Source organism: Camelus dromedarius, chromosome 27 (genome assembly GCF_036321535.1).
Source record: "Camelus dromedarius isolate mCamDro1 chromosome 27, mCamDro1.pat, whole genome shotgun sequence".
Lineage (NCBI taxonomy): Eukaryota > Metazoa > Chordata > Mammalia > Artiodactyla > Camelidae > Camelus > Camelus dromedarius.
Genome location: NC_087462.1, coordinates 8,486,626 through 8,558,714, shown reverse-complemented (window position 1 = coordinate 8,558,714; position 72,089 = coordinate 8,486,626). Strand labels below are relative to the sequence as shown.

The 72,089-nt window shown below is 39.0% G+C and overlaps 5 protein-coding genes and 1 non-coding gene across 6 annotated transcripts; 4 read left to right on the top strand and 2 right to left on the bottom strand.

Moving 5' to 3' along the window:
* Positions 1–5,312: 5,312 nt before the first annotated feature.
* On the bottom strand, positions 5,313–6,245 carry LOC105105162 (olfactory receptor-like protein OLF4). Its single transcript, XM_064479938.1, has one exon. The coding sequence runs from the start codon at positions 6,243–6,245 to the stop codon at positions 5,313–5,315; it is 933 nt and encodes a 310-aa protein (XP_064336008.1).
* Positions 6,246–13,076: 6,831 nt separating this feature from the next.
* On the bottom strand, positions 13,077–14,294 carry LOC105105163 (olfactory receptor 7A10). The gene has a single exon (XM_010998931.3). It carries the CDS (start codon positions 14,277–14,279, stop codon positions 13,347–13,349), a length of 933 nt encoding a protein of 310 aa, XP_010997233.2. The 5' UTR covers positions 14,280–14,294; the 3' UTR covers positions 13,077–13,346.
* An 11,957-nt stretch (positions 14,295–26,251) lies between these two features.
* LOC105105165 (olfactory receptor 7A17-like) lies at positions 26,252–27,193 on the top strand. Its single transcript, XM_010998932.3, has one exon. It carries the CDS (start codon positions 26,270–26,272, stop codon positions 27,191–27,193), a length of 924 nt encoding a protein of 307 aa, XP_010997234.1. The 5' UTR covers positions 26,252–26,269.
* Positions 27,194–36,591: 9,398 nt separating this feature from the next.
* LOC105105166 (olfactory receptor 7A17) lies at positions 36,592–37,539 on the top strand. Its single transcript, XM_064479936.1, has one exon. It carries the CDS (start codon positions 36,607–36,609, stop codon positions 37,537–37,539), a length of 933 nt encoding a protein of 310 aa, XP_064336006.1. The 5' UTR covers positions 36,592–36,606.
* Positions 37,540–41,700: 4,161 nt separating this feature from the next.
* On the top strand, positions 41,701–53,664 carry LOC105105167 (olfactory receptor 7A17). The gene is made up of 4 exons (XM_031438235.2): positions 41,701–41,881; positions 43,367–43,876; positions 52,680–53,142; positions 53,428–53,664. The coding sequence occupies exons 1-4, from the start codon at positions 41,760–41,762 to the stop codon at positions 53,662–53,664; spliced, it is 1,332 nt and encodes a 443-aa protein (XP_031294095.2). The 5' UTR covers positions 41,701–41,759.
* Positions 53,665–63,095: 9,431 nt separating this feature from the next.
* LOC116148551 (U6 spliceosomal RNA) lies at positions 63,096–63,197 on the top strand. The gene has a single exon (XR_004132080.1). It is a non-coding gene; the product is annotated as a U6 spliceosomal RNA (small nuclear RNA).
* Positions 63,198–72,089: the final 8,892 nt, after the last annotated feature.

The window sequence follows — 72,089 nt, the reverse complement described above, 5'->3', positions numbered from 1 at the left end:
AAGTCCAATTCTTAATTTGAAAGAATATAATCAAAAACAGGAACAAAAACATGCTGAATTCACTATACAGAAGTGAAGGACCTGTAGAGGCAATTTTAAATAGAGGAAGTAATGGGCTAGCTAACCTACAAATTCAGTCAGCCTCACAGGGAATGAAATCTTTGCGAAGTAAGATGACTAACATGCCCATTTTCACGTAATCAATTTTTTTCATTTGATTGTTAAGAGAGAGGAGTAACTGTGAAATGTATGTCTCATGGACTGCTGTTACAAGAAAAAGTTTGCCACCCTTCGTTTACCTGGATCTCACTCATCAGAGTCAAAATGTTCCGTCTTAAAAAAAAAATCTCCCATCACCGTACACCCTTTCACAGCTAATACGCTGTATCTTTACTCCAGTTAATTGCAAGAGTCCTTGGACTGAAGTTCTACTTTTAGTGGAAGCACCTTACACCTCCCATTCTCTCTTCTAATTGGGCTTCCATGCCCATCATTTAATGGTCAACATGGACCCTTGCTTTGTTGAGTTCAATATTCTATTTTTGGCATCATTAATCACTACATTAATTAGCCAAGCAAACAAAGATCCACAGAGGTGTCAGCTCTGGGCTAGTCTGAATTGGTTCTCAAGTGAACTCAGGTAAATGTTCTTGGCTGCCATTCCCTTTGACCTCCTCCTGCAGTATTTACTGGGCTTTTGGATTCACCTGGGTGGAGTCTCTGAGAGAAAGGTCTCAGCAAAGATGTCCAGTTTCTTCTGGATGGGCATAGAAACTCTCTTTCCAGACAAGACAACAGGGTGGAGTTGAGCATTGGTCTCCTAGCCAGAGTTATGACTCCTAAAGCAACAACCGTATCTGACCCAGCCCAAGGTTGCACAGGCTGGGGGACTGCAGCAGAGGAGATATTTACAGCTCCCTGTGTCTGCTCATTAGCGCATCTCCCTCTTGTTAATAACACCTGTAATAATTGATTTCCCTGAGGGACATTCTTCTGGACAGATTGGAAAATTTTCCTGCTCATTCTCTGCTCTAGGAGACAGTATTACAAGCCAGACGAATTCAGTATTGATTACTCCTTCCATGATCTCTCTTATATTCCAGACGAATGAGCCTTGAGGCCTCAGCACCTCATCCCAACCCTGAGTTCAACTTTTCTCCCTAGTTTATGTTTGAGAATTCTGTTGATTAGGCTCCTAATCAAAGCATTTACTTCTGGTGGGTCACATCTCCTGATAGCTCTAGAAAATTACTATTCTCATCTTCAAGAAGTGGTATAGTTTTTTCCTTTAATACAAAACCTTGGGCAGTACACTGCTTGGATTCATGACAGTTTTGCCAAAATGATTAGGAACTTCATACTTGTGGCACCAGTTAAGAGCTGTCAGTCTCTCATTAGAAAATGTTTTTTTTTTAATTGAGTTATAGTCAGTTTACAATGTTGTGTCAAATTCCAGTGTAGAGTACAATTTTTCAATTATACACGAACATACATATATTCATTGTCGCATTCTTTCTTGCTGTGAGCCACCACCAGCTCTTGTATATATTTCCCTGTGCTATACAGTATAATCTTGTTTATCTATTCTACATGTGCCTGTCAGTAGAAAATGTTTTTAATTGTAAGAGAACACGTAGATTTTAGTACCTTATAGGGATTGTAAGCTTTAATTTTTAGAAAACTCCATCCTATAAGGTAGTACTATTATGAACTCCATTTTCCAATGCAGACATGAGACTTGAAAGAAAGAGAGAAAGGACAGAAACTCCAACTCCTCTGCCTCTTCATCCATATTTAGAGGACCGTGTGAATAAATTAGCCCCACCTAGATAATCATGGCTAATCTTCTTGAGGCCAGCTTATTAGAAACTTTTTTCCTGTATCTTTGTAGTATAAAGTCTGGAAGAGATTTTTTTTCCCCTCTCAAGATTGTTTTGGCCATTTGGGGCCTTTTGTGGTTCCATATAAATTTTAGGATTATTTGTTCTAATTCTGTGAAAATATCATGGTTATTTTGATAGGGATTGCATTAAATCTATAGACTGCTTTGGGTAGTATGGCCATTTTTTTTTTAGATGTCTTTATTAACTTTATTGATTTAGAAAAAACAAAACAGTGACAACTTTTCATACTTAATAAAACTGAGAATAAAGCATCTTCATTAAATCAAGAGTAGAAAATATAGGGTATTAATTATTAGATTTTCAGCAAAATTGCAGGTAATATTTAATTTTAAATTTTAATATTTAAACAATATTAATTTTTCCAATCTAAGAGCATGGGAGTATCTTTCCATTTCTTTTATCATCTTCAATTTCCTTTGTCAATGATTTATAGTTTCCAGAGTGTAGGTTTTTCATCTCCCTGCTTAAGTTTATTCCTAGGTATTAAATTCTTTTTGATGCAATTTTAAATGGAATTGCTTTTTTCTTTCTCCTTCTGACATTTCATTATTAGTGTATAGAAATTTATATTATATAGATTTTTAATATATTAATCTGTACCCTGTAATTTTGCTGAATTTATTTATTGATTCTATAGTTTTTGAGTGGAGGCTTTAGGGTTTTCTATATAAAGTATCTTTTGTTGTCTACAAATAGTGACACCTTTACCTCTTCCATTTCAATTTGTATGCTTTTTATTTCTTTTTCTTGCCTGATTCCTGTGGCTAGGACTTCCGATATTATGTTAAATAAAAGTGGCAAGAGTGGTCATCCTTGTCTCGCTCCAGAGTTTAGAGAAAAACTTTTCAGGTTTTCATTGTTGAGTATGATGTTGACCGTGTTTGTCAAAAGCCTTTACGATGTTGAGATATGTTCCCTCAACACCAACTTTGATGAGAGTGTTATCATAGATGAATGCTGAATTTTGTCAAATGCTTTTTCTGCGTCTGTTGAAATGATCATGTGATTTTTATCCTTCCTTTTGTTAAAGGGGTATATCACTTTGTAATTTGTAAATGTTGAACCATCTTTGTGATATCGGAATAAATCCAATTGATCATGGTATATGATTCTTTTCATATAGTGTTGGATTCAGTTTGCTAATATTTTGTTGAGGATTTTTTTGTCAAGGATTTTTTGATCTACGTTCATCAAAGATTTTAGCCTAGAACTTTCTTTCTTTATGCTGTCTTTGTCTGGTTTTGGTATCAGGGTAATGTTGGCCTTGTAGAATGAATTTTTTGCAATAGTTTGAGAAGGATAGATATTAGTCCTTCTTTAGATGTTAAGTAGAATTCCCCCGTGAAGCTGTGCAGTCCTGGACTTTTGTTGCTGGAAATTCTTGTTTTTTAATTACAAATTCAGTTTTACTCCTAGTGATTTATCTGTTCAAATTGTCTGTTTCTTCTTGATTCAGTCTTTGCATGTTGTTTGTTTATAGACCTTTGCTCATTGTTTTCTTGGCTGTTCTATTTGTTGGCATACAACCGTTCATAGTATTCTATTTTTTGTTTGTTTGTTTGTTTGTTTGTATCTCTGTGGTATTAGGTGTTATTTTTCCTCTTTAAATTCTTACTTTTATGATTTCTGTCCTCTCTCTATTCTCGTTGGTGAGCCTGGCTAAAGATTTATCAGTTTTGTTTATCTTTCCAAAATCTTTCTTTTATTGACCCTTTTATTGTTTTCTTTAATTTCTATTTTTATTTCCTCTCTATTCTGGAGGGCCATGTGCACAAATGTGCACTGGATATCTGTGGGGGAGGCGGGTACTTCTGGGTGCCCATGAGGTGTCCTAGCCCACTCTTAGCAGTTGGTGCTGGATATTGCCCCACTATCAAAAATATATGTATATTTTTTTGATCTGTCTTCTCAGGCAAGGCAAACAAAAGCAATAACAAACAAGTAGGACAACATGAAACTGAAAATCTTTGCACAGTGAAGAAAACTATCAACTAAATGAAAAGACAACCTACTGAATGAGAGAAGATAATTGCAAATGGTATGTTCAACAAAGCATTAATATCCAAAATATACAAAGAGCTTATAAACTTAGCATCAAGAAAAACCCCAACCCAATTAAAAAATGGGCAGAAGATCTGAACAGGCCTTTTCCAAAGAAGACATAATGTTGGCCAACATACAAATGAAAAGATTTTCAACAGCACTAATCATTAGGTAAATGAAAATCAAAACCACAAAGAGATACTCCTTCATATCTGTCAGAATGACTATCACCAAAAAGATAAGAAATAACAAGTGTTGGTGTGAATATGGAGAAAAGGGAACATTTGCGCACGGTTGGTGGGATTGTAACTTGATGCAGCCATTATGGAAAACAGTATGGAGGTTCCACAAAATATTAAAAATAGAATTTCCATATGATTCAGCAATTTCACTTCAGGGTATCTGCCAAAAGAAAACAACAACAACAACAAAAAAACTAAATCAGAAAGATATCTGCACACCAGTGTTCATTGCAGCATGATTTACAATAACCAAGATATGGAAGCAACCTAAGTGTCCATCAATAGATGAATGGATAATAAAAGCATGATATATACATGATATATACAATGGAGTAACAGCCTTTAAAAAAATTAAATCTTGATCTTTGAGGCAACATGGATGGATGCAGAACGTATTATGCTAAGTGAAATATGTCAGACAGAGAAAGACTCTCTTACATGTGGAATCTCATTTTCATTTGGAATATGAAAAACAAAACAAAAATCAATGACTTGCTATAAATCACAGTAGTGAGTTACAGTCCAAAATATCAGAAAAAGCAGTTATGACAGTAATGTGCAAAGGAAAATTAGGTACAAAAGTGAATATTGTATCTCAGATTTTCCTCTATTATAAAATTTATGTAAAATGTTTTGGTCATCAAGTGTACTTTTTTTGATAGGAATAGTTTTAGTAAAATCATTTTGTTGATTTGGGAATTATTTTAGTAAAAGGAAAGAAAACTATTTGGTATGATATATGCAATTTGAGAAAAAGTATTTTTAAAAAATCCATGTTGTTTCATTAAGGTAAAGTGGAATTTCCAAATATTTCTGATTCAGTGCTGGCTTTGGCAACACATATATCAAGTATTTCTGAATCATTGTTGAAATAAATTTCGGAAAGTAAGAATTAAAAAAAAGGAACATCTGATGGATATCAGAGACAGCAGAGAGCTTAATAAAATGAGTTAACATAAATTGAATAGAGAAGTTGAGTTTGAGTTCAAAGAAATAGAAATTCCAGAAAATAATTAAAAACAGCAAATTATCCTTCCATATTCTGATCAAAAAATGACAATTTCTAATTCTGAAGCTCTGACCTCGCAATAATGGGTGCTTTCTTGGTTTTAGGACATGGCCCTTATACAGTTCCCTTCACAAACATTGCTTTCAGAGCCCTCTTCATGTCTTTGTTCCTCAGACTGTAGATGAAGGGGTTCAGCAAGGGTGTGACCACGCTGTACATCACTGAGGCTGTTGCACTTGAGTGTGCACTGTGGGTAGCAGCAGAGCTAAGGTACACTCCTAGCATCGTGCAATAAAATAAGGAGACAACGGAGAGGTGAGAAGCACAGGTAGAAAATGCTTTATACTTCCCCTGAGCTGATGAGATCCTACGTATGCAAGAAACTATTTTAGAGTAAGAGTACATGATACCAGCAAAAGGACCACCACCCAGCAGGACAGCTGCAAAGTACATCACCATGTTGTTAAGAAAGGTGTCAGAACAGGCAAGTTGGATCATTTGATTGAGTTCACAGAAAAAGTGTGGGATTTCCAAGTTTGTGCAGAAGGACAATCGTAACACCATTAAGCTTTGTAACAAAGAATTCAGGAGACACATGATCCAGGACACCAGAACCAGCAGTCCACAGAGCCGGGGATTCATGATGATCATGTAGTGCAGGGGGTGACAGATGGCCACAAACCGGTCATAGGCCATCACGGTCAGGAGAAAGATGTCCAGCACTGCAAAGAGTATGAGAAAATAAATCTGAGTGATGCAGCCTTCATAGGTGATGACTTTGCTCTGGGTCTGGATGTTCCACAGCATCTTTGGGATGGTGGTGGAGGTGAAACAGATGTCTACAAAGGACAGGTTGGAGAGGAAGAAGTACATGGGTGTGTGGAGGTGGAAGTTTGACGTGATGGCCAAGATGATGAGCAGGTTTCCAAACACAGTGATCAGGTACATGGAGAGGAAAAGCCCCAATATGAGGGGCTGCAATGCTGGCTCCTCTGAAAATCCGAGAAGAAGAAATTCTGAAATTCGTGTAGCATTGTCTGTTTGCATGCAATGAAAGTGACCTCTGGAAAAGAAGGATATAACATGGCTAATTTCTGCACAAACGTGCATTACTCACATATTAGAAATGCTACAATTTATATTTTGCTGCCAAAATTAATTTTAATGTTTTGTGTATGGATATGATCCCATATAAGGGATCTTTTGTACCCCTTCTGATCTGGAATTTTTGTCCCAGTTAGCTTTTTCCCTAAGGGTCATGTGTTTGACAGTTTTAATGAGAATTTCTTCATGTAATTCAGGAATGTAATATGAGGCCTGATCATGTTTTAAGCATATCGAGGCAATGGGTGCTGAAGAACAAAGTCCCTACCATTCAATCGTATGTGTAATAAGACTATATAAACAAATAGTAAAATTATATAACATCCCATGCTGACCGGTGGTATGAAGAAATAGAGAGGAGATATAAAGGAGAGACTGAGTTTATGTGGGGACATATGTGCCCAGCAGAGGGAATGGTTGGCACAAAGTCCCCGAGGAAGGTGCTTGTTTCAAACATTCAAGTCAAAAAAAGTGAAGCCAGTGTCGCGAGGTGAATAAACATGAGAAAGATTGATGAGAGATGATGTCACGCACGTTGAAGCGGGAAGTGGCCTCCCTCCTACTCCTGAAACCCAGGACACAGGGACTTCCATGTCTGTACTAAATCTTACACTTTATTAATCTTGTTGCAGAGGTGTCCCATGAATTGAAACAGACCCCCTGCTTAGTATCTCCCTTGACTGAGTCCTGGCCCCAGGATTGTAAGAGTCACCTTGGAATGCACAAGACCTCGTACCCCTGTTCTGACAACTGCTCAACCCCGCAAGTCTCTCTCTCTCTCTCTCTCTCTCTCTCTCACACACATACACACACACACACACACCCCATGGCCTCCTGTGTTGTATTATTTCCATGTGATTCTAGGTTCCAGCCTTATGGATTACACTAAGAATGGAAATGTAATAATATCAACAGAGATTAATAATTAAAATTTCAAAGACTTCAATAAAATAAAATTATAATATTGCTAGAATGCTTTCCGTCATTACTGTTGAATGAATCAATACTTTGGTCAATATGTACTGACATTTACAACATGGCAAGATTATATTTCAATTTAGGTGGAAAAGTGTGGATTTTTAAATGGCTATCTCTCTGGGAGAATATGAAATTGGTCCTCTCCCTCCAACATCATACAAAAAACAGGGATTACATACACCCTTAATGTAAGAGCAACCAATGCATTTTAGATGGACATCTAGAGAACCACACATACAATTTAGAGGTGGAAAAACCACCTCCAATAAAGCAAGAAACTGAGGAGCAAGAAGATAGATATATTTAAATAAAATAAAAAAAACACTTGGTCAAAAAATATCCTCCAAAGTCAATTGAGAAACAATGATCTGTAGAAATCTTTTGAAATGCTGACAAGTGTACAAAAATGGGCAAATAATATATGGGCATATAATAATAATAGGCAAATGAAAATGGTGACCAACTATGTAAAGTTTGCTGAAACTGAGCAATAGTTTAAGAAACAAAGGAATGCCTTTCATGCCCATCAGCCTGGGAAAAAGACCTAAAGAGCAGTCATACTGGTTGGAACTTTTAAACTGGTAGCAAAAGCTGTGCTCTAATTTTGCTGGCAGAAACAGAAAGTGTTAACAAGATTGGAAAACCACCCAAAGACAGCTATAAATAAATACAAAAAACTTTATTCTTTAACCTAGGTTTTCTCAGTCTTAATACTATTGATTTCCTGGACCAGATCATTTTCTGTTGCATGCTCTGTGCTGTATATTGAAGGATATTTACAGCATCCGTGGTCGCCACTCACCCAACTCCAGTGTGGAGCCAAAAATGTCCCTGGGCACTGCTCAGTGTATCCCCTGGGAGAAAACTACCCCCTGATTAGAACCGCAGATTGAATTTAACAATCAACATATGTTTCTAGCATTGACATAACAGCAATTTAACAATAAATAATAGGAAAGACAATCAAAAGTGAGAATAGCACAGTTACACTGTAAAATATGTAACCACTGAAATAAAAACAGTTAATTAATCAAGCAGATGAACAAACAACAAACTCTTGCCTCTGGGCTGAGATGAACTGGCCCTCAGGTAATGATTGGTAAATGTTCTTGGCTTCCTTCTTCTCTGACCTTCTCACGCAGTCAAGTGGGTTACTGGACCTCCCTGGATGGGAACTCGGAGAGGAAGGTCTGTGAGGGGGGAGTCTGGATTCTTCCCTGGATGGCTGATGATGGAGACTAAGGCTCTGTCCTCAGACAAGGCAGCAGGAAGGAATGAAACATCAGTCCCCCAGCCAGAATTAGGAGAACCAACCAACCAACGAAAAATCAGATCTGTGCCCCTTCCAGTCCAAGTTTACACCGGCTGAGAGACTGTAGACACAGAGATATTTATAGCTCCTTATATCTGCTCATTAGGCACATTTCTTTCTTGTTTTTTCAACCTCTAAGACGTAACTCCCTTGTGGGAAAGTCTTCTGGAATGAAGAAAATTTTTCCTAATGATTCTCTGCTCACAAGAGACCAGGGTAAGGTAGAATGAATCCAGGTCTTTACTCTTTTTACTCCTTCCCCACGAAATTGCCTCCCTTTCAGGTCTCTACATCTCCTATCACCCAGTCTGAACTCTGAGGTAGATTTCCCCAAGTCGAAGACTGAGGAACCTGTCTGGATTAGGTCTCTTGTATCTTCAAAGTATTGACTTATGGTGGGGACACAGCCCCTGCACGTCTGGACAATTTTAATTCTTCTTTTTAAACAAGAGAATTGAGTTCTTTTGATAATAAACCTTGGGCACTGCATGCATTGTCAGCGTGAAACTTTTGCCATAACAAATAAGAAATTAGGAATTTTATAATTACGTCTCTGGTTTAGAGCTGTCATTTAGTCCTTCATTATTAAATGTTCGTTTACATTTAACAAGAGATATATTTAGGTGTTTTCTGTACTAAAACATGGGCTTCCCACCTCATAGGGATTGTTTGTTTTACTTTTTATAAATGTCTTATCCATGAGGAAGTACCTTCAGGAACTCCATTATCGATTATAGAAATGGGGCTTCAAGAGGTTTAGTGATCTACCCAAAGTTAGTATCTGAGAACACGATGGGCTTTGATTGCATTCTGTCAGGATGCTTCTAGTTCTCAAAATGGAAGCCACTGGTTTTCAAACAGAAATGTTTTTTACCCCCCAAGAATGCTTGGCTTAACTAACGCGATGCTGCCTATAATCCGCAGGAAAGCACCCACAACAATTATCTGCCCAAATGTCGACAGTAAAGGGCGAGGAAACCTATTCTACACCAACATTTCTTCCACTTCAGTGTCTCTGTGGCTCAACAAAAATCCTACCACAAATGCAGAATCTGAATCAGCAGGTCTGGGTGAGCCCAGAAGTTCTATATTGCTAACAAGCCCCTGGGTGTTATGGATGCTGCAGGTCCCTGTCTGTGGACCACTCAGAGCAGCAAGGCTGGATCCTGTGATAGAGTTAGGGGCAGGTGATTAAGGTCTTCTGCACCAAACACCTCCTTTGCATAGAAGTTTCAAGGAAGAGCATATTCTTTAATTCCAGAGGCTCCGGTAAATTCTGTGTTTACTTCTTACTAGAACAGTCCTCGAATGACACAAAACGAAACATACCTGAGAAAGATTTTATAACAGGCAGAATAGGTCCTCCAACATACGAATCTCAACCACCAGAATATGTTACCTTTATTTTAAACCAGGAAGGACTGAGGTCGCAGCTTGAACAGGGTTGCTAATCAGCTGACTTTTAGATAAGAATATTAGCCATGATTATCTAAGTGGCACTAAAGTAACCACAGCGGCCCTCTACCTGCTGATGAGGGACACAAAAGATTTGGTGTTAGAGAGATTTTGAAGATGGAAAAAGGGCCAGAAGCCAAGGTATGCAGATGGCCAGAAATACAATTGGAAATTGGAAAGGAAATAGATTCTCTCATGAGTTTTTTGGGAAAACTCAGCTCTGCACACATCACTTTACAAGTTGAGGTGAATTTCATACATGACATAATTTTAGTTTCAGGTGTAACGCAAACGACTTCAATCATTGTGCACACTCCAAGGTACAGAGGCATCCTGGAGCACAGTAAAGGAGGGTGTGAGGAAAATGGCCACCTTCCAAGGTATCTGGAAATATTAACAGTCAGCGCACTGATGTGTGCTCAGCTAGAAGCCTGCCCCTGAGGCTGCAGGGATGATGATAAGGGTATAAGCCTATTTCACTGGAAAACTGAACTTCTGGGTCAGTTATGTCTTGCTGTGCCCTGAAGGTGGTCGCTGTTTAAGAACTCTTCCTCCTTTGGTTATAGTCCTGTGGGGCCTCTGAATAGAAGCCCCACTGTCGTACTGAGCCAGGTGATGTAAGGATGGACCAGGACCTGGAAGCAGCTGCGAAAATCAAGAGGGCCGACGAAGGGCGTAAGCGCCTTTGTGGGAGGTACCAGCAAGCTGGAGCGAGGCAGAGGAGGGTGCAAAGACTGCACCTAGCAACCTCTGTTCCCTGAGATCACCTCCTTAGGCCTTTAGGAGGAACACGCCAGGCCAGAAGCCTGCCCCTCAGGCCAACGTTCCTGGACAAGCAAACAGGCCTCTTTTACTCAAGAAGACTGGAGTGTGATTCAGTCTGCTGCCTGTGCAGTGCCCTGGGGATGGGAGTCTGGAAACAACTGTTTTTCTGATTTTTGTGATCCAGTTAGGAATGCCAGTCCCCTTGGCCTCCAGAGTCAGGGACTCACAGGGTGTCCCCTGGACCGCTGCCAGATAAGCTGGTGCACCTGATGTGTGCCAAAGCTCCCCTATTGTTTTCAAATATTCATGTTCTTCGCTTGTATCCTCTCCAATGTTCTCTCAAGTTTTCTTCCTACATAAAAGATAGAACCATAAGTGCATCTGTGTGTGTACATATGTAGTTATGAGTATGCTGATTTGAAAGAAATGTGTGTACAGATAAGCACACACATGTGAATGCACACAACTTTACATCTGAACGTTTTCTTTGGATTCCACAAAATACATCCACTCATTTCTATTATTTCTTGCAGCATTCCTCGGGAGTTGTGTTTATTATTCCACATTACCTACAAAATGAGGATTGAGGTTCAGGGAGATTAAAGTTTCCACAATTGCATTAAGAAGCCTTTAGAGTTACTGTGCACTTTCTTGAATTATACACACAAGGGAACATGCAGTATGGAGTGTAATTTTTGTACAGTTCATTTGATTCATCATTTGAAAATGTGTGTGTATAGTATGTAATTATTTTCCAGTGAATCACTTTGAAGTCTAAGGGTGCATTGGTCAGAGTAGGATCTAGAACACAGCTGATTCACACTGAGCAGTGACAGGAGATATCTCTTCTAAGTGAGGAGAAAGAAAAATGTCGTAGAAATAGTAGAAGCAAATTAAAGGAATTCTAACTTGGCACTCTTTTTCTGTAAAATAGAAGATGAAACTAGACAGAGAAATAGAGTAAACGGATCACAGTGGATCAAGTGGGAAGGGCACCTGCCACGCACATCACGGATGAGCCTTAGAGAAACAATGTAGGGTTTCATAGCTGAGTGTCCCCTCGTTAGGAGCTCAGCGGAGCTCAGAACTACTCCCCACCTTGCAATCTCATTTGGTAATAAAGGCATCATATTAAATCATTTGCTTTTAGGATGACTTGCTAAGCAGAGACAGCTAACTGATACAAAAACCAAAGTGAACAGAATGAGGACAGTCATAATTACCACTGATTATTTTTGGCATCTCTTCCTGCATATGGAAAGAGCTTTCATGGTCACTCTGTTGGTTGAGTTTATTTCAGAAAGCTGTATTTGAATGCTCTCATTGGCGTTCACTTCCAGGTAAACGGAAGAGGTCGAGGGACGTGTATGTTTGTGCAGAAAAATTGGTGATGCTGATTTACATGACTGGACAGGAATTCAAGGTCTCTGAGTCATTTTTTGATCGTGAGCATTAACAGAGCTGTTTAATGGAAGATAATGGTAATGATCATTCACCATTCCGCTCCTGGTTACGACAAAAGTGTAGACAGGGGGCTATACTTCCATTAGAGCAATGAAAGGAGTCATTTTATAGGTAGAAGTGGAAGTTTTCAAGCAGAAACAGGAAGATAACTCAATAAAAATTAGAAAAAAGGCAAACAATCTTTCACTAATATGTATGAAGCTCTCCTTACACATGGACATCTATCCTCCATCCTCCAGTAAATATACAGCATGGAAAATCAATATTTGGCATAGTAATACAATGTATCAGTTACAATTTAGCTTCATGTTGAAGGTCATCTGTGATTCTAAGGTCATCTTAGGTGAATCTACTTATTAAAGTTTGTCTCTTAATGGGGACTCCTCTTGCAGACGTGTATCTGATAATCATTTTGAGAGTGGGTAAGGCAGGCCTTGCGGACACTAAGCAAAGAAAGAACACGATCCCAATGAGGAGAATAAGAAGCAATGGCCCCTGTAAATCACAGTAGTATGTTACAGTCCAAACGGTGAGAAGGAGCAGTTAAGGTAGTGATGTACAAAGGAATGCTGGATATAGTAGTGAAAATAGTGCCTCAGATTTTCCCCTGGTATAAAATTACACAGATTGCCTCAGTCTTCAAATATATGGGGTTTTTAAAAAATAGGATTACTACAACTCAACAGTTCTTTTCAAAAACTAATGAAAAAAATATTTGGTATGACCTATGTGATTTGAGAAGTTATTCTTAAAAACAGAAATCCATGTCGTCACATTAGGTAAACAGGAGTTTCCAAATATTTCTGATACATGGTTGAAGTAAATTTGGGAAAGTAGGAATAAGACAAGGAGAAGCCGTTGTGTGTCAGAGGCAGCAGAAGGCTTACTAAAGAGAGTCCCGTAAACTGAAGAGAGAAGTTACAGTCACAGAAATGGAAATTCCAGGAATTTAATTTTTTAAAAAGAGCAAGTTCTACTTCCACTGTCTGATCAGATAGTCACAACTGCCCTCTCTGCGGCTTTGACCACTTCAGTCACGGGTTTTCCATCCCTTGGGTGACGTTTGGCCCTTATACAGTTCCCTTCACGAACAGCGTTTTCAGAGCCCTCTTCATGTCTTTGTTCCTCAGACTGTAGATGAAGGGGTTCAGCAAGGGTGTGACCACGCTGTACATCACTGAGGCTGTTGCACTTGAGTGTGCGCTGTGGGTAGCAGCAGAGCTAAGGTACACTCCTAGCATCGTGCAATAAAATAAGGAGACAACGGAGAGGTGAGACGCACAGGTGTAAAATGCTTTATACTTCCCCTGAGCTGATGAGATCCTACGTATGCAAGAAACTATTTTAGAGTAAGAGTACATGATACCAGCAAAAGGACCACCAGCCACCAGGACAGCTGCAAAGTACATCACCATGTTGTTGAGAAAGGTGTCAGAGCAGGCAAGTTGGATCATTTGATTGAGTTCACAGAAAAAGTGTGGGATGTCCAAGTGTGTGCAGAAGGACAGTCGCAACATCATCAAGCTGTGTAAAGAGGAATTCAGGACACTCAAGATCCAGGACATCAGAACCAGCAGCCTATAGAACCAGGGGTTCATGATGACCATGTAGTGCAGGGGGTGACAGATGGCCACAAACCGGTCATAGGCCATCACGGTCAGGAGGAAGATGTCCAGCACTGCAAAGAGTATGAGAAAATAAATCTGAGTGATGCAGCCTTCATAGGTGATGACTTTGCTCTGGGTCTGGATGTTCCACAGCATCTTTGGGATGGTGGTGGAGGTGAAACAGATGTCTACAAAGGACAGGTTGGAGAGGAAGAAGTACATGGGTGTGTGGAGGTGGAAGTTTGACGTGATGGCCAAGATGATGAGCAGGTTTCCAAACACAGTGATCAGGTACATGGAGAGGAAAAGCCCAAATATGATGGGCTGCAGTTCTGTTTTCTCTGAAATTCCGAGAAGAAGAAATTCTGAAAGTCGTGTATCATTGCCTGGTTTCATGTGGTAGAGGTGACTTCTAGGAAAGAGGAAAATAACATGACTAATTTTCACAGCCATGTGCTTTACTCACATGTTTGAAATGCTATGACTTATATTTTGCAGTTGTGAAATTAAATGAAATATTTTGTGTATGAATATCATCTACTTTAGGAGATTCCCCTTTGTCATCGCTGATACAAAATTTTTGTCCCAATCAACTCCTTCCCTAAGGGGTAATGTATTCTATAGTTTTCATTAGAAAAGTTTCATGCATTTCAGGAATATAAACTGAGGCAGTCTAGGCAATTAAGTTATTGCTGAAAAACAAAATAGGGCCCTACCATTCAATGGTGGAGAAAGAAAATATAAGCAAATAAGAAAATCATAACATTTTAGTTAGTGACAGATGGTATGTAGAAAGGGTAAGGCAAGTATATAGGAGAAGGTCAACAGGGCATTCTATTTTTAATGGATATCCAGGCATGACCTGCAAACAAGGTGATGTTTGAACAGTGACCACAAGCAAGAGAGGGAGGGAGACGCAGGTTATGTGAGGAAGTGTATGCCTGGCAGAGGCAGTGCCAGTGCAAAGGCCTTGAGGAAGGTGCTTATTTCAAATGCTCAAGTCAAAAAAAAAAAAAAAAAAAAAAGTGAAGCCAGTCACAAGGTGAATGAACATGAGAAAGAGTGATGAGAGATGATATCACACAAGCTGAGGCGGGAAGTGGCCTCTGCACTACTGCTGAAACCCAAGGCACAGCGACTTCCATGTCCTTAGTAAATCTTACAGTTTATTAATATTGTTGCAAAGGTGTCCCATGAATTGAAACAGACCCCCTGCTTAGCACCTCCCTTGACTGAGTTCTGGCCCGGGGATTGTTAGAGTCACCTTGGAAAATACGAGACCTGGTACCCCTGTTCAGAGAACTGCTCACACCCCACAAGTAACAAATACACACAGAGCACAGTATGGCCTCCTGCACTATGTCACTTCCATGTCCTTCTCAGCCCCAGCCTTACTGATCACACCAGGAATGCATAAACCCAAGTGGACTCAATCAATGATCTTCCCCCTGTGTAATGTAGAAAAGGTTCCCGGTAATCCCAATTCTTAAGCATCCCTTGGACAAGTAAAACCGGAGCTCCAAATGAGATGGCCTTTTTCTGGTGTGTATTAAAACGAACATTTAAAAAATCTGCTCAGTATATTGGGGTTGGGAGGAGAGGGAGAGAGAGAGAATAAGAGAGAGAGAGAGGAGGAATGATGTGGGGAATAAAGATCTAATAAGCTCAATTGGTCCCTGAGAGGCTGTAAGGAAGAGGAATCTCCCCTGATTCCGGCAGCTTTCCAACCCTGATTACATTTGCTTTATGTCCAACAAAAATAATAAGAGAACAAAAAGAAGTTTGTCCAACAGACAAAAGTAGTGGTATTTTTATGGTGTCAAACACTTTACATAATGTAACACCCAAGAGAGAATGAACAGAGGGATAAATCAACACTTTCCAAAAGAAAATATATAACGTGTAACAAAAGTTGGGCATTTCTGGTATCAAGCAATAGAAGACTTTTCCCCTGTGCCTATCCCATAGTTATTTAACCAATCAGTTTTTATATGGTCCAGTAGGGGATGAAGTTGGCCCCTTTGTCACTTTTCTCACGTGAAGTCTTTCCTTCGTTGCTCTTGGGCTCTGGGTTTTAATCGCTTTTTGGACAAACCCACACTCTAATCTTGGTTCTGGACTTCGTGCAACATGCATAGCTCTCCCCAGACCATGCCCTATAAATCCTGTCTACACCATGAGAATTCTGTGCTTTTATGCTGAATCCCTTTCTTCATATGGTTATGCCTGAAAACGTCATGTCATAACACATTTATTTCATTGTACTCTGTCCTCATTATCAGGCTGCATGTTCCAGAAGGGCAGGGGCTTCACCTGCTTTGATCACTGTCGTAGTTTTCACAAAAGTGTGTGAATATATGTGCACTTATACAAAAACTCATCTAAGAGTAGGAAAAGTTATAAAATTAAAGACAAGAATAATGACAACAGGTTAAAATGAGTAGCTTCAAAAAACTGTAGTGAGCAAAACTGAATGAAGAATCAAACACTAACTCAAATATAATATAAAAATAACAATTTAATGATATCAACATGAATTCATATTTAGCTTAGTCAAGACCTTGACATAAGATAAGATAGCATGTAATGTACCTAGAACTTTCTGGTACATATCAGGTGTTCTATTTTTGTTGTTGTTGTTGTTGTTGTTGTTGTTGTTGTTGAATGATCAGGAATTAGGTCACAGTAGATATGAACTTTTACCAGACAGCAAAGTGTGTTTCCATTTAATTGGAAAAGTCTGGATTGTTTAAAAAACCTGGCATAAATGGCTATTTATCTGGAAGAATATGAAATTGGTCTCTTTGTTTATCCATCTTACAAAAAAATCGGGGGTAATACAACATCAGTGTAAGAGTAACCAACAAGCAACACATTTTAGATGAATGTCTAGAACACGATGTATACAATTTACAGGTGGCAAAACAATCTCCAATAAAGCAAGAAAGTCAGAGGTAGGAAAATAGATATATTTAAATAAAAATTTTTAATTTTACTGTCAGAAAATATCCTCCAAGATCAATTGGGAAGCAATGATTTGTAGAAATCTTTTGAAATGCTGAATATTGTAGAAAAATGGGCAAATAATATATGGGCATATAATAATAATAGGCAAATTAATACAGTGATCAAATATGTAAAGTTTGTGGAAACTGAGCAGTAATTTAAGAAAACAAGAAACATCTTTCACATTCATAAGCCTGGAGGAAAAAAGACTTAAAGAGCCGTCACACTGGTTGGGGTTGGAAACTTCAAACTGGTAGCAAAAGCTGTACCCTAATTTTGCTGGCAGAAACATAATATGTTACAAGACTGGAAAACAACTTGAATATATTGTTATTGCTATAAATATTACAAATAATTGTATTCTTTAACCCAGGTTTTCAGTCTCAGTACTATTGACATTCTGGGCTGGATGATTCTCTGTTGTGTGGTCTGTCCTGTGCACTGAATGATGTTTACAGCACCCCAGACCTCCACCCACCCCTCTCCAGTGTGACAGTAAAAATGTCTCTGAACATTGCTCAGTGTCTTCTAGGGGAAAAATCCCTCACCTTCCCCATTTGAGCCACAGTTGGAACTTAAAATCTCCACATATTTTTCTAGCATTGTTATAATAGCGATTTAATGATAGCGAATATGAATGATCATCAAACGTGTGAGTAGCACAGCCACACTGTGAAATATTATGTGGCCCCTGATAGAAATACATTAATTAGTTAATCAAGCAAACTAACAAAAACAGCAATGTCTTGCCTCTGGGCTAAGTTGAATTGGTTTCCATTCTCTCACCTTCTTATGCACGGTCAGCTGGGTTGTTGGACTCACCTGGATGGGAATTCTGAGAGGGAGGTCTCCGTGTGGGAGTCTGAATTCTTCCCTGAACGGTGGATGATGGATTAATACCTTCTCCCCAGACAAGACAGCAGGATGGAGTGAAGTCCCCCAGCCAGAGTTAGGACTCCAAAGAAAGAAAGAATAAAGAAGACACTTCCAGCCCAATATTACTCACACCGAGAGACTGCAGATGTGGAGGTGTTTATAGCTCCCTCTATCTGCTCATTAGCACATTTCTCTTTTGTTATTTCAACTTCTAAGCACATAATCCCCCTGTGGAAAATTGTTTTGAAAGGAAGGAAATTTTTCCTAATGATTCTCTATTCACAAGGGGCAAGGGTAGAAGTCAAGTGAATCTAGTTCTCTTTTGTTTTTTTCACTCCTTCTTGGCGAAATTGCCTCCCTCCTAGATCTTTAAATCACCTAGCACCTTATCTCAGCTCTGAGTTAGTCCAAGTCTAAGACTGAGGAAAACTGTCTGGATTAGGTCTCTTGTATCATCAAAGTATTGACTTGTACTAGGGACACAGCCCTTGAATCTCCAGAAAATTTCTATTCAACAAGGGGGATAACTGAGTTCTTTTGGCAACAAACCCTGGGCATTACATGCATTATTTTCATGAGGATTTTGCCATAACATTTAGGAATTTAATACCAATAAGTACATACAGTATTGCTGTCTATTTCTCCCTTTTGTTCTGGGAATAGTTGGCTTATATAGTCAGTTGCTTTTATGCTGGATGCATATATATTTTTAAATCCTGTTTTTGGATTAACCCTTTTTACCATTATGTAAAGCCATTCTTTGTCTTTTATTACAGTCTTTGTCATCAAGGCTACTTGTTCTGATGTGATATACCTACTCCAGCTTTCTTGTTGTTTCCATTTGCATGGAAAAAATTTTTCCATTCATTTACTTTCAGTCTGTGTGTCCTTATATCAAAAGTGAGTCTCTTGGAGGAAGTACATAGATGGGTCTTTTTATAAAAAGTCCATTTAGCCAATCTATTTCTTTTGCTGGGAGAATTTAGTCCATTTACATATAAAGTAATGATTGATAGGTATGTGCTAATTGCCATTTTGTTACTTGTTTCATTGTAGTTCCTCTCTGCTCCTTTCTTCTTCTTTTGCTTTCTTCTCTTGTGGTTTGATGACTTTCTTTATTGTTATGTTTAGAATCCTTGTTCATTATCTTTTCTATGTCTACTATAGGTTTTTGCTTGGGGCTACCATGAAGCTTACATATAACAGTCTATAATTGTAATAGTCTATTTTATGTTGTTAACAACTGAAGTTTGAACACATTCTAAAACTCCACATTTTTACTCTTCTCACACATTTATTTTGTATATCCTTTAATTATTATAGTTAGTTATTTTTACTGCTTTAGCTTTTACCATTTGTACTGGCTTATATGTAGTTTATCCACCACCTTATTATATATTTACCTTTACCAGTGAGACTTACACTTTCACGTGTCATACGCCTTCTGGGCTGGGGTGGGGCAAGAGCATATGGTGGTGGGGCAAACCCACCTGCAGCAGGGCTGTGGATGGGCACACGAGTAGGGCAAGCCCACTGACTTCAGAGGGGCTGCAGGGTTGTCTGAACCAGGGAGGGCCTCCGGCTGCATCAGGGTCATGGAAGAGCATGTAAGCCTTCTGGCTCCAGTGGGGCTGTGATGAAGTCCAGAGCCAGGCCAAGCTTGATGGCTGCTGTGGGCCTGTGTATAGTCATGGGTGAGGGATCTCTCCAGCTTGCAGGGTCATGGGAGAGGCAAGACCATGAGGTGGGCAAGCCCAGTGGCCATAGCATTGACATGAGAGAGTGTGGGAGTGGGGCAAACTCCCCAGTTGTAGTGTGACACAGGAGATTGCAAGGGTGGAGCCAGCCAGCTGGCTGCACAAGGATGTGGGGAAGCATGGAGGTAGGGCACTGTCATGTCTACTAGCAAGGAAGAGGGAGTGCAGTCATGGCACCTGCCAGTGGCAGTACTAGTAAGGTGACTGGAGAGCATGAAAATGATGCCTGCCAGTCTGTGCCTCTGCACTCAGACAAACCACTGCAGGCCCAGCAAGTGCTTTAATTAGATAATGAGTCTCCTTAATGTGGGGTTTAGGCACTTTTAAAATTGCTGTTTTTGTGCCAGGTCCTGGGATGAGTGAATCTGTGCATGAGCTCTTTAAGAGTGAACTTTACCTTTCTCGCTGACTTTTGGGTCTCCTGGACTTAAGTCTTACTGGTTTTCAAAGTTGATTTTGATAACTTGTCTCTCTGGTGCAGGTCCCAAGGGTTGGTGTGCCTGATGTAAGACACAAACCAATTGTCCCTTAGGGGAAATCTCTGTCGATGGGATACCCTACCCATTTGTGGGCCACCAATGCCAGGGGTGGAGTTTTTAGAGAGACCACTTCTGTTTCTCCTACCACTTTGATGTGGCCATTTTATCCTTTGTTGTGGAAGAGATGTTCAGATAGCTTTCAGGTTTTTTTTTTCAGAGGAAATTTGAGGTTCCCTTCTAGGTAACTAGGAGATGTGGAAGGACATGGGTTTGTGCAGAAAAACTGTAGTCCATGTATCATTCCCTGGTTCCAAGTGGTAGAAGCAACTACCAGGAAACAAAAAAAAATAACATGACGAGTTTATCAAAAAATTGGCATTGCAAACATTGTTGTAAGTCTACAATTGGTATTTTGCATTCAAAAAATTAATATCCATAATTTTTGTACGGAAACTTCCCCTTTAAGCGATCCCCTGTGCCGTCTCTGAATAAGAATTCCTATTCCACCTTCAGCCTTCCCCCAAGTGGTCATGTATTGTACACTTTTAATGAGGAATTGTGTCATGCATTGGGGAATATAAACTGAGGACTGATAGACTTCCAAACAAAGAGTATAGGGTGCTGAGAGACAACAGTTCCTATAGTCCAATGATGGAGAAAGAATATAAGCAAATGAAAAAACCATACAAATTTTCAGATGGTGACAGATGCTGTGAAGAAAAAGAAATCAGTTATAAAGAAGAGAGTTAATGGGCTTATTATTTTTTATTGGGTGTTCAGGTAGAATGGCAAACATTTGAACAGAGGTTTTGAGGAAGAGAGGGCAGGACACACTACCTGGGGGAAGTGTGTGCTGGTCAGAGGGAATGGCCACTCGTTTCAGAAGATCAAGTCTCAGAAGGAAGCTGTTGTGTCCAGTGGAAAGTACAAGAGGGAGGGTGGTGATAGATAGTGTCAGAGAAGTCTGGTTCCATGTAGAGGAGTGTCTGCCAAAAGAGAGGAAGAAGCATGACTGAACCAACTGCCAACAGGAATTCCAGAAGTGTGGTCACCTTTAGCTTGACCCAATGCGTTTGTTTAACGGACTTTTCTCTTCTGCCAATTTGGGATTTCCAAACGCAGCCGTCTTCTCTTGTATTGCCACCATTCGCTGTAAAACCTACACATGAAAACTAATTTTGTCCCCCGAGCAGACCTCATTTTTTTCAACAGCCCTGACACCTGATCAGCCAGTCTTAGTCCTCTCATGTGTACTTTTTTTTTTCCAATGGAGAAGCAAATTTTATTAATAGATTAATTAAATGTAATATATACAACACTACAAAGATTTCAGATGAGTCCATTATATTTTGCCTAATCTACTACGATATAATGCTAATACTACATTTTGCAATTTTACAATTATTTTTTATTTTTTATTGAAGTGTAGTCGATTTACAATGTTAGTTTCACGTGTACAGCAAATTGATCCAGTTATACATATACATACATATATATATTTTAAAGATTCTTTTCCATTACAGCTCATTACAAGAGATTGAATATAGTTCCCTGTGCTACATAGTAGGTCCTTGTTGTTTATCTATTTTATATATAATAATGTGTGTATATGTACTCTTAATTACTATTGTGACATATCTTTTAAATTATTTTTGTACTTTTCCTTTAAATACCTTTGTAATAGTTTTAAAATAAAAATAAATATTATTATCTTAATAAAAATGATGCCTCTATGTATATCCATAAGTTATGAGAATATCATGATATTGTCTACACACTTGATTAATTTAAAAGTATTGTGGACAAATCATCAGAGATGAAATTGAATCATCAACCACATTTACCTCCAGGAAAGGCACGGTGCTACATTTTGAAATCCTAAAAGTCTATTTGCAATGCATTAACATAATACATGACATATAATACAATAGCAGCTACACAACAAAAGTCTACTCCATAAGATGAGTGGAATTTGTATCCCAAGTTTATAGAGAAAGAACCAAAAACCTACATATGAAGAACCAAACGCCTAAAAGTTTTATTTTCTGTCATGAGGAAAACACTCAAGAGGCACGTGTAAATTAGAGCATGCAGAAATTGAACTACTGAGTCCCACATTCTACCACCTAACATCAGACTTGACATGGCAGGAGGATGCTTGGTGGAGAAGGCTTCAAAATACTTGCACCTGACTCTAATACTGGACCATAGCAGTGGTACTCAAAGAATGGCTCACAGACCAACCTGCAGAATCAGTATTAACTGGGAGCTCGTTATCAATGCAGAATCTCTGGGCCCACGTTAGATCTGTCATGGCAGAATCTGCCTCCGAACAAGATTCCCAAGTGATTCCTATGAATCTCCTATTGACGTTGGAGATGTCATGATTTGGTTGTCATCTCCTCACTGTTGACAATTGTGCTGGGTAATTCTTTGTGGTGGGGACCACCCTGCGCATGGCAGGATGTTGACTGACATCCCTGGCTCAATTTGCTGGGTGGCAGTAACACCTACCCAATTGTGACAACCAAAAGTTTCTCTAGACAGTGTCAATATTCTCTGAAGGCAGATCATCCCATTTGAGACTCACTGGCCTAGAGCATGAGAACTGGAAAACTTGAAGGAGTTCCCATCAAAGCCAGTCCCTTTCTCAGTTCAAAACTGGTGGCAGATCACTTAACCCTTCTGAGCCCTGATTCTGCAAATGTAAAGTGAGATTCATAGTAGTACTGACCACGCAGAATGGATTTTTATAAAAAATAAAATAAGACAATCCGAATAAATTCTAATCTCAGTTCATGGTGCATAAAAAGATCTAGATTTATCTTATAATTAAGCTTTTTAAAAAAGAGAATGAATAAATGACAGCTCTAAATTAGAGTTACAAGCATGAATCTCTTAAGTGATTTGTCAAAAGTCACAAGAAGCCAAGGAATATGTATATACAGTTTTGTAGCAAACAAACACACCTTCTCTCTCTTGTTCAAGTAGGTTCACCAATGTTATGGGGTATCAGGAGCTATACTCCCTGGAGAAAGACAATAATTTGGAAGACCATGGAACCTAATCAAGACAGGTTCCTCAGTTGCAGATAGGAGAAAATATTAACTCAAGGTCAGGATAAAGTGCAAGACTTGTGAAAGGCAGGTGAGTTCATTAGAAGAAGTAATAGAAACTGGATTCTCCTGACTTCTAACCTGGTCTCCTGGGAACAGAATAAAGCAGGGAAAATTGTCTTTGTTTCCAGTGTCCCACAGGGAAGTGATGCACACAGGGGTGAGAGTAGCAATGGAAATTTTGCCTAATGAGCAGACATGGAAAGTGGTAAATATCTCCCCTGCTGCAGTCTCTCAGGCTGGACTATCTTGGGCTGGACAGGACCTGGTTGTTGTGTTTTGGGGTCCTAAATCTGACTGAGGGACCAATGCTTCACTCCTTCCTTCTGACCTACCTGGGAACAGAGCTTCAGTCTACATCATCAACCACCCACAGAGGAACTCAGATATCTGCACAGAGATTTCCCACTCATAGACCCCATCCAGGTGAGTCTGAGAGTTCAACAGGTACTTCAGAAAAGGTTGAGAGAGAATGGAAGTGGCAAACTCTTATCTGAAGTCACCTCTGAGCCTAATCAATCTGCCCCAGACCCAAGATATTTGCCATATTTGTTGGCCAAGGTTACTAATTAACATACGGTTCATTTGTTTAATATGTTAAAAAGAGAAGTGTCTGTTGGACTCTGCAATGCCAGGGTCGTTGCTGACAATTAAGTGATGGGAATGGAAGCCCAGTTGAATGAAAATGAGAAAGGAATTGGAAGCATAAAGTGTTTCCGGTAAAATTAGAACCTATTAGAGAAGTTCTGCAGTTAAGGGGAGTAAGAAAATAGAGTACTGGACTTGGAGGCATGTGCAGTGAACTAAAGGCATTTTTTCCCCCAACTTTTTAGGAAGGGATGTATTTAAGCATGTTCTGTATCTATCAGAAAGACCCAGACTCATGGAGGTAGATACTAACGTGCAAGTGTTCTTGAGACATACATTTCACAGTATCTTCTCTCACCTTGGGTATTCATATGAAAAAACTGTATTTAATATGCAAAATGGATACACTAAGGAGCTTTATTTTGTAACTCTTCATTACCCAAGAGGCAGGGAAGCAATGGAGACATTTTCCAGGTAGAAGAAAAAAGAATCAGCCAAATCTCATCACCAGTGACAATCATTCACTTAGTAACATGAAAACACTATGCTAAGTTTTTTATATATATTGACTAAATTTGTCTACCAACCTAGGAAGATGGATATCACTAACCCCACTATTTGAGTATGGATATTAACATTTACAATGGATCTGTAGTCTCACTAAATTCAAACAGCTAATATATGGTAGATTTGAGATTCAAAAATTGGTTTTCTGATTCAAAAGTATTTTTGTATTTAAGATCATTTACAAAAGTCTTTTACCATTTATGTTTAAAGTCTCATCTGTTTTTATACATTGTGTATTTTCTGTTGTTACTTTTTCTAACATAATGATGTCTAACAATTTCTAACAATTTTCTAACAATAATTGTTAGTTTTTCTGGTGCCATGTTCAACCAGTAAGATGTCTTGACTTTGTAAAGAAATGGCTCCTTTCTCCTTCGATAAATTGTTTTAGGCGGCTGTATTAGGTATTCTGGGCGTCAAGGAGATACAACTGAGGTTGGACTCCAGCCAGAACCAGGGAAGCTTTCTCCTCATCACATTTTCTCAGGTACCACCTGAGCTTATTCGATCTTGTTTTGTAGATGAAGGGGGGCCAGCATGGGGGGGGCATGTGTATACCACCCAGGCCATCAGACTTCTAGAGGGTGAAGTGCCTGCAGAAATCATGTAGACATACTCCAAGTCCTGTGCACGGTAACAAGGCAGCCACCAAGAGATGTAACCCACAGCTGGACCTTGTTTTCCTCCACATGTCTTTTTCTTTCTTGTCTCACTAATTTTTTTGACAGTTTATTTTTTAATACAGGGCACAAAATGGTCATATTAAAATGAAGCTTCACAGGAGGCTTACCAACTTGAATTTGGGTTTCTACATTCTCTAGGATAAAAATAATTTGATGTTGGCAACTTGCCTGGTATCATTTCTTTCCTAATGATTGTGGCTGGAAGTGAGAAGAGCCAGGGAGTAACAATCCCTGTAAGTCATAATGTGCTGTGCGTGTGTGTGTGTGTGTGTGTGTATGTGTGTGTGTATGTGTGTGTGTGTACGTGTGTGTGTATGTGTGTGTACGCGTGTGTGTATGTGTGTGTGTACGTGTGTGTGTGTGTGTACGTACGTGCACGTGTGTGTGTATGTGCGTGTGTGTGTGTACGTGTGTACGTGTGTGTGTGTGTGTGTGTGTGCTGTGGGGAATAAGCAGTTCTCTGGGCAGTGGTACTAAGTTTATATACTCCAAAATGTGACCCTTAAAAGGCAGACACCATGATGTTAACCAACACAAGGAAATAAAGATGGGGCCCATTTCTATTCACAGGAATCATTTAAAACAAAATAAAAAATGTGAAAAGAACGACACGTGAGTGAGGGACTCCCTGTGTCTTGAAGGTTCAGCCGCAGCAGGGAGGCCACCTTGCTCTTCAACCCTCTCTGACACCGTCTCTCCTCACTCTCCCTCTTGCTCGTTCCCATGGACACGTTGGTTTCCTTTTGAGTCTTGAATATTTGAAACAAGTTCCCTCCTCAGGACCTTTGCACTGAGTCTTCCCCCAACAGGGCACACTTGTCCCCTAGATAACCTAGTGTCTCCTGCTTTGTCTTCTGTCAGATCTCTGTTCAAATTTCTCCTTGTTTTCAGGTCTTCCTGAACCCCCAGTAAAATATAAAGGCTCCAGTAGCTCTATTTCGTACCTACTTGTATTTTCATAGCACCTGTCACCTTAAGACCTGGTATATGTTTTTTATTTGCTAATTTATATTCTTTCTTCATCATTGGATTGCAGAGAGTTTTGTTGTCAGCATCCCACACTTTTACTGTAGAAGGTGGTCAGTACTCAACATAAATTCTCAAAATGCATGAAAGAATTTTGCTTTAAAACTGTGTAATACATGACCTCTTGGGGGAAAGGCTGAGTGTCAGACAGGAATTTATAGTCACAGACATCACAGAAGATTCCTTATGACTGAAAAATATAATTCACAGCCTTTCACTAGGTGAATGCCCACATGTGTAGAAATTAATCAGGTTATTTTTTTCTTTCCTGGTAGTGATCACCACCACATGGTACGAAGCAATGGTACAGGGATTTCACAATTTATTCTTCTGGGATTTTCAGAGGAGCCAGCATTGCAGCCCCTCATATTTGGGCTTTTCCTCTCCATGTACCTGATCACTGTGTTTGGAAACCTGCTCATCTTCCTGGCCGTCAGCTCTGACTCCCACCTCCACACCCCCATGTACTTCTTCCTCTCCAACCTGTCCTTTGTAGACATCTGTTTCACCTCCACCACCATCCCAAAGATGCTGTGGAACATCCAGACCCAGAGCAAGTTTATAACATATGAAGGCTGCATCAGCCAGATATACTTTTTAGTACTCTTTGCAGGACTGGATGACTTCCTTCTGACAGTAATGGCCTTTGACCGCTTCGTGGCCATCTGCCGCCCCCTGCACTACACAGTCCTCATGAACCCCCGGCTCTGTGGACTGCTGGTTCTGATGTCCTGGACGATGAGTGCCCTGAATTCTTTGGTACATAGCTTAATGATGTTGCGGCTGTCCTTCTGTAGAGTCCTGGAGATCCCCCACTTTTCCTGTGAACTCAATCTGGTGGTCCGGGGTTCCTGTTCTGACACTTTCCTTAATTATGTGACTGTGTATGTTGTATCTGGGCTGCTGGGTGGTGGTCCATTTGCTGGAATACTTTACTCTTACTCTAAGATAGTTTCCTCCATACGAAGAATCTCATCAGCTCAGGGGAAGTATAAAGCATTTTCCACCTGTGCGTCTCACCTCTCCGCGGTTGCTTTATTTTACTGTACAGCCCTAGGAGTGTACCTTAGCCCTGCTGATTCTCACAGCTCATATTCAGGTGTAACAGCCTCAGTGATGTACAATGTGGTCACACCCATGCTGAATCCCTTCATCTACAGTCTACGGAATAAAGACATAAAGGGGGCTCTGAAAAGATTCATTGGGCTTTAAAAGGGCCAACTCTTCTGGGGCAAAGTTGTGCTCATGATTGCAGGGCTCAAATAAATGGAGACAGAAGTTATTCTTTGAATATATTGTGGGTGTAAAATTTGCTCTTTCTATGATTTACTGAAATTTCTATTTCTTTGACTTCAACTTCTCTCTACACGACTTACTAAGATTTCTGCTCTAATATATACAGTTTTTTCCATCTGTGCCATTTTCTTGCTTTCACGCATTTCCTCCCAAACTTATATGAGAAATATTTGCAAATTCTCTTTTATTTCTTGGGTCTCTGTGGATTTCTTAAGAATAGTATCATCTCAAATGACATATATCATTCCAAGTTTTTCTTTTATCTTGCTAAAAAATTAGTCATAAGTTGTATTACTCATATGGAATAAACTCTACTTGGCAACTTCTCTATGCAATTTAGGTAACTCATTTCATTAGGCTTTTCTTCTGTCATATATAGACAGTTATCTTATTATTCCCCCCTATTTTCACAAAGTTTTTCCAAAGATCATATAAGATAAATTTGGATAATTCCCTTTTTTTCCATAGGACTACATGCCTTTCTCAAGAATAATTTATTTTCAAGTGACGTATATTACCCTAATTGTTTTCCCTTTGTTTACTGAAAGAAGAGTCATGAGCTGTATTACTCATATGAATAAAAACTGCATTGACAACTTAGGCAACTATATTAAATACTGCTTGTGTCCCATCCATATCACCTTGATTCCTATCATTTCTGACCGTTTCCAGTCCAATTTCCAACTGCCAGATCCTGGGTCTCTTTACCTGAGGGATTTTAGTGGTCAGTGCAACCCTCTCTATTCACCTGCATGGTTATCTGAGAGTTACAGAGAAATAATAGTAGACCTAACAATATCATTTCTATGTTCTCATAGTAGCCAATCCACACTTGACTTTTAGATATTATTTAAGATTTTTACCCAAAACTTTGCCTGACAAATGTCAGCACTACCTTCTTCCCCTGATCTTCCCCCAGGCTAGCTCTGCCCCACAGCCTTGTCTCTTATTGGATGCTACTGACTTTCCTTATATTTCAGAATAATAGGTTGATCTGTGACCTCAGCTCTCCAATGGATTTGAGAAAATATATCATTTTGTAGAGTACTCATCTTTTCCTGTGCTGGTGGAATGGAAGTACATTCCAGATTTTTACATTCCAGGCTGAGAACCTGAAATTTACAACTCTCTCTAACGTTTTTTGGGGGAGAGAAAGAGAAAATGTGAATGAGGATTTTTTAATGTCTAATAGAAGGTATAGTACAAGTAACTCCTCAGGATCCAAATCGATTTGATTTCTGAATTTTGGAAAGCAACTCAGGAACAATATGAGTTCAGAGAACAAGGTATGCACATAATTCTTTTATTATAATTCTATAAATTAGTAATCAAATCAGTGGAACATAGGTGAGAGTACCCATATTTATATTTTAAAATATTTTTAAAGTCTCAGGCTTTAATTTCTATTTTGGAGATTTTATCCCACATGCATATCTCCTGGGAATACATACTTGAACAAATCAGTATCCTGCAGTGTCCATTTAGCTGGTAGATAAATATTAACTTTTATTAAATATCATGTAAAGGGATGTAGTAGTCAGCTTTGCTGTGGTAACAAGTAACTCCCCAAGTCACAGTGTCTTAAAATAATGAAAGTTATTTATGATCACATTAGACACATGCTGCAAGGTGTCTATGGCTCTGTCCCAACTGTGCTAGACCACATGCACGTCTTCATCTGGGAGCCACGCCAATGGAACAGCTCATATGTGAGAGGTGCCCATGCTCATAAGAGAGGGGAAAAGTAAGAGAAAGGGTAGAATCTCACAAAGCCTCTTACAGCTTCTTCTTAGGCATTGAGCTTGTCAAGTCTGCCCACATTCTAGCCACCAAAGCTTGTCACATGTTCAAGTTCAAAGCCAAGCAGTGAGGTCATGACTCCTCCCACTTGAGGCACAGTCAAGACTCAAAGCAATGGCCGAGGATGTACAGTCCTCCTAAGAGAAGGAGGGACAGAACAAGAATTGTGAAAAATAAATTCTATTTGGGGCAGAAACAAACACACAAGCGTTTCATACTTTTGTTGACATCAAACGTTTATGAATTATATGTTATAGACTAGAAACAGAGGAAGATAAGAATTGAAAGAAACTATGATTCACTGAGAAACAGCAATTCTACACATTCCAGAGTAATCACAGAAACACAGTAAAAATAGCTCAAAAGAGTCTAAAAATTCTTACTCAAGTGATAGACAGCCACCATAAGGGGTCAGAGTTTACGTCCCTTCATAGATTAGAACACAGAATTGTGGCCCCTCAAGCGCTCTGCTCCCCTGGGTGGGGTCCTGGGAGATCTTCAATATCAAATCTCACTGTCTCCCAGGATCAGGTAATCCCGGGCTCACTTCCTATTCCGAGAGATTCTCTGGAGTCCCAATGAGCTTAGTAAATGTGGAACTCACACATAGTTGTAATAACTGCTACGGAGTGAGCATCTATCACTGCAAAGTAACTTCCTATGGACTCTAAATATGATCTATTTCTCACACCAGCTCCCTACATGGTATTTCCCCAGTGGTAGATGTGGAAACAAAGGAAAAAAAGTTTTATTTCCTATCAAGAGGGAAATACTCTTAAGACGCACTTGTAACCTTGTGAATGCAGAAACTGAATGACTGGGTCCAACATTTGACCACCTTACATCAGACCTGAGATGGGAAGGAAGATTCTTAATGGATAAGACTTAAAAACATCCATATCTGACTCTAACACTGGGTACAGTCTTGACACAGTGTGGTCCACAGAACAGGACCTGCAACATCAACAATATATGAGAGTTTCTTACAAACCCAGAATCTCTAGGTCACCCTAGTCCTGCCAAATCAGAAACTATTTAAACAAGATCCCCTAGTGATTTAAACACACCTTGATGTTGGGAGAAGTGCTTGTTTAGGATAGTGTTTCTCAACCTCACCACTACTGACATTTGTGCTGAATAATTCCTTGTGGTGGGGGCTGTCCTGGGCTTTGTAGTTTGCTGAATTGCATCCTGACCTCAACTGGGGAATACCAGTAGCACTTGCCCAGATACGACAGTCAAAAATTTCTCCAGACATTGCTAAGTGTTCTCTGGAGGCAAAATCATCTCTGATTGAGAAACACTAGCTTAGACCGTGAGAACTAAAAATATCCCTTGTACTATATGAAACACACCCCTTACTCAGTTCATATTTTGGGCCAATCACCTAACCCTTCTGAACCACAATTCTGCAAATTTAGAATGAGGCTAATATTTGTACAGTCCACATAGGACAAAATTTTGGAAAAAATGAATGAGACAATACATATAAAAATTCTAAGTTCAACCCAAGGAGTGTTAAAAGATCTAAATGTATCTCTTATAATTACCAAATGTTTAATAAATAAAGGACTAAATACCAGCTCTTCACTTGTATTAAAAGAATGAAAATTTTAATTGATGTTCAAAAGCATTATGGAACCAAGAATTATTTTACCCATGGTTTTATAGCAAAAACAACAACAACAACAACAAAAAAAACCCACCACAGATTACTCTCTTATTGAAGGAGAAATAGTAATTTTCTGGAGGTATCAGAAGCTGTATTTTCATCACAAGTCAGTGCCTTCGGCAGCCAAGGGACCTAGTCAAGATGGCTTTGCTTCCTCAGGATTAGATTTGGAGAAATCTTTGACTCAAGGCTATAAAAAGTTTCAATATTAGACCTCTGGAAGCCAGGACAGTTCATGGAGTAGTAATAAGAATTGGATACACATGACTTCTAGCCTGGTCTCTTAGGAACAAAGAGATGAGATGAACAAAGAGATGAACAAACTTCATCTCTCCAGCATATCAGCTGGAAATTTTCCATTCTGTCCAGACAAGTTCCCCTGGGGAAATGGTGTATTCAGGGGTTGTAGTAATCTTGGAAAATGTGTTAATGAGCACATGTAGTGAGTAGATACAGCCAATATATGGAGCTGTAAATATCTCCACTGCTGCAGTTCCTGAGCAGTTCAACCTTGAGTGGAAGGGGAACCGTTTTTTATTTGGACTCCTAAGTCTGGCTCAGGGACCCGTGCTTCATTTCCTCCTTCTCCCTTGTCTGGGGACAGAGCTTCAATCTCCATCATCAACCATCCAGGGAGGAGCCTGGGCTTCCACACAAAGGCCTTCCTCTCAGACTTCCCATCTCGGTGAGTGCAAGAGCCCAATAGACACTGCAGGAGAACGTCAGAGAGGATGAAACCCAAGAACATTTAGCTGAGGCCACCCGAAGACCTAAACAGCTGGACCAGAGCCTCATGTTTGTTTGCTTGATTGGCTAATAATTTACAATCAACTTATTCCATATGTTAGAAAGAGAAGTGTCTATCGGGTTCAGCAATACAACGATTATTGTTGACAACTAAGTGATGGGAACAAAAATACAGTTGGAGGAGATTCAAGAAGAAAAGAGAGACTTAGTGGTGTCAGTAAAATTTGAACGTTTCCAAGGAGCTTTGCAGTTTGGGGGAGTAGGGTAACAGACTATGAGATGAGGAAGGACTTGCAGTGACATGAGGACATTTTGCTTATTTATTTTTAACTTTTAAGGTGAGGTATATTTGAGCATGTTCTGTATTCATTACAAAGATCCAGATCAGTGGAGGTAGCTACTCAATTGTGACTACAGTTTGTGAGTTTCTACACGTTTCACAGAATCTCTCACACTGATTATTCACTCGAAAAAAATGCATTTAATATGCCAACAGGCAGAAAGTAAAGGGCTTTACTTTGCAATTATTTTATTACCTAGGAGACTGAATATATTTTTTATCTTGTCAGCTATTGCAAACTGTCTATGCATGTTCTTTGCTTTATGTACTAGCTTCTGCATTTTTAAACTTTCTTTTTTGTATCATTTCCTTTACAATTATTTCATGTTCAGCTCAGAGAGCAAAGGTTAGGAACTACACTCCAACACGTGAGAGAAGGGGAGAATGAGATGCATTTGTAATACTGTGACAAGTCTTCTATGCTGAAAATACAGACACACGCAGCTTCTCTCTCCCCACTCTTCCCCTCTCCCACATAGGTGTGCCAGGCACCACTTCTGTGCCACCGTTTCACCCAAAACTACTCTAAGCTGCAACCACTTCCTCTAGTCCAAATTCCCTATTCCGGTCTCTCTTTATTCGTGTTTCTTATTGCATTCTTTCAAACAAAGAATTACAACTTTTAAAAGAAGTTTGCTATTCATTATTTAAATATTTTATGCATGTATACCGTCTCTGTTAGGTTGAGTGAGAGTTTATACATTTTGAGTGGTCAAATCTGTCTGTTGGCCACATTTTATTCTCCCTCCCATTGCTTTTCAAACATTAAAAACTTCTTCTGCATCCTTAGCAGTAATAAACCACCTTTTATATGCATTGCCATTGTATTTCACATGTTTTTTCTTACTGCCACCTTTTGCCCTTTGTGATTAGATCTATTTTATTTTTTAATGAAGTATAGTTAGTTTACAATATTATGTTTGAGTCAAGTGTACAGCAAAGTGATTCGGCTTTATATATACATATTCTTTTTTAATCTTTTTAAACCTTTTTTCTATTATTTTCCATTATAGTTTATTACAAGATATTGAATATAGCTCCCTGTGCTATACAGCTAATCCTTCTTGTTTACTTATTTTATATATAGCAGTGTGCGTCTGTTAATCCATGTTCCTAATTTATCCCTCCCCTACCTTTCCCCTTTGTTAACCATAGTTTGTTTATATGTCTGTGAGTCTGTTTCTGTTTTGTAAATAAGTTCATTTGTACTACTTTTTGACTCCACATATAAGTATTATCATGTAATATTTGCCTTTCTCCCTCTGACTTACTCTACTTAGTATGGTAATTTCTAGGTCCATCCACGATTCTGCAAATGGCATTATTTCATTCTTTTTGATGGTAGAGTAATATTCCATTATATATACATATATCACATTTCCTTTATTCATCTATCAATGGACATTTAGTTTGCTTACAGGTCTTGGCTATTATAAATAGTGATGCTGTGAACATTGGGGTGCGTGTAACTTTTTGAATTAGCATATATCTTTTCCAGATATATGCCCAGGAGTGGAATTGCTAGATCATATGGTAACACTTGGTTTTTACAAGGATCTTCCACACTGTTTTCCATAGTGGCTGCATCCATTTCCATTCCCACCAACAGTGTAGGAGGGGTCCTTTTTCTCCACACCCTCTCCAGTATTTATTATTTGTAGCCTTTTTAATGATGGCCATTCTGAGCAGTGTGAGGTGATACCTCATTGTAGTTTGGGTTTGCATTTCCCTAATAATTAGTGATGCTGAGCATCTTTTCACATGCCTGTTAGCCATGATTAGATCTATTTTAAAAAAACAATAATTTGCTGCCATCTTGTGGAATACATGCTTTTGAATTCAACTAAAGTTTACTTATATCTTTTTCATAAGCATGTTTGAATGCATTTGTCCTTGTATAGATTAAAATTATAATTTTTGATACCACTTCCTGTACTATGTTTTAAATTACATTTTCCAATTTTTAAGTTTTTACCCATTTCTTTTATATTTAAAGCCTGTGTTAATGTGACTATGGTTATTTTATGTTTTTCTTTCAAGTTCATCTTATTGTTTTATTCTGTTCTGTTTAATAAAGTTCCTTTGAATTCACTATATTTAATCTAGCTTTATTTTCCTTGTTATTCTTTTTATTTTATAAATTCCATTTTCTGAAAAAAATACTGTTTCTGTACAAAAACAAACCATTATGAAAACACAGAAGAAACAAAGCAGGTAAGGTCCCTGCCCATTTAAATCTCACATTTTCATGGAGAGAAGAAGAATAAAATAAATGCAAGTATGACAAAATGTCCTCAGGTATAAATCAAATGAGAAAGGGGTAGGTTTTTGTGGGGTGTTTATTAATTTATGGAGTGTATTGTGGGGAGGCCTTCGCACATGGGACAAGAATCAGAAACAGAAGCAGTTTCTCTTTTTCTTTACAATATTAAAATGTACGTTAGCAAAGATGGGTGGATTTTCAAATAAAATGCAGCTTACACACACACACACACACACAAAGTGCCTAGTGGATTGTCAAACAAAGAGCAAAGCTCAAAGCCCAAGAGTAACAAAGAAAGATGCTGCATAAGGAAAGTGACAGAAGGAACATTGCATCCAGTACTGGACCATATGAAAACAATTGAAGTTAAATACATAGGAATAAATATGGAATAAAAATTCCATCAGGGGGCTGATGTGGATACTGTAAAGAGGCAAGTGGAGGAGGGGACGTGCTGTCTGCGTGTGGTCCCCTGAGTCTGAGGCCACTTCAGCATCCACGCTGCTGGCTGTTCTCTCTGCAACCTGCCTCTTCTGTTGAACTCAATATATATTGCTTCACCCTTAGCTGGAATGAGCCTTTATAAAAAGTATTCTTGCATTTACTACAGTGGATAAGAAACTTTTTAGAATGTGTCCGAGCGTAAAATATGCCCTTTATGTGTGATCAAGCAAGCAAGAAATCCAAATGCATGCATGTGCACTCACACATACACACACGCACACACTACACACACATACACACGGATACACACACACAGCTGAATGAAGAGAACCAAAAAAAAAAAAACCCTTATATGTGCAATACACTCTTATATTTTCCTTTGTGTTTAATTTATTCTGTTCTATTTTATTCTTGAAACCATAGTTTGACCCTCTAATAAATCTGAATCTCAGAATATGGAAAACGTTCCTCCAGCATGTCTTCCATACCTATGTTAGCGTTTCCCTGCTTTTTGTTCTCTCACCAGCAGCAATTTCTGTGAGAACACATTTTTTTCATTCCTTTATGCAATATACGTTCATTCAGCTACTGTTCCCAACTAAACTAAGTCTGAGGGTTGGGGGGTATGTATTGACACCTGCCTCAAGGCACTCACAGTCAAGCAAGGGAGAATATGGAATTAAACAACGTAAATGTATCGTTCTTTTCTCTTTTGGATAAAATGCTTTTTTGCTGCTTTGCTATTCTGGGAATCATGGGGCTATCACTGGGGTTGGAATGCAGCCAGAACCAAGGAAGATTGATCTTCATCACAAACTCTAGGGACTCCCAGAGTTATTAAATCTTTTTCCCCTACGTATCCTTTCCCCCTTCTCTCTATTTTTTTTTCAACTGATCCTTTGTTTTTCTTTAAATACTGGATATTAAATGGTCATATTAAAAAGGAGCCCCGTGTTTACATGTCCAGGAGAGACTTAACAACTAGAATTTAGGTACTATTTCTACATTTTTAGGGGAAAGATAATCTAATGTTGATAGCTTGCCTTGTAATAGCATTGTTTTCCTAATTATTGTGACTGAGGGTGAGAACAGCCTGGTAGTAGCATGGCCCCAGGGTTTCATAGTGTGTGTGTGTGTGTGTGTGTGTGTGCTGAGGAGCATGAGCAGTTCTCAAGGCAGGGAGGAGATACGTGAGCCCATATTCTCCAATATGAGAACCTTAAAATACAGGTGCCAGAATATTAACCAACGTATAAAACCATGGAGGTGGCCCATTTCTAATCATAGGATTTCATGCACATAAAACTAGTAAAGTGCAAGGAACAACATGTAGACTATTGACTCCCTGTGACTTGAAGTTTAGCTTTAGCAGGGAGGACACTTTGCTCCTCCAAATTCTCTGACACCAGCTAGCATCACTGTCCCTCTTGCACATTTGCCTGGACACACTGGCTTACTTTTGAGCCTTGATTTTCTGAAACGAAGACCTTCTCAGGGTCCTTGCCTTGGCTGTTCCCTCTGTTCAGCACACACTTCCCCCAGATAACCTGATGTGTCCCACCCTCTCTTCCATGAGGTCTCTATTCAAATGTTAGCCAGTCTACCTAATGACCAAGTTAAAAATAACGCCCCCATTAACTGTCCTCTTATTTCCGATTTCTTTTCTTCATAGCACCTGTTACCATCTGATAATTTGTATGATTTTTTTCCTATTATCCTTTCTCCATCATTGAACTATAGTAACGATTGTCTCTCAGCACAGTATACTCTTTGCCTAGAGGTTGTTCAGATCCCAGTTTATATTCTTCAAATTTGTGACATAACTTCTCGTTAAAAGTGTAGAATGCATGACCACTTGGACAAAAGGTTGAACATGGGACAGGAATTCCAATTCAGAGATGGCACAGGGATCTCTTGAAGGCAAAAGTTCCATACAAAATTTATAAATATCAGTTGTTTGGTTGAAGAATATAAATTGTAGACTTTTGAATTATGTTTGTAATGCCAATTTTTGGGAAACGTTGTCATACTACTTTTTGTTACCTGGTAGTCACCTCCACCACATGGAACCAGGAAATGATACACGGATTTCAGAATTTCTTCTTCTGGGAATTTCACAGGACCCAGAACTACAGCCCCTCATACTGGGGCTTTTCCTCTCCATGTACCTGATCACTGTGTTTGGAAACCTGCTCATCATCTTGGCTGTCATCTCAGACCCCCACCTCCACACCCCCATGTACTTCTTCCTCTCCAACTTGTCCTTTGTAGACATCTGTTTCACCTCCACCACCATCCCAAAGATGCTGTGGAACATCCAGACCCAGAGCAAAGTCATCACCTATGAAGGCTGCATCACACAGATCTACTTTTTCTTACTCTTTGCTGCACTGGAAAACTTTCTTCTTGCTGTAATGGCCTATGACCGCTTCGTGGCCATCCGCCGCCCCCTGCACTACACAGTCCTCATGAACCCCCGGCTCTGTGGACTGCTGGTTCTGGTGTCCTGGATGATGAGTGTCCTGAATTCCTTGTTACAAAACTTAATGGTGTTGTGGCTGTCCTTCTGTATTGAACTGGAAATCCCCCACTTTTTCTGTGAAATCAATCAGGTGGTTCGGCTTGCTTGTTCTGACACTTTTCTTAATGACATGGTGATGAATCTTGCAGCTGGGATGCTGGGTGGTGCTTCCCTCTCTGGGATCCTTTACTCTTACTCTAAGATAGTTTCCTCCATATGTGGAATCTCATCAGCTCAGGGGAAGTATAAAGCATTTTCCACCTGTGCGTCTCACCTCTCAGTTGTCTCCTTGTTTTACTCTACAGTGTTAGGAGTGTACCTTAGCTCTGCTGGAACCCACAGCTCACAGTCAAGTGCAACCGCCTCAGTGATGTACACCGTGGTCACCCCCATGCTGAACCCCTTCATCTACAGTCTGAGGAACAAAGACATAAAGAGGGCTCTGAAAAGAATCATTGGGGTGCCAGTTATATAAAGGTCAATTTCCCTGGGACTGAGGAAGTACCAATGATGGCAGGGTGCAAAGCCTCAGAGCCAGAGATTGCTTTTCTTTGATCAGATTGTTGAAGTAGAAGTTGCTCCTGTTTCCTCACTGGAATTCCCATTTCTCTGAATTCAACTCTTCTACACGATTTAAGTGACTCACTTTATTATGCTTCTGTTCTGTCTGATAGGTGGTGTTTCCTTTGTCCATATTTGTACATTCCCAAAGTTTTTCCCAAGCTTGAATCAGAAACATTTGAAAATGTCTATATCTTACATTGGTCAACGTGGATTTCTTAAGAATAACTTCTTCTCAAATGACATATCATGCCAAGTAATTTCCCCCTAGTTTTCCTAAAGGAATAATTATGAATTGTATTACTGATGTGGGGGAAAAAAACTACACTCATCAATTAAGCTTATTTATATAATTTCATGGTAAAAGAAAATATGAATAGATTTTACTTTAGTCCACGATTTTTTTCATTTGTGTCATTTTGTGTTATTCAAGGACCCTTACATAAAAGAAACAAACACAGAGTTTACCACTGCCTCTGGAATGAGTGAATGCACTATTCCTTCAAACTTACACGAAAAGACAGTCTTTGGTGCAGAAGACCTAAAACTGTCTACAACCAACTGTCACAGGGTCACAGCCTTGCTACTCAAAGAGTGGTCCACACTCCAGGACCTGCAGCATCCGTATCACCCAGGGGCTTGTCAGACACGCAGAATCTCTGGGCTCACCTGGACCGGCTGAGTCAGGTTCTGCACTTGTAGTAGGATTGTTGTTGCTTTGCAGGTTCACTGAAGTTACAGAACAGTTGGTCTAGAATTAGTTTTCCTGCCCTTTACTGTTGACATTTGGGGCAGGGTTGTTATTTTAGGGTGCTTTCCTAGGGATTTTAGATGTTTACCAGTATCCCTTTGACATTGCCAAACATCCCAGGGGAAAAAAATCCTTTCTGGTTGAAAACCTGGAGTTTGAAAACACAGGCACCCTGACAGATTTACAATCAAGGCCCATCACGCACTCAGATAACAACTTTGGGCTCCAAGCCCCTTTCTACAATTGAGAATGGTGTTCCCGAATGTACTTCCTCATGGATAAGACGTTTATAAATATTAAATCAAACACTCCCTTAAAGGTAGCAAGCTCAGGTTTTAGTACATAAAAATATGTAAATATATCTCTTCTCCCAACAAACATTTTATAATGAGGGGCTGAATGACAGCTGTGATCTAGAGATGTAAGTATTTGTTATGGCAAAAGTCTCATGAAGACAATGCATTTAGTGCCCAAGGTTTATTATCAAAAGAACTCAGTTCTCCTCCTTGTGAAAAGGAGGATAGAGACTTTCCGGAGATTCAGGGGCTGTGTCCCCAGCATAAAGCAAAGCTTGAAGATACAAGAGACCTAATCCAGACAGATTCTTCAGTCTTAGACTTGGAGTAAACTCTAACTCCGAGCTAAGGTGCTAGGTGATTTAGAGATATAAGAGGGAGGCAGTTTCATAGAAAAGGAGTAAAAATAATAAAACTAGATTCATTTGACTTCTACCCTGGTCCCTTGTGGATAGAGAATCATTAGGAAAAATTTCCTTCCTTCTAGAACAATTTCCCACAGGGAAATTTTGTGCTTAGCGGTTGAAATAACAAGAGATAAATGTGCCTAATGAGCAGATATAGGAAGCTATGAATATCTCTGTGTCTGCAGTCTTCCAGCCTGTGTAAACTTGGGTTGGAAAGGCATGGTTTTTTTTTCTTTGTTTGTTCGGAGTCCTAACTTTGTCTAGGGGACTAAGCTTCATTCCTTCCTGCTGTCTTGTCAGGGGAAAGGGCTTTAGTCTCCAACATCAGCTATCTAGGGAAGAATTCAGACTCCCCCACAGAGACCTTCCTCTCAGAATTCCCATCCAGGTGAGTCCAACAACCCAGTTGACTGTGCATGAGATCAGAGAGAATGGAAGCCAATTCAATTCAGCTTAGCCTAGAGGCAAGAGATTGCTGTCTTTGTTTGCTTGATTAATTAATTAATGTATTTATTTCAGTGGTTACATAATTTAACAGTGTGTCTGTGCTAGTCACACTTTTGATGGTCTTTCATATTCTTTATCATTAAATTGCTATTATGTCAATGCTAGAAATATATGTTGAGATTGCTACACTCAAACTGTGGTTCCTGTCAGGGGCAGTTCCCCGCCCAGGGGACAAATTGAGCAATGCCCAGGGGCATTTTTGGTTGTCACACTAGAGAGGGGTGGGTGGAGACCACGGATGCTGTAAGCCTCCTTCAATGCACAGGAAAGAGCATGCAACAGAGAATGATCTGGAGCAGAAAATTATCAGTGCTGAGACTGTGAAACCCTGGGGTAAAGAATATCATTATCTGTAATATTTATAGCTATCTTCAGTTTGTTTTCCAATCTTGTAACACTTTGTGTTTCTGGCAGCAAAAAAAGGAATACAGCTTTCAGAACCAGTTTAAAAGTTCCAGCTGCAACCAGTATGACAAATCTTTGTCTTTTTCCAAGGCTGATGGGTGTGAAAGATAGTTCTTGTTTTCTTAAACTATTGCTCAGTTTCAGCAAACTTTGCATATTTGAGCACTGTTTGGCTTTGCCTATTATTGTTGTTATTATTATTATTAATTATATGCTTTTATACTATTTGCCCATTTTTTCCTACAGTTTTTGGCATTTCATAAGATTTCTACAGATCATTGTTTCTCAATGGACTTTTGGTGGTTGTACATAATACCTCTGTTGTTTCATACGATGTCTGTCAATTTTATATTCTTCTAGATAGATGGCCATTTATGCCATGTTTTATTTAACAATCCAACCTTTTTCCCAACTAAGTTGAAATGCAACCTTACCATATGGTAAATGTCCATATACACTGAGACCTAATTTTGTGTGGTCAGTTCTATCCGTTGGTCATATTGGGTCCTCTCCCACTACATTTTAAATATGGGAAGTTTATCTGCACCCTTATTAGTAGTAATATCCTTTTATATGTATTGTGTTCTTATTTCACATCTGTGTTTCCTTATTGCTAACTTTTTGCCTTTTGTGGTTAGATCTGATTTTTTTAAATTGAAGTACAGTTGACTGACTTACTATATTGTGTTAGTTTCAGGTGTATAGCAAAGTGACTCGGTTATACATGTATATTCTTTTCCAGATTCTTTTCCATTATAGATCTGGTGTTTTTTTTTTTTTAATAGCAATTATCTTATCCCCTCTTGTGGGAGACATTCTTTTGCGTTTAACTTACTATGGTCTCTTTTTCATTGGAATCCATTTATGTTTATATAGGTAGAAGGTATAACTTGAGATACTGCTTCTTTGGTTTTCCAAAAAGTAAATTTTTATTTTTTCATTTTTAGCTCTTTGCCATTTTACTCTTTAATTAGTTACCCGTGTTGATGTGATTAAAATTTTATTTTATATGTTTTATTTCCTTAAACAGTCTTAATTTTTTTTAAATGTCATTTAGTACAATTATTTGACTCCACTGGGATTATTTTTATTTTCCTTATCATTTTTTAATGAATTCTCATTTCTCTACCTTTTTTCCCTATATAAATGCCCATATTTTGAAATAACAAAAATGAAGAAAATGTGGGGTCTCTCTTTTGGGGATTTTAAATCATAATGGAAAAGGCCGAGTACAATAAAATAAATGCACGAAGGTGACATACTGTCTTCAGAGACAAATTATGTAATAATATGAAGTTTCATAGCCTGTGTAGGTTTTATGGCGTATGGTCTGGGGAGGCCATTGCATGTGGGACAAGGAACAGAACCAGGTCTAAAGTGTACCCATCGGATGTGTCAAAAAAGAAATCAAAAGCCAAAGCTACAGAATAACACAGAAAAGAGTTCCCCAAAGGAAAATGAGAAAAGGGCCGGCACAGCCACCATTGCACCGCAGTATAACACCTGTGGTCAGACAAACATGGATGGCTACGGGAACAGCCATTAGACCAGGGACACAAGGTGGATTCTGTGATGAGGCAAGGGGCGCAATAAAGGCTCAGTCCGCGCGTGGTCCCGTGAGTCTGAGGTCAGGTGAGCACCCGCACTCCTGCTGCCTGTTCTGCCTGCAGCCTGGCCCTTCTGTCAGGCCCCTCATTCGTGTTCTTTTCCCTCATTAGCAGGACCTCCCTTTTTAAATTGTTCTTGCCTTTACTGCAGTGGATTCTAAATGTTTTTTGACTATGTATCAAATACATGCCTTTATTTTGTCGTCCAGCAGGCTTGCACACAGAAATACGAACATACGCGCGTATGTGCACAACTGAACCAAGAGAACCAGGAAACGATTTTGTAAGTTACCCTTACTATGTATGATGTGCCCTGAGTTTTCCTGTTGTGCCCTATTGATTCTACCCTATTGAATTCTTACAAACCATATTCTGAAAATCTAATGGGTCCCAATCTCAGAATATGGAAAACATTCCTCCGGCATATCCAGTGTTAGGCCTGTTGGCTCTTCAACCTGAGGGTCTGCGTCCGTGGGTTCACCCAGCTGCAGATCAAAAATATTCCAAAACTTCCAGCAAGTTCCAAGAAGCAAAACTTGAATTTGTCATGCAACAGCAGCTATTTACATAGCATTTATATTGCATTAGGTACTATAAGCCATGTAGAGATGACTTGAAGTGTATAGTAGGATGTATGTGGGTTAAATGCAAATGCTACACCATTTTATATAAGACACCTAAGCATCCACAGATTTTGGTATCCACAGGGAGGCCTGGAGCCAACCCCCCATGGATACAGAGGGACAACTGTATTTCCATGGTTCTGTACTTTCTTTCTTCATTGGCAATTTCTCTGAAAACGTTCTCTCATTCCTTCATGCATTATGCATTTATTTAGCTATCTTTACAAGTAAACTAAATCCGGGTGGAGGAGTGTGATGAGTATGTATAAATTGCTACATGCTTCCAGGCATGCACAGTCTGACAATGAAAAAAAAGATGGACTTAAATAAAAAGTGCACAGTGATAGCCCTTATGTCTAAATTAAGTGCATGAAGAAGTGCCCTTTTTCTGTGGAAATGTTAAGAAAAACAAGAAAGTGTCGTGAAAGAGATGAGTCCTGGCAGTCAGAAAGAGGAGATACAGATCTGAATATGAAAAAGGGGTAAAATTTTCCAAATAGACCTGTGGGTGAGACTCCAAGCAGAGGGAAACGGGTGTCTAAAGGCCCTGAGCACTGAAGCTGGCAGTCAAGTTCAATGTTTGGAGAACCATGTGTGTGAGGGCAGGGCCGTGTGAGGGGGCAGCTAGCAGGTGGGTCACAGAGAGTCAAGCCTCATGCTTGACGCTAAGGGATTTTGCCTTCGTTCTCTATTAGGAAGTCATGGAGGGGAGGGAATTTTAATTCAGGAAGTTCGTTCAATGATCAGATTTGTAATATAGAAAATTTCTCTGGATCAGTGTGAGTGTAAGGCTAGAGGAGTGCCAGTCAGTGATAGATGGAAGGGACAACCAGGAACAGAAATAAGGCTGTGGAACTGGGGACCAAGAGGTGAAAAAATAGACACTGGAGAGGTAGGAAAAAAATCAGACTCATCTTTTCACCAGCGATGACCATTTACTAAGAGGAAGGAACTATACTAAGCTGATTGGGACAGAAATTTCGTATCAGAAGTAGCACAGGGGATCCACTAGAGAAAACCAGATCCATACAACAAATATTAAAATTAATTTATTGACTGCAAAGTATGTGTTGTAACATTTTGAATATGTGAGTTAAGCAAGTTTGTCTGAATATTAATCATTTTATTTCCTTCTCCCCTGACAGTCACCTCTACCACATGGAACCAGGCAATGATACATGGATTTCAGAATTTCTGCTTCTAGGATTTTCACAGGACCCAGAACAGCAGCCCCTCATGTTTGGGCTTTTCCTTTCCATGTACCTGGTCACCGTGTTTGGAAACCTGCTCATCATCTTGGCCGTCATCTCAGACTCCCACCTCCACACCCCCATGTACTTCTTCCTTTCCAACCTGTCCATGGTAGACATCTGTTTCACCTCCACCACCATCCCAAAGATGCTGGTGAATATACAGACCCAGAGCAAAGCCATAACCTATGCAGGCTGCATCACCCAGATGTGCTTTTTCATAATCTTTTCAGGGTTAGACATCTATCTCCTGGCAGTGATGGCCTATGATCGGTTTGTGGCCATCTGCCACCCCCTGCACTACACGGTCATCATGAACCCCCGGCTCTGCGGACTCTTGCTTTTGGTGTCCTGGCTCACAAGTGTCTTGCATTCCTTGTTACAAAGTTTAATGGTGCTGCGACTGTCCTTCTGCACAGACGTGGAAATCCCTCACTTTTTCTGTGAACTCAATCAGATGGTCCAACTTGCCTGCTCTGACACCTTTCTCAATAACGTAGTGATATATTTTATGGCTATGCTTCTGGCTGGTGTTCCCCTCTCTGGGATCCTTTACTCTTACTCTAAGATAGTTTGCTCCATATGTGGAATCTCATCAGCTCAGGGGAAGTACAAAGCATTTTCCACCTGTGCGTCTCACCTCTCAGTTGTCTCCTTATTTTTTTGTACAGTCCTAGGAGTGTACCTTAGCTCTGCTGGAACCCACAGCACACACTCAAGTGCAACAGCCTCGGTGATGTACACCGTGGTCACCCCCATGCTGAACCCCTTCATCTACAGTCTGAGGAATAAAGACATTAAAAGGGCTCTGAAAAGATTCTTTGGGATGGCAGCTATAAAAGGGACTGCTCTCCGGGGGCTGAGAAAGTGTCAGATATTACAGGGCTCAAAGCCCCAAGGTCAGGCGTTGTGATTCTTTAACCAGATTGTGGAAGTAGAACTTACTCCTCTTATTTATTTCCTGGAACTTTCCTTCAAATTCTCTATACAATGTATTTACTTACTTTATTAAGCTTTCTTCTCTCTCAGATATCCAACAGAATTTCTGTTCATTTCCTTTCTTCTTGTTTTTTCCCCCTAATTTATTGCTAGCATTTAATATGAAAAAATTGGAAATTCCCATTTATCATGTAACTGTTTGGATTGCTTAAGAATAATTTCTTCTCAAATGACAAAATCACCCCATGACATATGTCTTTACTTTTACTAAAAGAATAGTAATGTTACTGTTCCAATTGAAAAATCTAAACTTGGCAGTTGGGCCATTTTTATAATTTTATAGGAGAGGAAAATCTGAGACCACAGTTTTCCACTTTTGGGGTCTGTCATTCCTTTCTATATCACTTCCTTCACTGGTCCTCCTGGTAACACAGAATGTAACACACTGTGTGCTTCAAAATGGGCCATTGGGTTGTGTTCTCCTAATAAGGATTCTGTTCTCTTATCAGGCTCTGTGTCCACACTGCCTACCACAGTCACTGGTAAAACTGATTATCAAATGCATGTCTGTCAGTGTCGTCTACACAGAAGCACAAATTGGATTAACAGATTGAATGAATATGGCCTTAGAGTCAAAGACGACCTTGAATATGATGGAGTAAATTTTAAATTATACTTTATTATTCTGCATGACATTTCTTTTAAAGCTTTACATCTACTCATCATAATATGGAATACAGGTATCAATGTATCAGGGCAAATATTTATTGAGGTAAAAGATTGATTAGCCTGTTTTATGATTTCTCATTGAATTCTCTTACTGTTCCTGGTTGAAAACTTTCACTGATGCTTACAAATAAAACTTTTTCCATTGTTCTAAATAAAATATCTCATCCATTCTAACTGTTGTCATGAACAAAATGAGCAGTTGAATAAACAATATCATCCATTGTGTATCTCCTATACAAAGGAATTTCTTCAAATTTTATAAAACTGACTCATGAAAGAGCTTGAATTCCTGCCTAATTGTATGATTCAGGATCAACAGGATTTGTACACAAACATGCATGTTCCTGTAAGCTCTCCTGGGAAGACTTTCTAACATAGTTATGTGAAAAAAAACTCGAGTAACAGAGAAATCAGAAATGCTCTTTTCCAGCTCACAGACATAGAATACAAACTTGTGGTTGCCGGGGGGAGAGGGGTGGGAAGGGACAGACTGGGAGTTCGAAATTTGTAGATACTGACAGACATATGTAGAATAGATAAACAAGATTATACTGTACAGCACAGGGAAATACATACAAGATCTTGTGGTAGCTCACGGTGAAGAAGTATGCGACAATGAATATATGTATGTTCATGTATAACTGAAAAATTGTGCTGTAAACTGTAAATTGACACAACACTGTAAACTGACTATAACTCAATAAAATAAATTTTTTTTTAAATGCTGTTTTCCACTGTCAGAACACAGTCAAACATAAGAAGCAACAGATTATAATCTTTGGCCTTGATTCTATTCACTTGGTTATTACATTTGATAGCTGGCTGCATAACCAGCCATTCTAAGATAAAATTTATAAAGAACAAGGTGATACAGAAAAAAAATAAAATAAAATATTTTAACATAACATATTTATTATCAAATGGTATGGTATAGTTGTGGAGCTGTTCAGGAGAATCACTTTACCCTCTCAGCCCCACTTTTGCAAATGTAGAATGGGGTTCATAATGGTGCTGACTACATAGAATGGACTCCTGTAGAAATTAAATAAGACAATCCACACAAGAGTCTAAATTCAGTCCATGGTGCATAAAAAGATCTAAATACATCTTGTGATCAAATTTTAATTGAAGGAATAAGTGACAGCTCTTAATTTGAGTTAAAAGCATGAAACCTTACCTGCTTTGTCAAAACCATCCTGAAGCCAATGCCTGTAGTACCCAGTGTTTTATAGCAAAGAAACACACCTCTCTCCCTTGATAAAGAAGAGAATACTCACCTTTTAGAGATATTGGGAGGTATTCTCTGTAACAAGTCAACACTTTGGAGGTCCAAGGGATGGACCTAGTCAGTACAAGGTATCAGTCTTAGATGTGGAGAAAACATTATTAACTCAAGTTTGGGATAAGGTGAAAGAAGGTTAGTGAGTTCATGGAGAAGGAGGAATAAAGACAGGACGTGACCTGACTTCTAATGTGGTTTCTTGGGAACAGAGAATCAACAGCAATAATTTCTTCTGTGTACAGACCAGTGTCCCACAGGGAAATCACAGGCTCGGTGGTGAGCATAACAATGGAAGAAGTGCCTAACAAGCAGACCTAAGGAGCTATAACTGTCTCCTCTGCTACGGTCCCACAGTGTGTGCGTTTCTGGTGCTGGACAAGACTTTGTTGTTGCTTTTGGAGTCCTTAGTCTGGCTGGGGAACCAATGATTCACTCCCTTCTGCTGGCCTGTGTGGGAACGGAGCTTCAGTCTCCATCATCGACCATCCAGGGAAGAATTCAGACTTCCACACAGAAGGTTTCCTCTCAGAGACCCCATCCAGGTGAGATGCTCTCTGAGAGCTCAGTAAGTACTTGAGGAAAGGATCAGAGAGAAAGGAACCTGAGAATTTTTAGCTAAGGCCACCTAAGAGCCAAACCAGCCTGGCCCAGAGCTGAGAGACTGCCATGTTTGTTTGCTAGGTAGACTAGTTGATCTACAATTAATTTACGTAACATGTTAAAAAGAGAAGTGTCTTTTGAACTCAGAAATACAAGGTCATTGTTTCAACTAAGTGAGGGGAAAGGAAGTCCAATGTGATGAGAATGAAGAAGGAATGAGAGGCATAAAGGGCTTCCAGTAAAATTAAAACGTAGCTGAGGAGTTTTATAGCTAATGGGAGTTATAAACTAGTGTATTAGGTTTGGAGGCATGAGCAGTAAAGTGAGGGCATTTTTTATATGTTTAAGATGGAATGTATTTGAGCATGTTTTTGTCTTTATTAGAAAGACCAAGGGAGGTAGCTATTACTCTGCAACAGCAATTCCTGAAAATATAGTTCACAATTGTCTCACATGTTGGGAATTTGCGTGGAAAAAAAAATGTGCTTAATATGCCCATAGGGGTATGCTAACAACCTTTGCTAACAACCTTTGCAGTTGTTTCATTCTCTAGAGGTGAGGAAGCGATGGAGACATTTGAAATGTAGAAGAAAACAATCAGCCTCATCTCATCACCAGTGACAACTATTCACTTTCCACAGGAAGGAAATACGCTTTACTTTTTTACATATATTGACTAAATCTGTTAAACGCTTCCCCACAGTGGGTACAACTGTCCCCACTATTTGAATGAGGATATTAATATTTAGAATGGTTCAATTGGCTCCCCGTGGACAAACAGTTAGTATGTGGTAGATCCAAGATTCAAAACAGTTTTCTGATGACAAAAGATTTGCATTTATTATCATTAAAAAAATCTTTCACCATTTTAATTTTTTGTATATATACGTATTTTTTTTTACTGAAGTATAGTCAGTTTACAATGTTGTGTCAATTTCTGTTGTACAGCATAATGTTTCAGTCATACATGAACATACATAGATTCGTTTTCATATTATTTTTTAAACTGTTCAATTATTGTACCTTACATGATTTCTGTTGTAAATTAAGAGTCTATTTCCTATGATTAATAATGGGATGTTCAACCAGTAAAGAGTCGTAACAAAGTAAAATATAATTTCTTTCTCTTCAGAATAAATTGGGGTTTTTTTCCCTGCTTTATTAGGTATTCTCAGCATCAAGAGGTTATAACTGAGGGATGCCAGAATCAAAACCTTTTATTCTCAACACAGTCTCTTAGGGACCGCCTCAGCATTTTAGATCTTTTTTCCCACTCATGTGTATATCTATGCTGTCTCTGTGTTTTTGAACTGCTTTTTATGCTTCCTTAAATCCAGGACACAAAATGGTCATATGAAGATGGAGCCCCATGTTTACACGTCCGTGGAAGGCTTAGCAACAGGAATTTGGGTACTATTTCTACATTCTTTTATTTGTTGAGGTAACATCAGTTTATAACCTGAGTTTCATGTGTACAACATTGTATTTTGACTTTGCTAAAGTGTGCTCAACACCAAAAGGTTAGTTTCCACCCGTCAGCATACAGTTGACCCCTGTAGCCATTTTGCCCTCCCCCTCCTCTTCCCTCTGGTAACCACTACTCTGTTCTCTGTATCTAAGTGTTTGTTTTTGTTTAATTTGATTTCTACATTTATTTCACGTGTTGTGGGTTATTTTTTTTTTAATATTCCACATACAAGTGGAATCATATGGTGTTTGTCTTTCTCCATATGGCTTGTTTCACTCAGTATAATACTCTCGAGGTCTATCCAGGGCAAGTTAAGAGAATACCTAATTACCTTAAGAACAACAAAAAAGACCTTCCTCAAGGCACATACATTAAGACTGTCAGGAGTCAATGAGAAAAAAAAAATATTTAAAAGCAGCCAGGGAAAAAAAGGATGTTAACTCACAAAGGAACCCTTAATAGGCTCGATTATTTTATATATTTTGGTGCTACTGTGTCAGGTGCATATATGCTAATAACTATTATGTCTTCTTGATGAATTGTCTCCTTTACCATTATATAATGTCTCTCCTTGTCTCTTGTTAGTTTTTTGGCTTAAAATCTATTTGTCTAATGTAAGTGTGGCTATACCCACGTTCTTTTGGCTGCTGTTTTCTTGGAGTATCATTTTCTATCCCTTCATGTTGAGCCTATTTTTTTGTCTTTAGAGCTGAGTCCCCTGGAGCCAGCATATGGTTAAGTCTTGTTTTTTAATCCATCCATCTTTTAACTGATGAATTTAATCCACTTAGGTGACTATTGATAAATTAGGACTTAGCGCTGCCGTTTTATCTTTTGCTTTCTGATTGCTCGCTATCTCCATTGTTTCACGTTCTTTGTGCTTCTGTCGCCATTTTAGTTTGGTGGTTTTCTAAGATGTTTTCCTCAGTCTCCTCTTTCTTTAGGGTGTATGTCTCTGTTGTAGGTTTATGGTTTATCATTACCGTAAGGTTTGTGTACAATGACTCATAGATAAAATAGTCCTTCTTCTGGTGATAGCATCTTATCTACATATACTCATATGGGGTTCCACTCTTTTCCTCTTCCCCTTTGTGTTTCTGTTGTGTCAAATTATCCCTTTTTATGTTGTGAATTTGTTACCAAATTTAAGTAACTATAGTTATTTTTACTAATTTTCCCCTTTAACCTCTGTGCTGTAATTAAGTGTTTAACAACCTATTCTGGTATGGAGTTGCAATTTTCTGATTCTCTGTCTGTTTATTACTTTACTTAAATTTTGTATACTTTGTCTTTTTGCTTCTGGCAAAAGAGTTCCTTTCCACATTTCTTGTAAGGCAGGCCTAGTATTAAAGAACTTCCTCAACTTTTGTTTGTCTTGAAAAGCCCTCATTTCTCCTTCATATCTGAATGATAACTTTGATGGATAGAGTATTCTTGGCTGATAGTTTTTACCTTTCAGTATTTTGAGTAGGTCACTCCATTCTCTCCTGGCCTGTAGAGCTTCTGATGAAAAATCTGCTGATAGCCTATGAAGGGTTCCTTTGTAGTTTAGCATCCTTTTCTCCCTGGCTGCCTTTAAATTCCTTTTTTTCTCATTGATTTCTGACAGTTTTAATATATGTGTCTTGGGGAAGGTCTTTTTGTCTTAAAGTAATTAGGTGTTCTCTTAACTTCAGGCTTGTATGCCCAGTTCCTTCCACAGGTTTGGGAAGTTCTCAGCTACTGTTTCTTTAAATAAACTCTCTGCTCCCTTCTCCTTCTGTTCTTCTCCTGGGATACTCATGACCTTAATGTTGTCCTTCCTAAAAGAGTTGGAAAGCTCTCGGAGAATTTCCTCATATTTTGGTTTTTTATTTCTCTCTCCTATTCTACCTGTATCATTTCTAGATTTCTATCTTTGAGTTCACTAATTCTCTCTTCCATTTGATCTGCTCTGTTTCCAGTGCTTTCTGATGCATTTTTTTATTATTATTATTGAACTACAGTCAATTACAATGTGTGAATTTCTGGTGTACAGCACAATGTCTGAGCCATGTATATACATATATACATTCTTTTTTGTATTTTTTTCTTTAAAGGTTATTACAAGATATTGAACATAGTTCCCTGTGCTATACAGAAGAATCTTTTCAAAATTCATTTTTATAGGTACTGGCTAACATTTGTAAATCTCAAATTCCCAAATTTATTTCTTTATCTCATTCATTGAGGTTTCCAGCCCCACAATTTCTGTTTGGTTCTTTTTTAGAGATTCAATCTCCTTGGTAAAGTATTTCTTCTGTTCATTAATTTTATTCCTGAGCTCACTGAACTGCTTTTTTGAGGTCTTTGGTAGCTTACTCAATTTCTTCATCACTGCTATTTGGAATTCAGTTAGATCACAATATTTTGTGACCTTAAGTTTGGTTTCTAGAGAATTGTCACTTTCTTTTTGTGGTGTAGTGTTACTGTGATTCTTGATGGTGCTCAATGGGTTGTTTCTCTGCTGCCACATTGGAGGTAGGAAACACCTTTCTTCTTTAGGTAAAACTTTTCTTCCCCTTGATTTTAATAATTCAACAGGTTATTAATTGGAGAACTGTTTTTGGTTTTGGTAGGGGGCAATGGCACAAGGTTTTGGTTTATCCTACCTGAGCTGCTTCTGGTTATATTTGAGAATTGGTACATTCCACCTTGCACTGCCTCTGTCAGAGGTATAGCCGGTGCCCTGGTTTTTCTTACTTGTGCTCACGGGGCCATTGGTAACTTGCTCCTGCTGGTGTCACTGGCTTTGCCACCAGGGGCACCTTGATGGCAAGAACCTTTGTTGCACCCATGGTCTCCTGCATCTCAGGCTCTGCCACTGAGGGGGCAATGTGAAAGCAGGGTGTAGTCTGTGTCTCAGGTACCATTTCCATCATGCCTGGGTTTGTGAGGTTCACAGGCACTGACTACGGGCAAGGGGCAGAATCCTGGGAGCATCTGTGACTGGAGGGAGAGTCATAGACCCTACTGCCACTGTTTCTTGGTTCCCTGTAGCTTCAGGCACTGCTGCAACTAGAATGCTGGAGTTGTGTGTGCCAGCTCCTCTCGCCCTGCCTGGTTTTCTGGGACTGCAAGCTTAGCCACAGCAACCAGGGGTTTGGGATCATGGGCACCATGTTCACTTTTCCCCCAGTTCTGTCTCCTCTATAACTTCCAGTCTTCCCACCTTTAGATGTACAGATGTGTGAAATTCTCTGGTGTCCTGGTGTGTTGGGCAGAACGCCTTTGTTGAGTTATGAATGTTTTACTGGTTTTAGATTGAAGGGGAGAGACAAAGGGACCATCTCACCCCACTCTTAAAATACAGACACCAGAATGTTAACCAAAAGATGGAGATTTCTACTCACAGGATTTTTTTTTTTTTTTGGAAACAAAATTACTAAAGTGCAAAGAACAGTATGTGACTGATGTACCCCCTGTGACTTGAAGTTTCCAGCGGCAGCAGAGAAGCCACCTCATTCCTCAACATTCTCTGGCACCATGTCTCATCACACTTTCTTGCTCATTCCCTCACTACACTGGCTTAACTTTCAGTCTCGAATATCTGAAACAAGAGCCCTCCTAAGAGTCTTTTCTCTGGCTCTTTACCCTACAGGGCACATGCTTCCCCTAGACATCTTCATGTCTCAAGCTTTGCCTTCACCTTTTACAGGTCTTCTGAACTCTCTTCTTAACAATAAGAAATAACACGCCCATCCACTGTTTTTCATACATTTTTCCTTCATAACATCGGTCACCATGTGACATAATGTATATTTATTTGCTTATATTCTTTCAATATCATTATATAGTTTGGTTTCTGTTCCTCAGCATCCTATACCTTTTGCCTAGGTGATCAGTACTCGACACATATTCCTCAAACGCATGAAAGCATTTATCATTGGAACTGTTCAATATATGGTCTCTTGGGGGGAAATATGAGAGATTTCTCCTCATAATAATCTATGTAGAACCACCTGAGCATTTTAGATTTTTTTCCCACTCATCTATAGCCTTTCTCTCTAAGAGAATTCCTAGTCAGAGATGTCATGAAAGATCCCTTAAAGGGAATAACCCATACAAAAAAAGTTGATTTCTTGAGCGTAAAATGTAAATTGTAACATTTCAACTGTTGGTAAAGCCCGCTTGTGTAAAAGATAATTATGCAATTTTTTTTTCATTCCTAGTCATCACCATCACCACATGGTACCAGGCAACGATACACGAATTTCACAATTTCTTCTTCAGGGATTAGCAAAAGAACCAGCATTGCAGCCCATCATATTTGGGCTTTTCCTCTCCATGTACCTGGTCACCGTGTTTGGAAACCTGCTCATCATCCTGGCTGTCATCTCAGACTCCCACCTCCACACTCCCATGTACTTCTTCCTCTCCAACCTGTCCTTTGTAGACATCTGTTTCACCTCCACCACCATCCCAAAGATGTTAGTAAATATAAAGACCCAGAGCAAAGTCATATCCTATGAAGGCTGCATCAGCCAAATGTTTTTTTACATACTCTTTGCAGTTGTGGATGATTTTCTTCTGACTATGATGGCCTATGACCGCTTCTTGGCCATCTGCCACCCCCTGCACTACATGGTCATCATGAACCTCCGGCTCTGTGGACTGCTGGTGCTGGTATCTTGGATCATAAGTGGCCTGCATTCCCTGTTAGAAAGCTTACTTGTGCTGCGACTGTCCTTCTGTACAGTCTCAGAAATCTCCCACTTTTTCTGTGAAATCAAACAGGTTATCCAACTTGCCTGCTCTGACACCTTTCTTAACAACATCATGATATATTTTATGGTTATGCTTCTGGCTGTTGTTCCCCTCTCTGGGATCCTTTACTCATACACCAAGATCGTTTCCTCCATATGTGGAATCTCATCAGCTCAGGGGAAGTATAAAGCATTTTCCACCTGTGCATCTCACCTCTCCATTGTCTCCCTGTATTATTGTTCAAGCCTAGGACTGTACCTTAGCTCTGCTGGAACCCACAGCTCACAGTCAAGTGCAAGAGCCTCGGTGATGTACACAGTGGCCACCCCCATGTTGAACCCCTTCATCTACAGTCTGAGGAACAAAGACATAAAGAGGGCTCTGCAAAGAGTTGTTCAGATGGCAGTTATAAAAAGGCAAATTGTTCTAGGTCTGACGAAGTACTTTTGAAGAAACACTCAAAGCCTCAGAACAAGAAATTAGTATTCTTTGATCAGATTCTGGGTGTTGAACTTACTCTTTCTATTTATTACCTAAAATTTTAATTTCTTTTACTTTAACCCTTTATACAGTTGATGTGACTCATTTGTTGATGCTTTCCCCTGCATCTGACTTATAGGTAGTTACCCCTTTGTCCATTCTCCTACTTCCACAAAGTTAGGAAGGAAATACTAGAAAATTTCCATTTATTTTATGGGGCAACATGGATTACTTACAAATAATTTCTTCTCAAATGACATATATTATCCCAAATATTTTTTTTCTCTAGGTTCCCTGAGAAAATAGTCATGACTTGTCACACTTGCATGGAAAAAATACAAGTGACAAAAAAGCCCATTTATATAATTTCATTGCATTGAAAATCTGAAACCACAGGTTTTGCTTTGGGTCCATAATTCTTTTCTATTTCACTTCCTTAATTGCTCTTCCTGATAATGTAGACTTTACATTTCACTGTGTTTTGTAACTGGTCTCTTGGTTTTATTGTCTTATTCCATTCAGGGCCCACAGTGTCTGCTGTAGTCGCTGGCAAAAAGTTATTATCAAATATATGTCTCCCAGTGGCGTCTACTTGAAAAGACAAATTTGAATAAATAGATTGACCTAATATCATCTTAGTATCAGAGATGGCTTTAAACATGAAGAAGAAACAAATTAAAACATACATTTTATTAGTATACAAAATATTTCTTTTTTTGCTGTATATTCAACCCTCAACACCAGTGAGGGTTTTTTTTTGTTTGTTTGTTTATGTGAAGGATTGGTTGGTGTATTTTATGTTCTATTACATAATTATCTTCCAGTTTTTGGTTGAATCTAGTGAAACCTACAAATAGGACTCTGTTGCTCTAGGAAATACCTCCCGTTTTCCAAAGTTTGCCATAAACATGGAACAGTGAATGAACTATATTGAGGTCACCCATACTATATCTCTTTCATGCTCAGGAATCTTTCAGTCTTCATGATCAAAAAATAATTCACAAGAGAGCTTGTATTCCTGCGCAGTTATGTGATTCAGAGTCAACATTTTTTTCTGCACACATGTGCAATGTCTTTCCAACCCCTTCAAGTTCCCAGAAATAAACCTCAAAATAGCTGTTTGGTAACACAGTTACTGAAATAAACTGGAATAAGAGAAAAATCATGAATGATATCTCCAATATCAGAATATATGCCAGAAAAAGCAACAGAATACTACAACTGCTTTGTAATATTTTTATTGTTGTTTGCTTTGATTATTGTATCATTTAGCTATTGCTGCATAACAAGTGGTCTTAAAACAAGTGGTTTAACATAATGCTTTTATTATTGGATGAGATTATGTAGGAGGGATTTATTCTGATCTGTGCTTGAATACTCATGAGGCTATAGTCAGCTGTCAGTCTGCACATTGTGTTTCTATAGCTTGTCCATGATGTTGTGTCAGAATATATTATACCCTGCCTTGAACCAATTTATGTCAGTTTACTTTATTTATATGTGTAGGTTAATCTTATAGTTTACAAAATATAAGTTTATTAAATGTGAATTGCCTTAATTTAATGCCACTGTTTTTATATTCCATATATGACATGCTGCTTTCTACCCAATTAGAAGACATATATCTCCCACTCCCGTTAAACTGTGACTCAGGTAATTGTGCTCTGGACCTTACCTTGAATCTTAAATTATTAATTTTTTTCTTTTCATTTATGTATTGCAGTATAATAATATGCAATAAACTGCACATATGAAATGCAAAATTTGCTGAATTAAAGAAGCCATACAAAAATTAAGTATACATATTGCATGAGTTCATTTACATATAATTCAACAAAGTGCACAAAAACTTTAATTGATTCATTATATTATGCGCAGGAATACCTTGTTTTGTTGTGCTTCACTTTATTTTGCTTCATAGATATTGCATTTCCTACAAATTGAAGGTTCGTGGCAACCTCATGTCCAGCAAATTTATTGATGCAATTTTTCCAACAGCATTTGCTCTCTTCATATCTCTGTCACATTTTGGTAATTTTCACAATATTTCAAACTTTTAAATTATTTTATGGTGTTATGGTAATCTGTGATCCGTGATCTTTGATGTTCCTATTGCAATTATTTGTGGAATCAATGAACCACACCCACAGAAGACAGTGTATAAATTATTGTGTGTGTTCTCAGTGCTCCACCAACCAGCCATTCCACCAGCCCTCTCCCTCTCTTCAAGCCTCTCTATTCCTTGAGACACAAAAATATTGAAATTAGACTAATTCATAACCCTACAATGGCCTCTAGATATTCAAGTAAAAAAAAGTTGCTCATCTCTCAGATTAAATCAAAAGCTAAAAATAATTAGGCTTACTGAGGAAGTTATGTCACAGCCCATGCCCCACGATGAGCCGAGAGCCTGCACGGGCCCCTCTTGCTTCAGCACTGCTCCCCTCTGGGGCAAGAGTCCCAGTGCTGGAAGAGGGGAAGCACACATTCAGAGGGAACAGAGCCATTTTCTACCTGACCCTCAGGGCTTCTCCTCCAGCAACTTGAAATCCAATCCTATCCCTCATAGGGTTGTGACAGTCACTAAGCAGAAAGAAAGCCCCACCTCACACCCATTCCAGCTCTAGCACCTCCATCTTCAGTCCCTTCTATCAAGGTGATAATTGCCAGCACACCCTCGGGAAAGACATAACTTGCATCCACATCAAATCTAGCTCTCCACTCAAAGGCACTGCATGCTAGCAGTTTGTATAAGGATGCTTTCACAGAGGACATTCCTTTAAGACTGCAATAGGTAACTGTTTCAAATAAATTCATAGAGACAGAAGAACTTAAGCAAAATGAGAAGGCAGAGGAATGGGTCTCAATGGAAACACCAAGAGAAAACCTTCTGAAAAAATATATAATGAAACAGAAATAAACAATTTACCAGGTAAAGAATGCACACATAGAGGAGGCCAAGATGGCAGAGTAGAAGGACGCTCGTAGCTCACCCTCTCCCACAAATACACCAAGACTCACATCCACGGACCCACTCAGCCAACCAAAGCACCTGCGGAACTCCAACAGAACACCGCCCTCTTCAAAAGACAGAGACGCCAAAAATCTGGTAGGAGAAAAGGAAAAAAGAAAGATGAAAAGGCAAAACAGTGCAGGACGGGTCCTGCGGGGAGGGAGCGGCAAAGGAAGATGGGTGCTCGTTCACTGGGTCTCCCCTCTCCACCTGAGAGGCCAGCGGGACGGAGGGGGAGCCTCCGAGGTACGGATCTGTACAGAGCAGCCCTTGACTGACAGAACTAAGTTAAACATGCACAGAGGTTCCCCGCAACACCCAGCCCGAGATGCGAGCCAGCAGCTGAGGGCTGGGACTGGCTGCCTGAGCTGGGCAGAGGACTGGGGCGGCTGCACTGAGGCAGCCTCAGGGGACTGCAGGGGGCTGCGCACCGTGGATGAGTGGGTACACAGGGCAGAACAACCTGGGCCCACCATAAAACAACACAGCTGATGTGCCCTGGGAGGGAAGGGTGTATACCCCCATCTCTGAAAACCTGAGGAAGGTTTTTGGGTGAAGAAAGGAGGGGCTTAGGCACAGCCGCCATATCCTCCTGCACTTAGCACCCAGGCATGGGCGGAGGCGAAACCTGAATCCTATCTAAGGGCTTAGCAGCCTCAAAGGCCAGATGGAGACTTGTCTACAGCCCTAGGCAGATAGTATCCTTCCCCCAGTACCTCAGAGAAATCGCATCGCCAAGACAAACAACAAGGCGAGTTTTGGCACAGAGCAGGGACAGGGCTGTTCTGTGGTCTCCCATCAGCCTGCCTAAGGAGCACCAACCTGAGGCGGAGTGGGCAGTGACACATAGCAGCAGAGCGACCAGCACCGGGAGAGTGCAGGTGGCCACGCGGCTTACTGGCAGGAATGCAGCACCTGACCACGGTCCTGGGTAGGGGCATGATCTGCTTGCCTACCTCGCCCAAGAGCAGCATCTGACTGTGGCATCGGGAGGGGGAGTCACCTGCTCACCCACTGTGAAGGCGAGCAGCACATGACCCAGTGTTGGGAGGGGGCACGATCTGCTTGCGGACAGGCACTGGGATTAGCACAGATGAGGGCACCAACAGAGGGCCTCTGGAAACAGCAAGACGAGTTTGTGAAACAGGGCAAAGACAGAAAGACTTCTCATTAAGAGCACACAGTCTCCAGGAGAACAAACCCCCTCCTTTTTTAAAAATCTGTTTTTATCTGTTCTATTTGCTATTACCTTTTTAATTTTTATTTTTGAAACAATTGTATATGCTTCCAGTTTTAATCCCTTTTAAATTTTTCTTTTAAAATATTTTTTATTATTATTTTTAAAAATCCACCTCATTTCATTTTTATTTCTCTTGGTTTTGACCTCCTGTTATTGATTATACACAGGTTTCAAAAAATTTTTTTTGTTTCTCCTTTTTTAAAGGTTTTTAAAAGACATCTCAACCCAATTGCTATTCTGTTTCAACTTGCTCTTCTATTATTCATTATACACTGTTTTCAAACCTTTTTTTCTCCCTTCTTTTAAAATTATATTTCTCTCTCTCTCTTTTTCTTTTAAGCTTTATTCCTGCATAGGCATTATATAGATAAATAAATAAACTCCTTAAGGACCACAATAGATAACTGATACTCCATAAGCCACAGTGCCACAGAGATATGAGCAAGATGAAGAAGCAGAGGAACCATTCCTCATTAAAAGAGCAAGAGAAATCCCCTGAAAGAACAATCAATGAAATAGACATAAATAGCCTACTAGATCAAAATTTCAAAAAAGGAGTGATCAAAGTACTGAAGGAACTAAAAGAGATAGTGTTTAGAGATATAAAATATGTCAAAAATGAAATTGAAGCTATAAAGAAGAGCCAAGTAGAATTGGTAAACTCATTGGCTAAGATGAGAACTGATCTAAAGGCTGTACAAAGCAGACTAGATAATGCAGAGGAATGAATTAGTGACCTAGAAGACAGGAAAATAGAAAGCACCCAATCAGAACAGCTACAAGATAAACAAATAAAAAAGAATGAAAACAATATGAGGGACCTATGGGATAATATAAAGCATGCCAATCTATGCATAATAGGGATTCCAGAAGGGGAAGAAAGATCAAAGGGGATTGAAAAGGTATTGGAAGAAATCATGACTGAAAACTTCCCAAACCTAAAGAAGGAATCAGATATCCAAGTACAGGAAGCTCAGAGGGTCCCAAACAGGAAGAACCCAAACAGACCCACACCAAGACATATCATAATCAAGATGGCCAGAGTCAATGATAAAGAAATGATCCTAAAGGCAGCAAGAGAAAAGCAGAGTAAGTTACAAGGGAATCCCCATAAGGCTCTCAGCTGATTTCTCTACACAAACACTACAGGCCAGAAGTGAGTGGCAAGATATATTCAAAGTCCTGAATGAAAAAAAGGTGCCGCCTAGGATACTTTATCCAGCAAGGCTATCCTTTAGGATAGAAGGAGAGATAAAGAATTTCACAGACAAGCAAAAGCTACAAGAGTTTAGCAACACTAAACCCATGCTGAAAGAAATATTGAAAGGTCTACTCTAAATAGAAAAGCAGCAGGATGCTACAGAACTGAGAAATTCATAGCTGGAAAGGTGATAACTCATGGATTACAAATAAAATAAACACGAAATTGTAAAAGAAGACATCTAAATCATTAAGAGTGGGAGAGGGAAGCAAGAAAATATGGAGTATTTTTTCTTTCTTTTTTGAATTTGTGTTCTCGGTAGGATAGATTTGAGATTATATTACTATATGTTTAATAAAAACAGTTATAGTAATGGGCTAATAGACTTACAAAAAAGGGTAACCACAAGCCAAAAACTTACAAGGGAGTCACAAAAACTAAATAAAATCCATGATAATACAAAGGAAAATTACCAAACCACAAAAGGAAGAAGAAAGGAACAAAGAGGAAATAACTAATCAACTGCAACAATAAGTTCAAAATGGCAATAAACACACATCTTTCATGAATTACTGTAAATGTTAATGGACTAAATGCTCCAGTCAAAAGACATAGAGTGGCAGACTGGATAATAAAGCAAAAACCTTCAGTATGCTGCATACAGGAGACCCACTTTAGGGAGAAGGACACATATAGATTGAGAGTGAAAGGACGGAAAAGGATATTCCATGCAAAAGGAAAAGCGAATTCAACACCCACTTATGATAAAAACTCTCACCGAAGTGGGTAGAGGGAACGTATCTCAACATAATAAAAGCTATATATGACAAACCTACAGCCAGGATAGTACTCAATGGTGAAAAACTCAAAAGCTTCCCACTAAAATCTAGGGCAAGACAAGGCTGCCCACTATCACCACTCCTATTCAACATAGTCTTCGAAGTCCTAGCCACAGCAGTCAGGCAAGAGAGAGAAATAAAAGGGATCCAACTGGAAAAGAAGAGGTAAAAGTGTCACTATATGCCGATGACATAATACTATATATAGAAAACCCTAAAAGGGCCACACAAAAACTATTAGAACTAATTGAAGAAATCAACAAGGTAGCAGGTTACAAGATTAACATCCAAAAATCAGTTGCATTTCTTTACACTAATGATGAATCAACAGAAAAAAAAAGTAAAGAAACAATCTCCTATAAAATAGCACCCAAAGTAATAAAATACCTAGAAATAAATCTAACCAAGGAGGTGAAAGAATTATACACAGAAAACTATAAACCCACTGATGAAGGAAATTAAAGAAGACTTTAAAAAATGGAAAGATATCCCATGCTCCTGGATTGGAAGAATCAATATTGTTAAAATGGTCACACTGCCCAAGGCAATCTACAAATTTAATGCAATCCCTGTCGAATCACCCAGGACATATTTCACAGAACTAGAACAAATCATAATAAAACTTATATGGCACCACAAAAGACCTAGGATTGCCAAAGCATTACTGAAGAAAAAGAAAGAGGCTGGAGGAATAACTCTCCCAGACTTCATACAATACTACAGAGCTATAGTAATAAAAAACAGCATGGTATTGGTACAAAAACAGACATATGGACCAATGCAACAGAACAGAGAGCCCAGAAATGAACCCACAAACTTTTGGTCAACTAATCTTCGACAAAGGAGGCAAGAATATACAATGGAATAAAGACAGTCTCTTCAGCAAATGGTGTTGGGAAAACTGGACAGCAGCATGTAAATCAATGAAGCTAGAACATTCCCTTACAGCGTACACAAAAATAAACTCAAAGTGAATCAAAGACTTAAACATAAGACAAGATACAATAAACCTCCTAGAAGAAAATATAGGCAAAACATTATCTCACATATATCTCAAAAATGTTCTCCTAGGGCAGTCTATCCAAGCAATAGAAATAAAAGCAAGAATAAACAAAAATAATTTTTTAAAAAATTTAAGGTGCACTATCCAGATAAAGGTAAAAATATAGTTGCTGGAAAACACTGTCTAAGGCATGACATATTCCAACTCTAATTCTTAACTTGTGATCTGCCCACAATGCTTCTTGAAATTCCTTATGCATACAGAACATCTGATTTTTTTGTTAAATTGCAGTGTCTAACTCAGTAACCATAGGGCTTTTAACTTTGCTTAGGAAGCAGGACTTAACTGTGGAGCAACCTCATGGACCACATGTTATTTATCTCAAAATACATTGAAAATCTATAACTGAATTGTCTTACAAATCTTTATTCCACCATCAAGCTCACACCAATGCAGTGAAAAAAGAAAAAAGAAGAGGTACAAGGGCTTGAAAAACACAAAATAGTCATTTGCAGAAAGCATAATTGTCTACCAAAGAAACTTCAGAGAGTTCACTGAAAAATGCTGAGTTCAACAGCATGTCTATTGCAAGATCAACATGCAAAACGCAATGGTTTTTCTAACAAAGGAGAAACCTGCTGGGTAACAAGCTGCTGTAAAACAAGCAACTAGAAAACAAACCGCACCTAAATTTCCATGATCTTAAAATATTGTATTCACACTTACTTGCTTAAAATGCTCATGCTTGCTTTGTTTTAATGTTTTACACAGTAGATGAAATTTGTAAGGAGAAATCCTGAGATTGACCATAAGGGCATGAAGGAGGGCAGATATTTCCTTAGGGTAAAACAACGGATGGTCATGGAAAGTCAGATCATCCGTTAACAGAACTTTGTTCTGGCATGAAAGCATGCTGTTTAACCCAAGGGAAGCATTTGCTATCTCGAGATGTCCTGGAGGCAATAACAGGACAGACTTGGAAAATTTGCATATCCCAAGGAAGGTTATTGTTCCTGGAAGGGATAGGCCTGAAATTAATCAGTTAATCAGCAAGCAGAACTTAGTACTTATCGCATGAAATATCTAAAGCCCCACCTCTTTGATTGCATTTTTTTTCTGAGCTGTATACTGCTAATAAATACGATGTTAACCAGGCTTTCGGTGCTCTAGATCCATGAGATCTTGAGTCCCCTGGTCCCATTTTGCTCTTTACTTTGTCTTTTTGTTTCTTAAGTCTTGTGTCTCCCGTCCTCGGATACGGTCCCGAGCTGCGCTGGACACAGCAAAAACCAGTTTTAAAGTACCATAGGAAAGTTGTTTGAAATTAGAAAATAAAAACTCAACAAAACCTAGGAACAGTCCTCCAAGAAACGCATGACATTCTCAAGGAGACTGAGAGACATCATAACTTACAGAGAGTTATACTGGTGGGGTGGAAAAATCCTATTATAGGGAAGCTATTAGTTCCAAATTAATCTACACAGTGAGTTCAATCACAACCAAAGTCCCAAGACATTTTTCTAGAATTTAGTAGACTGCCCATAAAGTTTATGTAGAAGACAAATGTGAAAGAAGAGACAGCACAGTTGTAAAGAATAATAAGTGACTGAGTGTTCACTGTTCCTATTTCTTACCCTCTGCTTTGTCTCTGCCAAACTTTAATCAGACTTCTCTGTTTCCTACAGGCCCCTGAACTCTGCTTACTCACAAGGCTGGGCAAACACCGAAATAAAGTGGAACATGCCCTCATTATCAGCATGTCCTGGGAACTGTCTGCCCACAGTGAGACCCATTTCCTGTCACAAACCACTGACCATTTCCCCTTATTTTTCCAGCTTCCTCCTCCAAAATTTAAGCTTATCCTTGTATGCTTCCTCCTTTACTCTGTAAAAGAAAAACCTTTTTCGGTAGAATTTTGAGACAATCAAAGATTTCTGAGATCAGATCATTCCCCCTATTGCAATAGTCTTTCTGATTAAATCTCTCCTTATCGAAGTCCTAATTTGGGTTTATTTGACATAAAATAAAGATACATTCACACATACAACACATACACACTCATCATGCACACATATATATTCTTAACAATTTAAAATCAATAAGTAGTGCTCGATTTAGCAGCACATGTGCTTAAATTGGCACAATGACAGATTAGCAAAGCCCGTACACAAGGATGAACACAAATTCGTGAATTGTTCCATATTCTTATTCAGTACCTTGTAATAACTTATAGTGAAAATGAATATATGTCTATAATATGTATGACTGGGACATTATGCTGTGTACATCAGAAATTGACACATTGTAACTGATTATACTTCAATAAGAAAGATAAAATCAATAAGTAAATACAATGAATAAAATAGATTGTGCAAAAGATATGAGTACACAATTCATAGACAGCACCATAAAAATACAAAAACGTATGAAAATTTCAACTAAGGAATAATGCGAGAAATGCAAATTCATATGACATTAAGATAATTGTTTACTCATGAAATTGGGGAGAAACGAAAACATTCGATAATGCAAAATTTCAGGATTCTAAGACATCTGAGATCCCTAAGTCTCCTAATGCTTATGTGCTAAGCTTATACAATCTTCGAATTGTAAAGTTGAAAGATATTTTACAAACCATCTAGACTGGCCTTGGTATTCTTTTGTGGAAAAAACCTATACCCCTTTCAGAGAAACTGGCTCATAGTCTTCGATCTTTTCCCTGTCCAAAGATAACTAATGAACATAACTTCCTGACTTTTTAAAGTTCCTATGCCTTTCTTCTTCTATTTCCTTCTAAATGAGGTAAATGATCAGCTAGAGCATAGAAATCAGTTAAGCCACAAGTCAACAAAATTTTTCACGTTAAAAATGAAAAATTTAAGTGTTCTAGTAGTGGTGTTGATTATTGCATGTTCTAAGTTAATGCTCTCCTACAGCACTTGGGTAATAAGATACAGTCCCATCAAATAGAACAGTAGCAGAATTATTACACGGTAACATCTATATGCCCTCTAACCCAGTATTTGAGCCACCTGATACCTATTCTAGGGTAAATCACAAAGGCCCTCCCTATGGTATTTCTTAAGACATTCACTACAGCATTATTGTAGCAATGAGAAACAGGAGACCATCTAAATGTGCATGAAAATGGGCAATGGCAAAATATAACTTCTTCATACCGTGTAACCTAGCTATATGCAGCAGCAGCCAAAAAGAAAGATGTGGATCTATATACAATGATGTGGAAAAACTCCCTAGGAAATATTATTGACTAAAGGACAAGTTGAGAATAAACTGAAGAGTATGAAATACTTTATGTTACAACATAACTACAGCTAAAAATCATATAAACATCTTACATATAAGACAGACATAAGACACTAGAAGGTGGAGAAAAGAAAGATAGGACAGGGACCTTGGGGCCCAGGGAGCTACAAAATGGTGAGTTCTGTGCCTCATAGATCCCAGGCTTGGAATGAAGAGGCTGCAATGAGAAACACCAGTGGGTACAGACACACACACACACACACACACACACACACACACACACACACACACACACACACACAAGTTCCCTAGAAAACCCTGCTCTTCCTATCCAAAAGACCAGAAAAGAGACTGGTTAGCCTAGCAAAACAGAAAATATTTCAACAGTAACTGCCCTAATCCAACCAAACACCACAGAGAGAAACTGGCCACACCTTTATCTTCATCAGCAAAGGTCAAGTGGGAAGCCCAGACCTCTACTCTTGCTCAGGTGTAATGGGCTCTAACAGAGAAGAAACTTGGGCTTTTATCACTCTCAGCAGTAAAACCCTCTCCACCATCTGGGAAGCACCAAAAAGGCTTCTTTACGACCTCATCTCAGGGCAGTGTAAGCAGAAGTCTCACGGTGAGTGAGAACTTCCAACACCACCCAGCAGTAGCAAGGTATCCCTCTCCCACTGGAGGGTCCATGGAGCCCAAGTGGGAAACCTGGATTTCCAATTTCACTTGCCAGCAACAAGATTGCAGCACACTTCCTCTCCCCTAGCATGATGCCAAAGGAGCCTGCCAGAATGAAAAACTTTCATAAAATCCAGAGTTTCAAAATACAATACCTTAAATATCTAGGATACAATCAAAAATCATTGTTATATCAAGAACCAGGAAAATTGCCACTCAACATGACACAGATGTTAGAATTATCTGGAATATATTTGAAAGCAGCCGTCATAAAAAAATATTCCAATGAACAATTACTAACAAACTTTTCTGAGACAAATTTAAAACTAGAAAGTCTCAGCAAAGAATTTTTAAAAACCTTGACAAAGAAACATGACATAACAAAGACCTAAATGGAAATATTAGGTCTAAAAAAGACAAACTTACATGAAAACTCTACTGGGTGGGTTGAATGGCAGAAAGAGGACAAGAGAGAGGGGGAAAAAACAGTGAACTAGAAAACAGAACAAGATAGTTTACTAAATCTGAACAACAGAGAGAAAATAGACTTCCAAAAAACCAACAGAATATCAGGGACCTATGGGACAATAACAAAACCTAGTATTTCCATCACTGAATTCCAGAGGAACATAAATAACATGAAACTGAGAAATCATTCAAAGAAAAAAATGACTAAAAATTATTTAAATTTTCCAAAAGACAAAAACATAGAGATTCAAACAGCTGAGGAAATTCCAAATAGGATAAACTCAAAGAAATCCAAGCCAAGATATATCGCAATCAACTTTTGAAAATAAAAGACAAAGAAAAGTCTTGAAACAGTAAGAGTGATACTTTCTTCCATAAGGGAAAAATTATTTGAATGTCACCTAATTTTTAAATTAGAAACCATGGGTTCTAGAGGAATGTAGCACAATATTTTCAAGTGTTGAAAGAAAAGAACTGTCATCCCAGAATTTTATATTCAGAAATAATATCCTTCAGGAATTAAGGTGAATTCAAGACATCTTTTTTTAAGTGAAATTTACTTTTTCCTAAATATTAAACAGGTGGTGTTATGATTAATTACATCCCCCCAAAATTCATATGCTGAATGTGTAACCACCCTTCATGTGACTGGAGAGGGTCTTTTAGGAGTAATTAAGTTATATGAAGTCATTAGATTGAAGCCCTAATTGATAGGATTGGTGTCCTTAGAAGAAGAGGAAGAGACACCAATGACATTGACCCTCTCTCTCTCTCCCTCTCTCTCCCCTGCCTCCAAAGGAAAGGTCATGTGAGGACACAGCAGGAAGGTGGCCATTTACAGAAATCAATCCTGCCATCTCCTTGATGTTGGATATCCAGCCTCCAAAACTGACAAAATGAATTTCTGTTGTTAAGTCACCCAGTTTATGCTATATTGCTATGGAAGACCTAGCAAACTAATACATATGGACACAAAAAACAAAGATGACAGGGAGGGTATAGCTCAGTGATAGAGTGCATGATTGGCATGCACAAGTTCTGGGTTCAATCCCCAGTACCTCCATTAAAACAAACAAACAAGCAAGCAAGCAAACAGACAAACCAACCTAATTACTCCCCCCCCCCCCCAAAAAGTGAAAAATAAATGTAAACAAGGAAAATCATCCTAACTCTACCACAAGGAATTTTGGAAATTTTGTGGAGTTTTTCTCATCATTTAAAACATGTCAGGAATGTTTTCCTTTATCATTAAATGAATCTAAAATGTTTTTGAATGTTGTCAAAGAATTAAAGCTTCTTAATTTTTGACCTGCCAGGGTTTAGGGATGTGGTAACATGAAAAAGAACTTTAAGGTGATGAAATATTTATGAATCTTGATTGCAGTGACAGTTATAGGAATCTACACATGTGATAAAATGACATGGAACTATACACACACATTGTACAAATGTCTATTTTTTTGGTTCAAATATTTGACTATCATTACATAAAATGTAACCTTTGCAGGAAAATGGGTAAAGGTATATAGAAAGTCTTGAGACTATTTTTGCAAATATCTGTAAATTTGTATTTATTTCAAAATAAAAAACTTAAAAATAAAAGTTGGAGGATCCTCAAATAGTTAAAAATAGGGCTACCACAAAATCCAACAATTCCACTTCAGGGTACTTATCTGAAGAAAATGAAAACACTCATGCAAAAAGATATATCCACCCCCATGCTTATTGCAGTGTTATTTACAATAGCCAAGATGTTGAAACAAGCTAAACAGACAAATGAATGGATGAAAAAATACAGTATATATATACAAGGGAATATTATTCAGCCATGAAAAACAATGGGGTGGGGTACATAGCTCAGTAGAAGAGCACATGCTTGGCATGCACAAGGTCCTGGCTTCCATCCCCAGTTCCCCCTTTAAAGGAGAGGAAAGAAAAGAAAAACAATGAAATCTTGCTATTTGCAACAGCATGGAGGGACCTTAAGGATATTAGGCTAAGTGAAAAAAAAAAAGATGATAGAGAAAGACAAATACTGTATAATCTCACTAATATGTGGAGTCTTAAAAAACCACCACAACAACAACAAGGTCATAGATACAGAAAACTGATGGCTGCCAGAGATGGAAGGGGGAGGGGAGTGGATGAAATGGATGAAGGGAGTCAGAAGGAACAAACTTCCAGTTACAAAATAAATAACTCACGAGGATATATTATACAGCATGGCAACTATAGTTAATAAGACTGTATTGCACGTTTGAAAGTTGCTAACAGAATAGATGTTAAAAGTTTTCATCCTAAGAAAAAATTTGTGACTATATATGGTGACAGATGTTAACTAGAATCCTTATGGTGATCATTTTACAATACATACAAATATCAAATAATGAAGTTATACAGCTGAAACTGATATGTTATAGGTCAATTTTACCTCAATTTTTAAAATGACTATAAATAGATATTTCTATTCACTTTGACCTAATGTTTCCATTTCAGGCAAAATGACCAGCTGACAGAGTGTTCATGTTCAGGAGATCTTTTAATACACATTATCATATCTTCATATGAAAAAGATTTTAAAACCATCCTCAAAGAGGAGGCTTTCAACACAAAAATTAGTAATGCTATGCAAATACGTAAAAAATGGAACAGCAGTTTCTGAGAAGTTAATCATAGGGAATTTTAGGGAGAAAAAGAACCCAGACCAGTGGTTTCCTAAGTCAGTTCCTTCAGGGCACACGTTATACTTAAAAGAGGAGGGCTTTTCAGCACACATACACCAAGATCAGACATCTTCCACGGCTGACCTTGCTGGTCTCTGCACCATGGGAAACGCATACCTAAGGCTGCTGCCAGGTGGGTAGAATTATAACAATGGTGATAGACAGGTGAAGCTATCCTGGACCCTCTGGGTGACTTGAGAATATTCTCACCTCTTTCTTAGTATCTGGCTTATTTTCCCACTATTTCTATAAGGGACAACGGGATAAAATTTTAAGAATATTACTTGTTTATATTAACTTTCAAAGGAGAAAGCTGGTGAAATTTATACCTAGCGAAACATGAGGACTTCACAGAGAGTTCTCATTTTACCTCCTGTACCCAGTTTTCCTAGAGAAACAGACCACTAAGGTGAAATATATGTATATCTCACTTATATGTGGAATTCCCTTTTGAGGAGAAGGGAATTCTGCTCACAGAATGCCGCGGACGTTTAGTTTGTTTCAGTATCTTGGCTATTGTAAATAACACTGGCTCACATGGATAGGATGACAGACTCTAAGTGGTCCAGTTGTTGCCTATGGGGGGGATCTCATTCTTTTGCACCCATAGTGGTTTTCATACCACATAGCTTGTTCAGTGACCCATTTCTCAGGGTCAAGGGGAAAGGCTATGCCCTCAGTGCACTATAGGAGGGCCAGGAGCTCATTTGGAAGGAACCACAGAAGCCGTGGATGCTGTACCTGGAGAGGCCACTTGACCAAGGGATGGCGGCTCTACCTGCAGGGGCCTTAGTTCTCACACCTCACCTGTCGGCAACTCCCAGTCTTTTGTTTCCAGGGCTCCATGCCCTGCTGACATCACTGGGAGCTGGGGCTCAGACTTTGGGCTGTCAGACTCCAACACCCATGCTCTTCTTGTATGCCCTGAAACATGTACTTAAGCAGGAGGGGTGATCCTGGAAAGAAATCCTCAAAGAAGATTTCCGCCATTGCCAGAGATGTAAGAACCTAAGGATGGGCAAAGCACACCAATCTGAAAACTTTTTCTCTTAATATGCATCCCCTCCACGGGGAGAGGCTGGAGTTCCTAAGATGTGTCCCTGTCATCAGCTGTCTGTATATAGAGTCCCCTTATGTGCAGCACCTGAGGCTCCATAAGGACTGTGTCTGTTAATGACTAATTCCTCGGGGAGTCCCATGAGATAAAGGAGACAGACCAAGTCCTTGATTCTGAGTAACATACAAGAGCCTAGAGGATGCTGCTGGAGAGTGGTAGGCTGAATGGTCAGCCTCCCCGGGAAGCACTGGCCATGGGGACATTAGATTTGGAGCTAAATCTGTCCTCTTTGTTATCTGTCCATTTTTTCAGGCCCAGGACTCTTGATGCTGCTGTTTTTGCCATTAGGATCTTCATCCCTGAGCACTGGATGTGAGTCTGCCCGTCCAATCCCATTAGTGATATAATTTGGGAAGTGCAAGCTGGGGTCTCGGTCCTCTCACCAACAATGGTGCCAAAATAGTCTCGTTCAGCACAGAAGTCTCAGAGATGGTCCTCTGGGGATAAGAGAACCTGCTGCTTCCACCTCCAAATTGACCGGAGTTTTCTGACACTTCATCTTCCAGGGGCAGCCATCTCTCTCTTCCCTCCTCTCCTCTGCTCTTGGACACCCAGAAAGCAGCTGGTTTCATCCAGTCCCTGAGCCTTCTGACTATGTCTCCATCCCCCCTGCTTCTTCCCCACAGCCTGTGCTCACTGGTGCCCACTGAACCCTCCATGTGTATGTGCCACTGCTTGTCACTGCATCCTGGGATTCAATTCTTCATCTGGGGAAAATTCGCCAACTCTTGGAGAGTTGTGATGTCATAGAGGTTTGGGGTGTTGGAAACACACACAGAGATTTGGGGGTGACTATGCAGCATCCAGAGCTCTCAGCCCTGGGAGCAGCACAGAAGCATTTTGTCAAGGATAAGAGAGAGGTGGCAGTGCAGGGACATACGAGGGAAGTGGGCAGTCCAGTTTTTGTCATTAGCAGCTAGAGTTTAACATCGTAGAGCCAAGCTACCTGGATTCAAAGTCTAGCTCTACAACTGACTGGCTCTCTGACATTTAGGAAATCATTTTTTCTCTCTTTGCTTCATTTTGCTCATCTGTAGAGTGGGGATAATCATCATATCTACCCCCTATATTTAGGGTGACATTTAGTATTTACTTATATGGGGGAAAAAAGGTAAAGACTAGTACAGAGCAGACTGGCAACAAACAGAAGCTATTATTATTGTTATTGCTGTAATTATTTTTATTATTACTATGATTACCACCATTATTATTATTTTCATAGCACAAATAAAAGTGAGAAATAATGAAAGGCACAAGAAGAAATAAACCTCCAGGGCCAGGGTCTGGAAGCTCAGACTCTACTACCAGCTCAAGCTGGCCAGGAATCCTGCCTTGCTCATGACTCGTTTCCTGCGTCATCCTCACAGCAGACCCATGGGGCATGCAGAGGGACCACTGCTTTTTTCCCCCACCTTCACCTATTTGCCAACCCCCAATCTCTCATGTCTGGCGACCAGTGATCTGCTCTCTGTATCTATGAGTTCAGGTTTTAAAAATTCCATGTATAAGTAAGATCACATAGTATTTCCCTTTTTCTGTCTATCTAATTATACTTAGCATAATACCTTCAAGGTCCACCCATGTTGTCACAAATGGCAGGATCTTCTTCTTTTATGACTAAGTAATATTCCATTGTGTACATATATCCCTTTTTCATTCTCCATTCATTTGTCAATGGACATTTAGGTTGCTTCCATGTCTTGGCTATTGTAAATAATGTTGTAGTTAACCTGAGGGTGTAGATATCTCTTCAAGACAGTGATTTCATTTCCATTGAATGAATACCTGGTCATATTATAGATTTGTTTTCAATTTCTTAAGGAACCTCTATAGTTTCCAATTTACCTTCCCACTATAGTGACCAACGGTTCCTTTTCACCACATCCTCCCCATCACTTATTATTTATCTTTTTGACGATTGCCATTCTAACAAGTGTGAGGGAATATCTCACAGTGGTTTTGATTCGCACTTCCCTCATGATTAATGACGTTGAGTACCTTTTCATGTACCTCTTGGGCCACCTGGATATCTTCTTTGGGAAAATGTCCATTGAGATCTTCTACACCTTTTTAAATGCATTATTTGGTCTTTTGCTATAGAGTTGTATGAGTTTTTACATATTTTTGATGTTAACCTCTTATAAGATATGTACTTGAAAATATTTTCTCCAAACTGTAGGTTGCCTTTTCATCTTGTTGATGGTTTCCTAGTCCCATTAGTCTATTTTTACTTTTGTTGCGTTTGCTTTTGGAGTCAAATCCAAAAAATCATTGCCAAGACTGACAGCAATGAGCTTACACTCTGTGTTTTCTTTTATGAATTTTATGATTTCAGGGTAGCATCGTTTTCTAAATTATCAAATTTGGGCTCAAAGAGATTGAGTGACTGGTCCAAAGCCACACAGTTAATAAGGTGGAAGAACCAAATCCAGATCTAAAACTAAGGAGTTTTTAATCTTCAGCACAATAGAATCATAAAACAAAACTATAATACTTAAATGACTAAGACAGAAAATTTTATGTGCATTTTACTACAATTTTTAAATCAGGGAAGGAAATTATAGTGTTTTAATATCAAGAAATGCTCTTCATCTACTCATAATAGTCTTAGATAAATATTTATTAGTAATAAAAGAAAATACTCAATACACAGAAAAGATGGGCAAAAAATACCCCTAAAATTGTCCAGTAGTCTGAGCAGTAGGCATATTGGTGATTTTCTTTGTTTTCATTTTTTACATTTTCTTTGTTTCCTAAGCATCCATGTGTTATTTAATATTGGGGAAAGTAAATTTTATCAGAGAAAAATATATGTTTTATTAGTGTCCAGCCCTTCCATGACCCTA

Excerpts from the sequence above, each read along its gene's own strand:
- LOC105105162 (XM_064479938.1), bottom strand. The coding sequence starts at position 6,245 with ATGCAAACAGACAATGCTACACGAATTTCAGAATTTCTTCTTCTCGGA.
- LOC105105163 (XM_010998931.3), bottom strand. The coding sequence starts at position 14,279 with ATGAAACCAGGCAATGATACACGACTTTCAGAATTTCTTCTTCTCGGA.
- LOC105105165 (XM_010998932.3), top strand. The coding sequence starts at position 26,270 with ATGGTACGAAGCAATGGTACAGGGATTTCACAATTTATTCTTCTGGGA.
- LOC105105166 (XM_064479936.1), top strand. The coding sequence starts at position 36,607 with ATGGAACCAGGAAATGATACACGGATTTCAGAATTTCTTCTTCTGGGA.
- LOC105105167 (XM_031438235.2), top strand. The coding sequence starts at position 41,760 with ATGTTTTTTGACTATGTATCAAATACATGCCTTTATTTTGTCGTCCAG. Across the intron at positions 41,882-43,366 it reads GAGAACCAGGAAACGATTTT|TCACCTCTACCACATGGAAC; the intron begins GTAAGTTACCCT and ends CTCCCCTGACAG. Across the intron at positions 53,143-53,427 it reads TGCTGGTGCTGGTATCTTGG|CTCTCCATTGTCTCCCTGTA; the intron begins ATCATAAGTGGC and ends TGTGCATCTCAC.